At 39.0% G+C, this 72,089-nt stretch overlaps 1 protein-coding gene across 1 annotated transcript; it reads left to right on the top strand.

Moving 5' to 3' along the window:
* Positions 1-17,356: 17,356 nt before the first annotated feature.
* On the top strand, positions 17,357-61,542 carry LOC311601277 (putative protein SSX6; the record flags this gene model as incomplete). Its single annotated transcript, XM_084788648.1, has 8 exons — positions 17,357-17,422; positions 17,917-18,031; positions 18,373-18,471; positions 19,778-19,827; positions 58,752-58,830; positions 59,232-59,330; positions 60,829-60,975; positions 61,412-61,542. The coding sequence occupies 7 exons, from the start codon at positions 17,357-17,359 to the stop codon at positions 60,969-60,971; spliced, it is 651 nt and encodes a 216-aa protein (XP_084644774.1). The 3' UTR covers positions 60,972-60,975; positions 61,412-61,542.
* Between the last annotated feature and the right edge of the window lie 10,547 nt (positions 61,543-72,089).

Genomic DNA, 72,089 nt, shown 5'->3' with positions numbered 1-72,089 from the left:
TAGGTGTTTCTCAGCCATTCGATATTCCTCTGTTGAGAATTCTGCTTAGTTTAGTACCCCATTTTTAATTGCATTGTTTATTTTGTTGGTGTTTAATTTTTTGAGTTATTTATATATTTTGATTATCATCCCTCTGTCAGATGTAAAGTTGGTGAAGATCTTTTCCCATTGTATAGGCTGTATTTTGTTATGTTGACAGTGTCCTTTGTCTTGCAGAGGCTTTTCAGATTCAAGAGGTCCCATTTATTAATTATTCATCTTAGACCCTGAGCTGTTGTGTTCTCTTCAGGAACTTGTCTCCTGCTCCAATGAGTTCAAGGCTCTTTCCCACTTTCTCTTCTAATAGATTTAGTATATTTTGGCATTACATTGTGGTCTTTGATCCACTTGGACTTGAGTTTTGTTCAGAGTGAAAAGATCATCCTGAGAGAAGTAACCCAGACCCAGAAAGACACACGTGGAATGTACCCACTTATAAGCCAATTTTTATCTATTTAGTACAGGATAAACATATTATAATCCACAGACCTAGAGAAGATAAGTAACAAGGAGGACCCAAGGGAGGATGCTTAAATCCTCCTCAGAAGGATAAAAAGAATAGACAGATGCTATGGTTGAAGAGGGGGAGCAAGTAGGAGAGGGAATGTTGAGAAAAATATGGGTGACAATCAGACCTCAGGAGAGCCATGACAGGAGGACAGAAGACCTGCATAGAAAAGAGAAATTTGGGGTGAGGACATCTCTGTAACAAGCTGGAGACCTATGTCAGAATAGGCCTCTGGGAGCCTATGAGGGGGATTCTAGCTGAGACTCCTAGAATCAGTGGCCATTAAGACTGAAGAATATATCCTTTAAATAAACAAGACTCCTAGTAGAGGGAAGAGAACAACCCACCCACAAAAATTTTGATCTAAAAGGTACCCTGCCTACAAGACTTCTAGGGATAAAGATAGAGCAGATAGAGACAAGACTGAGGCAACGCCCAACAAACGTGTGGCCCAACCCAAGACCCACCCCACTGAAAAGATTCAACTCCTGACACTGTTATTGATATTCTCCTATGCTTGTAGACAGGTCCTTGGCAGAGTTGTCCTCTGAGAGTCTCCACCCAACATTGGTTCAAAACAGATACTGAGATGCACAGCCAAACATTGGGAAAAACATAGGGATTCTGGTGGAAAAGTGGGGGGGGGGTGGCGGATAAAAGAACCTAAAGGCAGCAAGAGATCCACAAGACTAAAGAAGCCAACTATTCAGGGCCCAGAGTGGCCTGCAGTGTCTGAAGCACCAACCAAGGACTGGAGCTAGGTCCTCTATATAGATATAGCCAATGGGGAACTCAAGCTCCATGTGGGCCCACTAGTAAGAGTAGAAGGCGCTCTCTGTGGCATAGATTCTGTTGCCTACTTTTCAATCACTTTCTCCTAATGGGACTGCCTTTCCAGGCCACAAGGAAAGAAGATGAACTTAATATTGATGTGACTTGATGATCTGGGATGGGTGGGTAAAGGTGCTCCCCTTTTCTGAGAAATAAGGAGGAAGAAGGGTGGAACTGGGAAGAGAGGAGGGAGGGGAATATAGCATGAATTTAAAGTGCATAAATTAATAAATATAATATAATAAAAACTAAAAAATAAAGACATGTTAAACATCCTTAGCCTTCAGGGAAATACAAATCAAAATTACTCTGATATTCCATCTTAAGTCTGACACAATGGCTAATATCAATACAACAAATGACCACTGATACTGGTGGGGCAGTTGAACAAGTGGAACATTCCTCCATTGCCGATGGGAATCCAAACTAATACACTCAATGTGGAAATCAGTGTGGCAGGTCCTCAGGAAGATGTGAATCAATCTACCTCAAAACCCAGATATACCACTCCTGGGCATATACCCAAAAGATGCTCCACCATACAACAAGGACATGTGCTCAACTATGTTCATAGCAGTTTTATTTATAATAGCCAGAAACTGGGAAAAAAAACCCCTAGATTTCCCTCAACTGAAGCATGGAAAAATCTTGTACATTTTACACAGTGGAGTATTACTCATCTGCTAAAACATGACATCATAAAATGGAGAGGCAAATGGATGGAACTAGAAAAAATGATCCTGGGTGAGATGACCCAGATTCAGAAAGAGAAATATGAAGTGTATTTACTTATAGAGGGATACTAGCCATTATGTAAATGATAATCATAGACCCAGAGAGGTTAGGTAAGAGTGAGGGAATTAGGGGAGATGCAGGGATCTCCATTTGAGGGGGAAATAGAATAAATTTAATGGGCTGACTGGTGGCATGTGGAACTGGAAGTGGAAGGGGGATTTGATCAGGTATGGCGGGAAATAAAGTAGATAGGGAGAGTGCAGGGAGAGATGGCTAGAGTTAGCAGCCTATTTGAGGGTTGGTATGTAAACCTAGTGTAGTAGAAAATTCCTGAAATCTATGAAGGTGATCCTCCTACTGTTTGGGGATACAAAGTCTCAACTGGCCATCTCTTGTGTCCAGGCATAGTCTCTAGTGGTAGCACTTGAGTTCATTCTATTGAGTTGGTCACTAAGGGGGTCCCATGGAAAACCCACAAACAACTTAGGCTGTTGCTAAGGGGAGGGATGTGAATGTTTAGAGACCTTAGAGAGGAAGAACCAATAAAAATAGATTTTTAAAAAGATCTAGCAAAATCTCAGCAGCTACAATGGAAATTAGTATGAACACTTCTTAAGAAACTGAAAATAGAAGCACATTATAGCTACCACGCTATACCAGGCTGTATATTGAAAGGATGTCAAGTCCACATAGAACAGAGATGCCTGGACATACATATTTACATTTGAACTGTTTCTTACTATTTCTTTTAACACGGTCAGCAGACAAGAACTTCAAGGCCACCCTGGGATTCATATAGGAAACTAGTTTTCAGAAAAGAATGAACAATAACAAACAAACAAACACATCTGTCTCGTAGACAGAGTAATATGACTATGACATACATTTTGTATTTTAATTACTTTAATTTTAGTCTTGTTTTATGTGTATGGTTGTTTGGCCTACATGTATGTCTGTGCTCCTTCTACATGCCTGGTGTGGGTCAAATCCAGAAGATTGGGTCAGATCCTTGGGAGAGGAGCTACCAATGGTTTTTGCGATGCCATGTTAGTGCTGATACTCAAATCCAGGAGCTCTATAATGGTTGTCACTTTTCAAATCCGTCAGATATTCTGGGCCAGAAGGCTCAGATGATGTTTCAACAGTTGCGGAAAAATTTGGGTGACTGTCAATGTAGCCAGCTGCTTATGTCATTTTTGGCAGCTGCTTGCTCTGCAGCTCCTACAAACTCAGGTAATATTTATTACTTCTCAAGTCTATGATGGTTTTAAACACTGGATAGGTATAGTCTCAAAGTAAGCTTAAGTTGTTTAGGATTTAAGAAGATATTTTTAGGTCAAAAATGTTTTTATTTTGGTAATGCAATTATGAAAAATATGATTTACAAAACTCTAAGCTCACCAAAATGAAAGTAGAGTACTTTATCCACTGTAAAATGCATATGGATGGTATATATAGACTAGATATTGGGATTGTAAATCTTACCTGATTTTTTCATAATTGTTATTATTGTATGTAGTTTATTATTATAAGAGAAAGAACCTTGTATTGGACTAAAAATGGGAGGTGCAGGTATAGTCTCTTGCATACTGTATGGAGTCTTCACCTATTAAGAGGCAGAAAATAGGAGGGAGGAGTTCCAATAGAGAGAGTGAATACTGCACTAGGGTGAAGCATGCAGAGATTTTTGCCCCAGGACACTGAGGAGAACAGTGGCCCTGAGAAGAGGTACCCAGCCATGTGGTAGAACTTAGAATAGAATAAACTGGATATTAGTTATAAGCAAGTAAGGGAACATACCAAGCTACATTGGTTTAGGCTTTTGTAAATATATTTGACTCTCAGAGATTATTTACTGGAACAAGTACATGGGTGAAAAATACAAGTTACAGAAAATATCCTTCTACATTAGCAGGTATTTGGGCCTATGTATTGGGTTTAAAGGTTTGAATGTTTCCTATAATATGGTGTCAATAATATTGTCTGGGGGCCTGTCAAAGTGTAAATATTCACAAGAAAATTTAAACAATAAGGTCTGTTCTTAAAGTTCTATATTTGGAAGACTTTTAAGAAGATCAGGGATCCCATATTTTCTGTTTTTCTAGAACTCGGATTGGATAACATCAACAAAAGAATATAACAGCAGCTTAACAAAGCAAAGACCATATGTTGACACCAATAAACAATCCTAACATCATAACTTCAGGTGACAAGATCCCAGTACAAAAGCATAATATGAACAACCAAGACAATATATGACCTTCGGAAGCCAGCAACCCTATTGCAACAGACCCTGAGAAATTTTTGAAACACAGGAAAAGGACTTCAAAATTATAATTATGTATATGTTCAAGGACCTTAAGGAGGATATGAATAAATATCTTAATAAAGACTATAAAAACACAATTGAAGTACTGGGAACAATTCAAGACATAAAAGTAGAATTTAATAAAGAAATAAAATCACTAAAGAAAACCCAAAGTGAAATAAAATGGGCATTGAAAAACTTAAGACGTTAAGAAAAACCTCAGAAGTTTCATCAATATATCACAAAACATGGAAGATAGAATTTTAGGTCAAAACGACAAAGTGGAAGAAATGGATAGCTTAGTCAAATAAAATGTTACATCTAAAGTATATAGATACAAAACTCTGGGAAATATGGGACACTATGAAAAGATCAAAGCAACAAACAATAGATATAAAAGCAGGAGAATAAACTCAGGTCAAAGGAACATAATATATATGAAAAGTTCCCCAATCTAAAACAAAGAGATTTGAGATGCCCATAAAGGTACAAGAGGCATATAAAGTGCTAAACAGACAGGGCAAAAATGGAAACTCCCAATGGCACATAATATTCAAAATACTAATTTTACAGGAGACAGAGAGAATATTAAAAGTTGTAAGAGAAAAAGATCAAGTCACAGATAAAGACAGACTTAATAGAATAACACTTGACGTTTTAGTGGAGACTCTGAATGTCAGAAAGGCCTGGACAGATGCTCTAAAAATTCTAAGAGAGCACAGATGCTCTAAATGGGATATATTTATCAAACCACTCCCCTTAGAGTCCAGGGATATACATAGAAGAGGAGATGGAAATATTGTTAAGAGCAAGAGGTGGTGGATGACTCTAAGAAAACTGTGTTATCCAGACACAACAGGACTAATACACATATGAACTCCAAGGCACTGTGACAATGTGTACAAGAGCTGTACAGGTTCAAACCAACAAAATGAGAAGGGGGAGTGACTACAAGTACCCACCACTTACAAAAAAGCTACTTACAATTGATACCTGATAGGAAAGGAAAAATTGAAACCTGGTGGGAAGGTGGAAATGAGGTGGAAATGGGTTTTTCCTAAGTGAATACCACTGGGTGTATCAACCACACTCCAGGGCAGGATACATTCCTGTGTGTGTGTGTGTGTGTGTGAGAGAGAGAGAGAGAGAGAGAGAGAGAGAGAGAGAGAGAGAGAGAGAGAGAGAGAGAGAGGGAGGGAGGGAAGGAGGGAGAGAGAGAGAGAGAGAGAGAGAGAGAGGGAGGGAGGGAGGGAGGGAGGGAGGGAGGGAAGGAGGGAGAGAGAGAGAGAGAGAGAGAGAGAGAGAGAGAGAGAGGGAGGGAAGGAGGGAGAGAGAGAGAGAGAGAATATAAAGTTTATAGGTAGTGAGGTGGGAAAAGATAAGGAATGAGTTGGGAGAGTAGAAAGAATATGTTCAAAATATATTACATGGGAAATTTTTCAGATAAAGAAAAGGGCATAAATCTCTGTATAAGTGCCTTGGTATTCCTGTAGAACATGGAATTCTTACAAAATATTAGTAAAATAATGTATAATATTATCAAAATTATACATACATGAAACTTAGCTACAAATATGAATAGCATGTACAATGAACTCAAAATGGGGCTGACAGAAACTGAGAATTAATGGAATGGAGAGATTCTTCTTCTGGACTTATCACAAACAAGACTGCTAAAAATTTCAACTTCCCCAAAAATTTGTCCATAGATTCAACGTAATCATGAGAATACTAGCAAGATGTTTAGAAGAAACTGAGAAGCTTATTGTAAACTTGATATTGAAATTAAAAATATATATTGTAGCCAAAGCAACACTTGAAGCAGAAACACAGTGTTGGAGGAAAGAACATATAACCTGTTCCACATTATTCTAAAGCTTCAGGTATTGACACAACGTGTTCCTACTAAAAATAAAGGATATAGGAGATTACAAACACCTGTAAAGTACAGCATTAAAGAGGACTGGTGGAATTTTGAGATTATCCTTGCCCACATAAACAAATTAGAGTCTGGTAAGGCTATGCGGAAGGACTCATAGTTTTAAAAAAATCAAGTATAAACTTTTTGTGTATTCTATTTTTTTCCATAGATTGACATGTCTTTTTTTATGCCAGTACTTTCCTGTTTTATTACTGTAGCTCTTTAACATGTCTTGGAATTTGATGTTCATTGCTATTTTTGACAAAGATTGCTTTGATTATCAGGAGTATTTTGTGTTTCCATATGAATTTTAAGATATTTTTGTTATTTCTGTAAAGAAAATCATGACAACTTGACTTGCATTATATCTGTAAATTTGTTTTAGTTGGATGGTCATTTCCATCTAGTGTCTTCCCTAGTCTATTTCTTTAGATATTTAAATTTTTCATAGTAAAGTTCTTTCATTTCAATCCTTGGGTTTATTTCTAGATATTTCCCTCTCTCCCTCCCTCCCCCTCCCTCCCTCCCTCCCTCCCCCCCCGTCTCTCTCTCTCTCTCTCTCTCTCTCTCTCTCTCTATATATATATATATATATATATATATATGTCTCTAGAAGTCACCTAAGAGATTCTAGGTGCTAGGTCCTGTCAATTTGATAATCTAGATTATTTGTCACTCAGACCATACAGGGTATCAACAGGTATATGCAAGAGCCAGACACTCAGTCTTGTCTACATATAATTAAATTGTGTAACCATAGCACATTGTAGTCCAAAGTGTCTCTAGTTCCTTGTGCTTAGAAGGCTTATGCTAAGGTAATATGAGAGATGGAGAGGCTCTGTTGCTATAATGTCTTCTGTGAAAGAACGAGGAACTGAGTTTGAATTTCTAGGAGCCACATGAAAAAGCTTGTAATTCTTCCTAGCATAGAGAGGAGGCAAAGGCAGAGTGATCTTTGGAGCTCATTAGCTAGCCAATCAACCCAGTGTATGAGTACTGGCTTCACAGAGGGATCATGTCTGAAATGATAAGGTGGAAAGCATCCCAATTGTCACCTAATGACAACTTTTGGTCTCCACATACAGGTGAATATACCTTAATACACACATGTATGCAATACTAACATATATGCTCCATGCATATACACATGCAAGAGGCAATATGCTTTCAAAACTGATATTACAGTATTCTGGGGAGGGAGGGAGGGAGGGAGGGAGGGAGAGAGAGAGAGAGAGAGAGAGAGAGAGAGAGAGAGAGAGAGAGAAGCAGACAGAGAGACAAATAGATATGCAAAGAGATATCAGACAGGGTGACAGATCTGCATAAATTCAGTCAAAATCTCAGCCTGGCTTTCACAGACCCTACAAGCTCCATCCTGGCAGGGAGCTCCATGCTTCAGCTCCCAGGTGGATTCCACCCACTGGTACCCCATCTCGACCTGCAATCCCAGAGACCAGTAGCAATCAGGGAACAAGACAGCCTGCAATGAGAGGGATAGTCTGCCCCAGGCTATCTTCACCAGATCCTACCACCCCCAGTGTGCTCCTCTCTCCATTTCCTGGGCATGCTCCATTTACTTGGCCCCATCTCCATCTGAAATCCTGCAGAGAGGCAATCATCAGGGAACAACAGTCTTGGAGACCAGCAGCCATAAGGGAATAGGACCAACCATCAGGGAGCAGCAGAGACAGACAACCATCAGGGTCTAACAGCTCCTGGCCTGCCCCATTTCCTGGACCCAATCTCTACAAGCATTCCCAGAGATGAGCAGGCCTTAGAGAGTACCAGTTCTCCCTGTAGCTCCAGAGGCTTGCTACCACCCAGGAAAACCAGAGGTTTACTACTACCCAGGACCATCATCTCTACCTACAATCCTAGAGGCCTACTACCATCAGGCACCAACAGAATTGCTAACATCAGGGTCAACCAGATGGTTAGAGGTCAGCGTATGAACAAAAGCAACAAAACTCAGGGCCACATGGCACATCCAGAACTGAGATATCTTACTTCAACAAGCCTATATACCCTAAGACACCTGAAGCACAAGAAAATGATCTTAAATTTGATGTTATGAAAATGATAGAGGCACTAAAAGACAAAAATAAATACCTCAAAGAAATACAGGAAAATAAATTCAAACAGGTGAAGGAATTGAATTAATCCCTGAAATAAATACAGGAACACACAATCAAACAGAAAAAGAAAATGAATAGATGTGTTAAAAGCATAAAACTGGAAATAGAAGCAATAAAGAAAACACAATCTAAGGCAACCCTGGAGATGGAACACCTAGAGAAGAGAACAAGAACTAAAGACACAAGCATCACCAACAGAATTCAAGAGATGGAAGAAAGAATCTCAGGTGTAGAAGATATAACTGAAGAAATTGATACATCAGTCAAAGAAAATGTTAAATCTAAAAAATCCCTGACACAAAACATTCAAGAAATCTGGGACACTATGAAAAAACCAAAACCAAAAATAACAGGAATAGAAGGACTCCCAACTCCAAGGCCCAGAAAATGTTTTCAACAAAATCATAGAAGAAAAATTTCACAGCGTACAGAAAATGATGTCTACAAACATACAAGAAGCTTACAGCTATACCAAATATATTGGACCAGAAAAGAAAATCTTCCCTCCAAATAATAATCAAAACACTAAATGTATAGAACAAGGAAAGAATATTAAAAGTTGCAATGGGAAAAGGCAACTCACATATAAAGGAAGACCTAGCAGACCTGACTGACTTCTCACCAGAGACTCTAAAATCCAGAAGGACTTGGCATGTATATTACAGATACTTAGCAACCACAAATGTCAGCAAAACTTTTAACCACTACAAAGGAAGAAAAGAAGATATGCCATGACAAAAAATTAAACAATACCTATCCAAAAGCCCAGTCACACAGAAAATACTAGAAAGAAAATTGCATCTTCACCAACCCTATATCTGACAAAGGGCTAATATCTAAAATATATAAAGAACTCAAGAAATTAAACATCACCAAATTCAATAACCCAATTGAGAAATGGGGCTCAGAGCTAAACAAAGAATTCTCAACAGAGATTATCAAGTGGCTGAGAAACACTTAAAGAAATGCTTCATCTTACACCCATCAGAAAGGCTAAGATCAAAAACTCAAGCAACACCACATGCTGGCAAGGATGTGGAGAGAGAGGAACACTCCTTCATTGCTGGTGGGAATACAAACTAGTACAGCCACTTTGGAAATCTATCTGGAGCTACCTCAGAAAACTGGGAATAGGGCTTCCTCAAGACCCAGTTATTCCACTCCTTGGAATATACCCAGAAGAATTTCAGTTTTCTTAACAATACTGTATCAATGTTGTTTTTAATTTTTGTTGTTTGCTAAAAAAATTATGTGTCCTTCTGACTTTTACTTTGTAAAATGTATTGATAAAGCTCTGTCCAAGTGTAAAAATAAAGAGAAATCAATAAATTCCTACATCCAAGCAATTAACTATTACATATCAATAGCTAATACTTTACCAAAGCCGACCACCCAAATTATGCACAAAAGCACACATTTAGCTAAGGATGCAAGTAACATGTTCAATGAAAGTCACAATATCGCTGATAGAAGCTAAATGAGATTTAAGGAACTGAAGAAATATACATTGTTCAGAGATTGTGTCAATTTCACCAGATTTGTCCATAGAGCTAATGTAATATTGATGAGAGTACCAGCAAGATGTTTGCTAGAAACTGAAAGAAGCTGATTATAAAATTCATACTGAAATCCAAAGCATGTAGAACACCCAAAGCAATGCTTGAAATAGGAACACAATGATGGAGAATAAAACACAACCTGACCCACAGTATTCTAATGCATTAAGCAGTGACACCATGTGAGTCCTGGTAAAAAAAGGTTCAGACAGAGGTCACATAAATGCTGTTTGTTTGGAATACACATCACTAAAGAGGCAGATATAAGAGGATCAATACAAGTTTGAGACCTGAATAATCTACATGGAGGTTTGACCCTACCCAGGAATACATGAGTGGTGGCTTTTAAATTGATTCCCAGTGAATGAAGAAGATAAGGCAAGAGGATTCCCTGATCCCGAAAAAGGTGCCATGAGCTGCAAAAATAGCCTTATCTACCTCTTTTAAAAAAGAATGAAAAAAATGTAAAACATACTAGGATGATGGTACATTCCTATAGCCCTAGAAATCAGGAACCAATAACAGAAGAAACTAATATAAGTTCAGATTGGTCTACATAATCAATGCTAAGCCAGTGTAGGCTAAATGGTGATAAACTGTCCCAATAATAATAATAAATATGATAGTGCCACTTTGTAAAACAGTGTGGCAGTTTCACAGAAATATAGCCACACACCTAGTGGTGATCCATCCATTCCTACATCACTACCCAAGATAAAGGGAAGATATATACATACAAAAGCTTACGCACACATTTGTAGAGCCACTTTGTTCATAGTAGCTCCAAATGTCTCCATATGCATAAAGAAGAAAATATAGCAGACTAAAACAAGCAAATCCCCCAAGTAATGAGGATGAGGGAAATAATATCAATATGATAGTTTGAATATGAAATGCTCACCAAGATGCTCATGTGTTAGACTCTTGTGCTTCTGTTGGTGGTACTTTTGTGGAAGGCTGTGAAACCTTTTGGACATGGTTCCTAGTTATTAAGCATTGGCCCATAGAATTGGTGCTTAATGAGGCTTCAACGGTCAGATCCCTTTACTCTCTGCTTACAGATAAACTGCCATGGGTTGAATGAAGCACGTCACAAGCTCCCACCATCAAAGACAGATCCTGAGCTTTCAAGCCTACTGCAATGATTGACTGGAATTTCTTCACTTGTGAGCACTGAAATAAATCCTTTCTCATTTTGGGTGTGTCTACAAAGAATTTGATTATGCTATGTAGTAGTTTAATATAGCATATACCCATCCAGAAGTGTAAGTGTTGCTATGACAGACACGGATGTGAAGTTCTCCAGCTTTTGGAATAAGTTAGTATAAAGAATGTTTACTTGTAAATTCAGGTCAAAGAAACCTATACTCTTATAAGCAGAGATTAATTGGACATTTTGCTAAGACTTTTAAAGACCGGAATTCAGAAAAGTATAATGGGCAGTGACGGTCATATTTAAGAGGTTTCAGAGGGTATTGATCTCTATCAGGATTTGGGTTAAAGTGACATTATGGTGAGAGAGAGAGAGGGGAGGGGAGAGAGGGAGTTTTGTTCATTCTAAAAATGTGAGTGATGCTAAAATTTGAAATAATGGACTAATTAGGTTGGTTAAGGAAGTGTTATTAACACAAGACATTTGGGACCTAGTTCATGAGTCAGTGGTTAATATACTTGCTGGCCTAGCATAGATATTGATTTAGTATGCTTATTATGCATGTAAAATCAAGCCATGGCAACACAAGCCTGTAACTCTAGCACTGAGAAGATAGCGTGCACAAATTCCACCCACTTGATACTCAGTCTGCCTTAACCTGTGAAATATAGGTCCAGTAACACAAAATAATATAGAAAAACAATGTATAAAGACATTGCAATGTCAGCCTTTGCCCTGAAAATTTCATCGCAAGGAAGAGTTCACCCTTACATGCATATGTGCACATGTATACATAAAGGCACATAAGTATAAAGATGTCACGAGGAAACTCATTTCTGTCTATCCTAACTTAAAAGTTAATCATAAGAAAAATCAAGAAATTAACTTTAAAAATATAGAAAATCAAACAAATGATACATAGAAAGGTTTATATTAAGACTCAAGGATCTGAGGGGCATTGAAGACAAGATAATATTGTTTTACAACCAAGTTCAGCTGGTTAGGGGACCAGATTGTTTTAGATCAAGATAAAGAAGTTAAGCTATTAGAGTTGAGATAGGATAGATATTGAATCTCATTCAGAAATGTAGACCCAACAAGACAAGAAAGACACTTACTTCAAATGGGTCAAATGCAGATGGCCAATTCACTAAGAATGTAACATGTATAGAATTTATTATTCTCATGATTATCACATGGTTCTCCCTGCTGTATGTAGTTTGTTTTATACATGTGTAATAAACTAAATGTATAAAAAAAGACTCAAGGATCATGGATCTTCTTCCTGCCAGAAGAGTGGACAGTGTCACACTGGGAAGGATAACACTGGGGGCTCTGATTTATGGAAGGAAATCCTAGAGGACATAGAAGGATCATTGCTTTCACATGTGACTAGGATAGGGGAGAATTTCTTGCAACAATTACTTAGAAACCAACAAAGGAACAGATATCACATGCATGCTTTTTACTACTTTTTATCAGAAGATTATTGTAAGTTGTCATATGCTTTAAGTTCTTGGGGCTTTGAGAAAAATCCATATATGGGAATGTTTAAAAAACATTAGTATTTCCTTTATGAAACGGAGGTGAAGGATTTGATATTTGGAGACTCAACATATCTTTAAATGAGCTACTGCACATAATAGGGTGTGCTGATGGGAGTTTAGACATAGATGAAAATGTGGGCAAGCTTGGGAACATCTACATCAATGGTTCCAAGGAGTAGCCAGTGCCAGGGAGAGGAAAGATGATAATTTAAGTGAAAACTTCCAACCACACCCTCATTGTGAAGTACTTTCTGTCCCTGGAGCCCGTGTTAACACACCCCATTCTTACCGCATTTGCTCCACCCATTTTTCTGAGTAGTTCAAGGGCTGCCTTGGTTTGCTGATCCTTGAGAGACAGCTGAATCAAGAAACTTAGTCTCTTCCTGGAGAAACACTCCTTCATCTTTGTGTTGGTTCTTTCTGAGAGTCATTTTATAAAGTAAAGGTGGAAAACCCGTGAGCCTATGCAAAGACAGTATGTCTTTCATGCTACTTCAGCAATCCTCAATCCTTAGAGATGAGTGCTGAGGTAAACAATTACTGTGTGATTCCCTATGGATCTCAGAAACAACAACCATATTATGTAACAAATACTGTGACACCATTTCTGAGGGGAAGAGTATTCTTAGCTCCGCAGAATTCACGATCAACCAAATTTCTGGAGTGTTCCTCAATCAGAGGTGTGCTGCCAAATATGCTACCTGAGGGATTATTTAATCATGTCCTCTAGGATAAAGCTGCAGTCTTCCTGGTATCAGAGACTGCTCAATATGTACTCTCAAAAAACTTAAATGATTTCACTTTGGGTGTCATCAGATTGGTTTATCTTGAAACATCCCTCACTCCTTCAACATGAATGATACTGGTCCTAGCGTTCTTTACCACATAAATTTTTTCTTTTGGTTTTTTGAGACAGGGTTTCTCTGTGTAGCCTTGACTGTCCTGGACTCACTTTGTAGTCCAGGCTGGCCTCGAACTCACAGTGATCCACCTGCCTCTGCCTCCCGAGTGCTGGGATTAAAGGCGTGGGCTGCCACGCCCGGTTTTACCACATAAATTTCAAAACTAGCACAGTAATAACCCCCTCAAACCACTAATATTAGCATCTCTACCTCTCTTCTTCAGAGTAGAGCCATATATTCCTTTCCTTTTCAATTAAATCTATCAGCCTCCCACTCGACTGGTGGTAATCTGTTTTACTACAAAACATGACTGCAGGAACACACACACATACGCACACACACACACACACATGTACGCACACACACAATTATATATGGAGTGGAACTATGAAGCACAATACTCTGAGACCAGTATTTTCCTGTCCACTTACTATCATAAACACATTTTGTCTTAACAGAAAAAAAAATCAAGATTACACCTAATAATGCATGCACATGAATTGAAATGTCAGTATGTGCCCAGAAATATGTGAAGTTTAAGGTGTTCCATAGTTTTTAAAGATAATACATTAAAATTTTAGAGGTGAAGAACAAAACTGGTGGGGTTTAACTTGAAGCAGTGTCTGTAATGATACAATAAGAAAGATAAATGGCTGAGATTGTCTTTCATTTGATGAACCATCTGTATTTTTTGTAGCAAATAATACAGTGTAATTTATTTGTGAGTTAATATGGGACAAAATTTGGCTTGTCATCATCCAAGTAGCATTGAAAATCTAGTCATCTAATAAAAAAATAAAAAATAAAATAAAATAAAAAGGGGGGCTGGAGAGATGGCTCAGCAGTTAAGAGCACTGGCTGCTTTTCCAAAGGTCCTGAGTTCAATTCCCAGCAACCACATGGTGGCTCACAACCATCTATGAGATCTGGTGCCCTCTTCTGGCTGGCTGGCCCACTCACAGGCAGGATGTTGTATGCATAATAAATAAATAAATCTGAAAAAAGAAAAAAGAAAATCTAGTTATCACCCAGCCTCAGTTTCTCAAGTGTTTGGCATTGAAAGTATGCCCCATCATGCCTTATTTGAGTTCCACATTTTTCTAAATATTTTTTATATTTTTACATATACTCTCATCTGTATTTAATAGTATGTATGTAAACCACAAGAAGGTAGAATAAACAATGACAGGGAAAAATGAAAGGAAGCACCAAAGGGGGAGGAAGCCACAGCAAAGGATAATTGTAGGTGAAATGTGAGAAAAGAATAGCGATATCCACTTAAGAACACATCATAATGAAAATGAGCCTTTTGGGTGCTAACTACAGAAAAGTAATTAAAAGAACACATTTTCATAGAAGTAAAGCATTTCATTTAATAAAGTGAAAAGTATTTTTGTTTTATAAAAATTAATTCATTTTCTGTTTTTCTTTTGAGAAATGAATTCCTTTTGACCCCATAAAAACAGTGAATACTTACTTAACCAAAGCTCGATATTTATATTTTTGTAAGACATTTAAAAATTAAAAAAATTTTTAGCCTAGGAGTGGCTTTAAACTCTCTATCCTTCTACTGAAACATCTTTATGCTAGAATTTCAGGTGTGTGCCAACATGCCTGACTTTCAAAGAAGCATTTGTTCTGATATTTCTTTCTTAAATGTCATGTAATAATAGCACTTACACAATTGGAAGTCAATGCGATATTTCAAGATCTGCATGTATGTGTGTAAACCATACTTAAGTATTTATTATTTCTATGTTCTGATTTCCTTTCTCCACTAATTTTGGCAGTTCGGGGGGTGGAGAATGAAGGCAGGGCCTCACACACACTAGGCCAGGACTGTATTACTAAGCTGCATCTACAGCCTCTTTTCAACTGGTATTTTAAAGTGGGTTCTAACTACAAAGTCCAGCTATAGCCAAGGCAGGCCTGGAACATGTACTGATTCACGCCCAGCCACCAAGTTATCTCAGATTACAGGCCTAGAGTACTAAACCTGCTATCTCTTCTGCTTCTTTAGTAAATTCTTCATAAATTAGTATAACCTATAGCTCCCAGTTGTACTGCGAAACAATAGAATTTGACTTTTTAAATGGAATTACTGGGCAAGCCTGGCAACATGAGCTGGGTCCCCAGATGGCAAGGAAAGATGGGTAAAAAGTAGTGATTCTCCAATGCATCATGTCCAAAGTGAGGCTACTTATTTCACAATATTGAGAAGTTGTACGTCACTCCAGAAGGGTGGGCAGGCACACTGAGTGGAGAGACGAGTTACAAACCTATCTATGCATGAGGTTTATTCCCCTTCATCTTATGGAGTAATCAGAAGACTCTAGGTCTTATCTCTCACTCTGTCACTTACATTTGTCTTTTCCTCAAAATGAAACAACACTAAACCAAATAAACCAACTGTGGTTTCATATCTATATTTTACAACTTGTTATTTTGAAGCACATCAGACATATAACCTGGAAAGCAAGCTTGGCTCTTAGTAATTTTCTACTCTTCTCTTGTAGTTTGAGTGAGGGGAGCTTAGCAGAGTTGGAAAGAGGGGGGAAACTACACAGAAAGGTATTACCAGGTTTTTAAAAAGCTTTTTAATCTTTATTTTTAATTTTTTATTAATTTATTTTTGTTACATCTCAATGGTTATCCCATCCCTTGTATCCTCCCATTCTTCCCTCCCTCCCATTTTCCCCTTATTCCCCTCCCCTATGACTGTTCCTGAGGGGGATTTTCTCCCCCTGTATATGCACATAGGGTATCAAGTCTCTTCTTGGTAACCTGCTGTCCTTCCTCTGAGTGCCACCAGGTCTCCCCCTCCAGGGGACATGGTCAAATATGAGGCACCAGAGTTCGTGTGAAAGTCATACCCCACTCTCCACTCAGCTGTGGAGAATGTTCTGTCCATTGGCTAGATCTGGAATCTGTCTATCATAATGTTCTACTTGTAGGTTTCTAGGACCCTCTGGATCCTTCTACTTTGCTATTCTCCCATGCTTCTCTCACCTAGAGTCCCAATAGGATGTCCTCCCCTCTGTCCCAGTTTCCTGGTAAGTGAAGGCTTTCATAGGACATGCCCCTTGGGCTAGTATGCAGATATAAGTGAGTATGGTATTACCAGGTTTTATTGTTTTTTATTCAAACTGAAATGGCTCAAGAAATCCTGGGAAATAAAACATAAGATTTTTCTAGGTGGAATGAAAAAAGGACATCTCAAAGATGTCCTCTCAAATTTGCATGCCCTATGACACACAATTTCCATACCCCAAAACCACCCGCCATGCACACATAATAAGTAAGCAAGCAATCAATGTTTAACTGTAATTTGTATTATCATTCTACCTTCCTCTTCTGAACTTCCCACCAACCACTTCCAGTGACAACTCTTCATTCTTATCTTCTATGAAACCATTTTCAGTTCCCACAAATGGGTGGGAACATGCTGTTTCTGCCAAATCCTACAACATTCTCTTTTCTCTACAGTTTAACAGGGAACCTAGTCAGAACAGTAACTGACCCATACTCAAGAACTCAGAGTCACTTCATACATGCTGATAGAATCCTCCCTGTTACTAAAAACTACATCTCCCAGACATCTCCAGTACATTATTCCAAGTTCTGAATGTGATTCTCCCTACACACTATCTTCCTTTTCAGGACATTTGGCCTTGTACCTGGAGACAATCAGTATCTTAAATATCACGCTGTCGCTAGAGTAATGAGGACAGACAGTTCCTGTAAAAAGAGCCCTCAGGATATTTGTAAACCAGAAAACATGTCCAAGGTGAAGTGAGGATTGCTCATGCTCATGGGCAGCTTAACAACCACGAGCCAATATATAAAGTTTGGAAGTGGGAAAAGAGTCACAGGATACAAGGAATAGTGTCTCCACAGCATAGACAGAAGTTTCAAGATCTCTCTCTCTCTCTCTCTCTCTCTCTCTCCACACACACACACACAAACACACACACACTTTCAGTGTGTTCTTCTACAGCAGCCCTGAAGATATCAGAATGGTGATCTGGACGAAGTTCATTTGATGACTGTCAGACATTTGTAACTGTGGGGGGAGAAAAAGTAGCCAAGACTGAACACCTCTGGTGTTCTTGGGAAGAAGCTGTTGCTCTGTCTCTCATGTGGTTTTTACAGAGTTCAGAACAGAATGTTTTGAGATTCTAGGTGCACCACAGAGTTCTTGTTTCAAAGAAGGAAGTCTGGGCTAAATGGTACACATGTCCAGCAAAGTAGCTGTCAGAGCTTCTATTTTCTCTTTTCCAGCCCTTCAAGGATATTTCCAAGTACTTCTCAGAGGAAGAATGGGAAAGGCTGACCAAATGGCAGAAAAGTACCTACGTGTTTATGAAAAGAAACTACATCAGAATGACAAGCCTAGGTAAGAGTGTTTGTTTGTTGAGATAATACTGGTGTTCCCCAGTCTCTTTTCATGAAAAGGCTTCATCTCATCATGTAGCATGTTCTTCTCCCATATTTTTTTCTTCATGAGAGAAAGGTAAAGGCACTAACCGAGTATCCTGCTCTTTTTCAACCTGTGCAGAGGTGACAGCAGAGACCAGCCACCATAGGGTTCAAACCTGCAGCTTGAATTTTCTTCGCCTGAGGATTCTTGGTCTGCAGGACCTTACCATCCAACAGTGCTGCATCTTAGCACCTTCTCTGTATTTCTTCTCTTTTTTATCTGTTAAGTTTAAAAAAAAGCACTTTGCTTCCTTCCAGGGGTCACAGTTAACCAACCAGTTTTTATGCGTGGAAAGGAACAGATCACAGAATCTCTAATGAAAGAATCTGATGAAGATCATGGCCAGGAAAGTGAAGGTAACTGGGCAGGGAGGGCCTGTGGAAGATTGCCTTTTCAGTCAAATTCTTGGAGATGTCACAGACACTGCTTCCCTTCTTCAAGTCAAGGTTGAGTGGAAAAGTGTTTATTCAGAAAACTGCATAGAGGGGATTGAGATATAAAATTCTAAAATATTTTTCAAGAACGTGCCTTTTAGGGATAGTGAGTCAATGGCAACTGTGTCACATGTTCAGGTGGGATAACACTGTCTTGTATCCTATTCTAAACAAGGAGAGACACACTACACAGAAAGAGAAAGATGAGGAGAGAGAAAATGAAAAGGGGGAGGGAGGCAAGCAGAGGGGAAAAGAGAGGAGAGGATCTAGCTCATTTGCATGTCAGGGAATAGACCTTCCATAAGATAAAAAGGTAAATAGTTTAAGAATCTATATCCTTGTACATTTGAAGAATATGTATAATCAGGAGACAGAAGTCGAGATGTGTTCGCTTGCTCTTTTACTCTAAAATAAGTTTTCTCAAAAGAGTCAGAATGCCCTATGTCCCACAAACCTGTCACTCCTCAGGAAAGCAGGCCAGATGTACAGCACTGTAAGTGACCTTAAAGCCGAAGCCTGGTATTTAAGTACAGCTTTTGATACTAAATGAGAATTATTCCACTGTGTAAAAAACAGTAACACTGGGCTAAAACACCCACACTTTCTCCCACAATTAACACCTGAAGATTCACTCATTAAAACACGAACTCTGGTGCCCCATCTCTGACCACGTCCCCTGGAGGTGGAGACCTGGTGGTACTCAGAGGAAGGATAGCAGGCTACCAAGAAGAGACTTGATACCCTATGAACATATACAGGGAGAGGAGATCCCCCTCAGTCACAATCATAGGGGAGGGGAGTAAGGGGAAAAATGGGGAGGGAGGAATGGGAGGATACAAGGGATGGGATAACAATTTAGATGTAATATGAATAAATTAATAAAATATAAAAAAATGGTAAAAAAGTAAGCCAATTCTTTTCATTATTCTACAAGTATAAGTGTAAAATATTCAAATGTTTCTGCAACCTATTTAATGCTGTGGGGGAAATAAAAATAACATACTAGAATAGGATAAGCTGTGATGAAGCTTAGCTCACGTTTTATAAAGTAATGACAGTGGGAACTTTCTGAGCTGAAATTTCAATGTACAAGTAAGGCTTTAGTAAAGAGAAGGAGAAGCCATGCTCCACTTCTCCTCCATCAATGGACTGTAAACATTCATTCCAGCCTGAATTTTGGAAATATTTGCTAACAAGTAACACCTTCTAACTTGTCACTCTCCTGTAGATAAACATTCTAAGTGGACATTTGGCAAGGCAAAGACAAAAGGCCTGAAGGTGGGTATTGTTTCTTTCTTTCTTTTTTTAAAGATTATATGATGTTTATTAAATGAGCATGGGGAGAGAAGGAAATGGGGGTACGAGAGAGAGAGAGAGAGAGAGAGAGAGAGAGAGAGAGAGAGAGAGAGAGAGAGAGAGAGAGAGAGAATAAATGAGGGAGTAGAGTAAGAGAAGGGTAAGAGTAAGCGAGAGGGGCAAGGTAGGTCTGTCCTTTATACTGGGCAGAGCCATGCCCCCATGCAGGTAGGCAATGACATCACAGGTAGGCAGACTTGAGCAGAATTCTAACATTCCTATCTTTTCCTCTAATTAAAAAATGAGGAACATTAGACTGTTTTATATAAGATAAGTTGAAATATATAAATGTAGGTTCATTGGAAGCAGCTTTTGGCTGCCATGTAAAGGGAGAGAGAGAGAGAGAGAGAGAGAGAGAGAGAGAGAGAGAGAGAGAGAGAGAGAGAGAGAGAGAGAGAGGGAGAGGGAGAGCGAGAGCGAGAGCGAGAGAGAGAGAGAGAGAGAGAGAGAGAGAGAGAGAGAGAGAGAGAGAGAGAGAGAGCAATAGCAACAAAATGCCCAGATTATTTAGTGAAGGGGAAGGAAAAGCTCTGCCCTGAAAGTTCAAGGTGGAGGGCAGGCTATGTCAGACATGTCCTGCAGCAGATAGGGACGGAGGAGTGCTGGGGGAACCTGGAGCTGTTTGTCCTGGAGCACACCATTTCAGCCTTTTACAAATAGATAAGGGGCGAAGTAATCATCTTAACTACTTTCTGCTGATAGTAGGGTGGTGATAGTGGGTCAAAAGGCTGAAATATTGGCCAGGTTGCAGAAGAATAGGCTGTAGATTTGCTGTCCAGGGTCTGAGAGCATCTGTGGCTAGGAGGGGCAATGCAGGCCCAGCTAGGAGGAGCAATGCAGGTCTAGCTGGTATGATCTGTGAGGTTGGACAGGAGCAGTTGTGGGTAGCTGCTTTGACGATGTCCCAGATGTAGGAAGTCTGGCAGGATACTGGAACATGTATGTGGCAGAAGACACCGTTAGTAGGTTAGGGAGAAAATTCTCCTTAGGTGTACATTTGAAACTCTTGGGAGAGCAGAGAAAAAAGGCTTGAAAATAAGGAAAGAGACAATGCTGACAATGCTTGAAAATTTTGGGAGAGCAAAGAAAAGGTTTGCACATGGGAAGTTTCCTTCCATCTTACCCTAGGAAAGGCTTGAACATGGGAGAGCAAAGAAAAAGTTTGTGTATAGGTAGCTTCCTTTCATTTTACCCTATTGCTGGCAATAATTAAAATGGTTTAGTTTTGAATCTACCCAAGTTTGGTTGCAGAGGCATGTAAGCTTAGAACCCCTTAATGTGGACATAGGGATTTGAAATTCTCCAGAAGGCATCACAGAGTAGCCTGGAGAAGCAGCAGATGGACTGTTTTCCATGGGACAGTAGAGCCAGTAATCCGTTAAGGCATGCCCCAAAATGGATCGTGACTCAAAAAGAAGTGGTGCACAGACTGTTCCAGCTGCTCATCAGTACTGGACAGTGACCAAAAGGGTGCAGCTCAACACCTGAGCTGGCCCTGGGGACACAGTCCACCTAGTACTAGGATTTTGTGGTGGTGGGCGTTGGTGGAGAAGGCAGTGCTGGTGGGGGCAGCAGGGCGGGAGGAAGTAAAAAATGTCCTAGTTGGAGGTTAGCGAGAAGAAACAGCCACAGTCATGTAGACTGGGCTTGTCAACTGGTGTCAGGTGCAAAAAAGTAGCAATTGGGTAGTTAGGGAGAGGTGAGTCCCCAAACCAGTGAAAAGGGGGAGGAATGCCACCCTCTAAGATAGGCAACAGGTGAGAAATTAGGCTGTTGATTGACAGAACCTATCTAGATTCCATTTGACCTGAGAGGTGGATTTTCAATAGCTTACAAGAATCATCTTAAGTTAATAAGGGGGAGATAAATTTTAGCAGTGTGAAATACACATTGTTAGACATGAACACATTGTAGGAAAAGGCAGTAGATATATAGTGCAGTAGAGGCTTGGGAATTGAGCTTTGTGTTAAAAGCACAAATACTCTTTGTGCTTAGGAAAGGCAGAAGCCTCATGGAACTTTTCTGACACCTGTGAAATGGGAACACAGGGAGGACAGAAATCTCCTGTAGAGCAGAAGGCAAAAGCTCACTTTAGAATCAGTATACATCATGAAAGATGGGCTTCTTCCCTCTATTTAGAAGACTAGAAGTATATAATTTGAGTACAATGAGAAACATTTTAAGAAAAAAGACAAACAAAAGGAAATTTTAAATCTTGAGCTTGGAACAATAGAATAGTACAGTGGAATTTTTTTTTTACCATAGTTAGACTAATAAATCAGAGCTCTGTTGATCAATAGGAACACTCTGAACAGTTTTTTTTGTGATTCTTTTTTTTTCCTCCTTTATTAATTTATTCTCGTTACATCTCAATGGTTATCCCATCCCTTGAATCCTCCCAATCTTCCCTCCCTCCCAATTTCCCCTTATTCCCCTCCCCTATGACTGTTCCTGAGGGGGACTACCTCCCCCTCTATATGCTCATAGGGTATCAAGTCTCTTCTTGGTAACTTGCTGTCCTTCCTCTGATTGCCACCAGGTCTCCCCGTCCAGGGGACATGGTCAAAGGTGAGGCACCAGAGTATGTGAGAAAGTCATATCCCACTCTCCACTCTACTGTGGTGAGTGTTCTGTCCATTGGCTAGATCTGGGTAGGGGCTTAAGGTTTACCGCCTGTATTGTCCTTGGCTGGTGCCTTAGTTTGAGCGGGACCCCTGTGCCCAAATCTGCCTATCATAATGTTCTACTTGTAGGCTTCTAGGACCCTCTGGGTCCTTCTACTTTGCCTTTCTCCCATGATTCTCTCATCTAGAGTCCCACTAGAATGTCCTCTCCTCTGTCTCAGTTTCCTGGTAAGTGAAGGCTTTCGTGGGACATGCCCCTTGGGCTAATATGCAGATATAAGTGAGTATATACCATTTGAGTCTTTCTGCTTCTGGGTTAACTCACTCATTATGATCATTTCTAGCTCAATCCATTTATCCACAAATTTCGGGAATTCCTTGTTTTTAATAGCTGAATAGTATTCCATAGTGTATATGTACCACAGTTTCTTTATCCATTCTTCTATTGAGGGACACTTAGGCTGTTTCCATGTTCTGGCTATTATGAATAAGGCTGCTATGAACATGGTTGAGCAAATTTTCTTGCTGTGTGCTGGAGCATCTTCTGGGTATATTCCAAGGAGTGGAATAGCTGGGTCTTGAATAAGCCCTATTCCCATTTTTCTGAGATAGCACCAGATAGATTTCCAAAGTGGTTGTACTAGTTTGCATTCCCACCAGCAATGAAGGAGTGTTCCTCTCTCCCCACATCCTCGCCAGCATGTGGTGTCGCTTGAATTTTTGATCTTAGCCATTCTGATGGGTGTAAGATGGAATCTCAGCGTTGTTTTGATTTGCATTTCCCTGATGATTAAGGAGGTTGAGCATTTCTTTAAGTGTTTCTCAGCCATTTGATATTCCTCTGTTGTGAATTCTCTGTTTAGTTCCATGCCCCATTTCTCGATTGGGTTATTTGGTTTGGTGGTATTTAATTTCTTGAGTTCTTTATATATTTTGGATATTAGACCTTTGTCAGATGTGGGGTTGGTGAAGATCTTTTCCCAGTCTGTAGGCTGTCGCTTTGTTCTCTTTACCATGTCACCTGCCTTACAGAAGCTTCTCAGCCTCATGAGGTCCCATTTATTAATTGTCAATATAGTACTCGAAGTTCTAGCCAGAGCAATAAGACAACATAAGGAGATCAAGGGTATTCAAATGGGAAAGGAGGAAGTCAAATTATCCCTATTTGCAGATGATATGATAGTCTACATAAGCGACCCTCAAAATTCCACCAGAGAACTCCTACAGCTGATAAACACCTTCAGCAAATTGGCTGGATACAAAATTAACTCAAAAAAGTCTGTAGCCTTCCTATACACAAATGATAAGCTTGCAGAGGAAGAAATTAGGAAAACTACACCCTTCACATTAGCCACAAGCAATATAAAGTACTTAGGAGTTACTCTTACTAAGCAAGTGAAGGACCTGTTTGAAAAAAATTTCAAAACCCTAAAGAAAGAGATTGAAGATGACATGAGAAGATGGAAGGATCTACCTTGCTCATGGATAGGGAGAATTAACATAATAAAAATGGCCATCCTACCAAAAGCAATCTACAGATTCAATGAAATCCCTATCAAAATACCTACACAATTTTTTAAAGACATTGAAAGTTCAATTCTGAACTTCATATGGAAAAACAAAAAACCCAGAATAGCTAAAACAATCTTGTACAATAAAAGATGCTCTGGAGGAGTCTCCATACCTGATCTCAAACTGTACTATAAAGCAATAGTAATTAAAACAGCATGGTACTGGCACAGCAACAGGCCGGTTGATCAGTGGAATCGAATCGAAGACCCAGATATGAATCCACACACATATGGGCATTTGATTTTTGACAAAGAAGCCAAATCCATTCGATGGAAAAGGGATAGCATCTTCAACAAATGGTGCTGGTCTAACTGGATGTCTATGTGTAAAAAAATGCAACTGGACCCATATTTGTCACCTTGTACAAAACTCAAATCCAAGTGGATTAAAGACCTCAACATAAAACCAGAGACACTAAATCACTTAGAAGAAAAAGTGGGGAAGAGCCTGGAACATATTGGCACAGGAGACAACTTCCTGAACAGAACACTCTGAACAGTTAATACAACAATAGCATAGCATAGCAACAGGAAGAAAGAAAGCATCCTTTTAGACATGTTGACCTTCATAACTTGCATTTACCAACTTAAAACACATTTTTAGACCTTCTAACATTTAACTGCAAAACATCTTCTCGGAAGCTTTAAGAAGGTGAAACTGCTGTAAGTATAGACTGTCCTTTAGCTAAAAGAATGGGAACAAGGTAGACTGTTTCTAGACCTGACAGTTAAAGTTTAGTCTCCTGCATATGAAGAGGGCTAAGAAGGTATCTGAAGCGTCCAATGATAGAAGTTGGCTGTGTGACTATGTGACTATGAATATGAGGTTAAAATAGACCTGTAGTGTTACCCTGGGTTTGGTGAGGCTGCTGAATCTAAGAGCCATCTGCACTTCACCAGGTCAAGTTGCTTGAAGGCTGGGAGTGTCTACAGCGCTCATGCTGGTTGAACCTCCAGTGGCTGTGCACAGAGGACAAGCCTGCTTGTGAGCATTAACATCCATAGGCCAATTTGTCAACAGGATAGGCTATGGGACCAGTGTCCCATTCTGCCTGTAGCAGCTGTGAGACCAGTGTCTCCTTTTTGGCTGCATCTGAAAGAGGTCCCTGGCAGAGCTGGCTCAGGCTGGACCCCAGTGGAGGAGGCATTGAAGACCTCTATTTCCTTCCCTCTGGGGTATTGGCTAAAGCCTGGAATATAGTTTTAATGTAACAGAGCCTGTTAGGAAGGCTACTCTAGGGTTTTAAAGATTTTACCAGTTCCTATATTGGGGTTCAGGAAACATCCTCAGCCTTTTATTTAAGATGGCAGCGAGACTGTAGTTTTGTCTATCTTAAGAATATTTAAATAGACAACTTTGATTATAGTTTGTCTTAAAACTTAAAGACTAAGACTTTAGGCTTTATCCATGTTAAGTTGGAGGTTAAAAACCATAAGCACAGTCCAAAAACACAGTCCATAAAAAGAAAGCATAATTTTTTTTGTATAATCAATAACATTACATTTAGGATGTTGTAAGACAGTGATTTAAAACTTAACATTGTAAACAAATAAATATTAATACAGCAGAACATTATAGAATAATTTAAAAACCATATCAAACCCATTAGCCAGGAATGGTTGAATCCAAGTTAGCTAGTGACAGGAGGAACAACATTTATTTACTTGTCTAGGAATTAGTAAAGACATAAATTAGAAACAAAAACATTTTGTATCAAGATAAAAACACATCCAAAGCCATTGTACATTTTCTTTTCTTTTTAGCAGAAAAATAAATCAAAGACAATTTTTATTTTGTAAGAGTATTACTGGAACCAGTCACTGCATGCAGGGAGTTGACTCCACCCATGGCCTGCCTGAGGGACAGGAGGGACTTAGGGAGCAGAGACTGCACATGTACATCTCTAGTGAATAGCCCACAAATCTGCATTGGGAAATGGGGAGTGGCCAGGGCAGTGGCAGGAAGCAGGCGGCAGTCATGGATTTGCCCTTAAAGATGGCAGTTAGCCACATGTTTGACCCGAATGCTCTGTCCCCTCTATCCTGAACCAACATGGCAATTGTAAGGGTGGGCAGATTTGAAACGCTATGAGGCTATAGTGACTCAGGCTGGCTGAACGCAGTACAGCCAGGGAAGCAGTGGGCTCTCTGTTGACCCTGTCTCATCCCATCCAGGTTTGGCCCATCTCTGTCCAAAGTCCCGTCCTGTCTGGGCTTTGTGTAGTCCGTGCAGCAGGAATAACCCAAACAGAGATATGTCCAGGGTTGGGTGAAGTGGGAATAGTGGCGGAGAGGGTATCTACATGCTGCCAGTTGGTGGGATGTGGCCATTGAAAGTCACTCTAATAAGAGTGTATGACTTTCACACGAACTCTGGTGCCTCACCTTTGACCATGTCCCCTGGAGGGGGAGACCTGGTGGCACTCAGAGGAAGGACAGCAGGTTACCAAGAAGAGACTTGATACCCTATGATCATATAGAGGGGGAGCTAATCCCCCTCAGTCACAGTCATAGGGGAGGGGAATAAGGGGAAAATGGGAGGGAGGGAAGAATGGGAGGATACAAGGGATGGGATAACCATTGAAATGTAACAAGAATAAATTAATAAAAATTTAAATAAATAAATAAATAAATAAAAAGAGGGACCTAAAATTAATCACACGCTGTGATTGGCATTTGCTTACCAATAATCTGGCAGTCTGCTAGTCCATTTCTGAGTTCACCGCGAACAGAGCCATTAGGGGGGAGGTGCAGCCATGCAGCAGAGTGAATCACCTGCTGTGAGAGAAAGTGCAGCAGCAGAAATTTGTCTCAGCTTAGAATCACAATCTGAAGGCAGGGCGGTGATGGGTTAAGACAGGAATGAATGGGGAGTTAGAATGATATTTGGAAGAATGGGGTTCAGTATAAAGAATTCCAGACTTAAGTTATTCATGGAAGAGCCTTTTTTTGCACAGGGCCACCAATTTTATGTATGAGAATAAGATAAGAAGACAATAAGGTACTAGATGCCAGATATTAGATTATATGAGGTTTATTAAATGAGCAGGAGGAGGGAAGGAAAAGGAGGAGGGTACGAGAGAGAGAGAGAGAGAGAGAGAGAGAGAGAGAGAGAGAGAGACAGAGAGAGAGAGACAGAGAGAGAGAGACAGAGAGAGAGAGAGAGAGACAGACAGACAGACAGACAGAGACAGACAGACACACAGACAGACAGAGAGGAAGAGGAAGAATAAGAGGGAGAGTAGAGTAAGAAAGGGGTAAGAGTAAGAGCTTGTTTCTTTCTAGAGGACTTGGCCACATTTGTCCCTCAGTTTATAATCACATTGGTGAGGAAGGAAGATATAAAATGCCCAGCTCCCACACCCTTCTCATCTCTTTATTTTCTTCCCTTTTCCTTATAATTATGTTTTCTATTCTCTCTCCTTACTAGTTTCTACTCCTTTCTTCTACTCTATTTTTCTCCTTACTACTATTATATCATAACCCAGACTATTGCAATGCATTCACGTGTTCACTGGTGTCTAGGGTCCATGTGAAGCCTCCCATAAGTTAGGCTGATACTTCCATTCTAATGCCTATTTTCCAAGAAAGAGGCAGGACCTGGTATCTGCTCTGTAGAGGGTCTTTCATATGACTGAAAATGATAGGGCTTTCACTGTGAACCTCTCTCACTGCAATCTCCTTCAAAACATTCTCTATCGCTTCGATTCTCTGATCCACAGTCCCACAAAGAGGAACCCTCAAAGGAATCTTTTTACGACATGGATGCTTCCACTGTTGTGGAAACCAATATTTTCTAGATGATTTTAATGGACCTGGGAGTTGGTGGCTAGCAAGAAGACAGTTGAGAATTAAACTCAAAGAACCCTATTATTATTATTCCACTTAGCCATATTTTTAATATCTTATCAGGTCTGTGTGAGATAATGACACTGAGACTTTTATAGTGTATGTAGGGAGATTTATCAAATCAAAACATACAAGAAACAAAAAATAAAGTATTTCTAAGCTAGAATCTTATCTTTTTCATCATGTTCTACATGCATTCTCTACACCATGAATAAACAAGATGAAAGATATATAGCTAAAAATTTTTGACTTATGACACCTCTAGACCTAAGTAGAATTGATATAGGTGCACTTTGTCTATTTCCAGAGGAGGTGTTCTCATCTGGATTAGGTGTGATGACATACCTGTTACTACACTTTTTGATGCCTAGATCATTGTGCCTCATTTGTTTATATTCCTTTCCTTACATCATCTCCACACACAATCCTGGTATACACTGTTCTCTTCCTTCTATTTATTATTTCATTTACTTTCCAAATGGTGTTCCTCAAGCAAATGTACAGAAGACATATATTTCTTAGAATCCCTGTTTTCAGACACTACATATTTCTCCTTTCTCTTTCTTTACCAAATTTTAAGTATGTCACATTCCCATTTTTATGAGCATCATTTAACTTTTCTTAAATATTTTTATGGAAAAGGGATAAAGAACATTTTAGTGCCAGAAATATGATTCATTTAGTCAATTATTTACCCTCCTAAACTTCTGAGTTCTTCTGAATTCAGGCAAAATACTGAGATAATATTCCAGATGTGAGGTAGCACACAAATAATACATGAAAAGGACCTACACATCAACACTTTGTCTTGGAAGAGGGTCCTGTCCAGGCTCTATTGCTCAAAACAATTTAGAGACAAATTAACAGTTTCTAGCAGAGAGCCAAAGAATTGTATGCCATTAATAATTTACCTGGAAAGTGAGAGACGTATTATTTAGTGTTGTCTATTGCCACTGTTTAATTGTACCTGCAGTGTAAATACTTGTTTGTTCGTGTTTCTGCTGAGTAACCCTAATTAAATTCATTTGGTTTTCTAACATGTAAGTAGATATCCAACTGGTTGAGATGTGGAAGGCCACCAACATGAGATGGAGGCAGTCAAGAGAGGGTAATAGGTTGTTAATGTTTTCATAAAATATTTTATATATCTTTGAAATTTTCATAAAGAAGTGACATTTATGTTCATAAAATTTTTAATAAAGTGAATGAAATGCTTTGTAAGCTCTAAAGCACTGAAGAAATGCTACTGATACATTTTACATTTCTCCTCTAACATTTGAAAGAAGCAGGAGGAGGCAGCATGGGAAAGAAACTACCAAAACAGTACCAGGTGCACAGGTCTTGGGAAGTTCTAAGAGATTCCTGAACACTGAAGCAAAAGCCGATGGCAGCAGGTGAGAGAAATCAATGGGAGAAATACCAACTTAGCTTTCCTGGATCTGTTCTATCATGTTGTCTGAGTATGTGGCATTCTGCACAAAGACAGGATGTACAAAGCTACCATCACTGTCTCAGAAATTAAAACAGGACTTTGCAATTATGCTCTAACTTGCTAACTTGCCCCTCATCTAAAAGCCACATGGCACAGGAGAAGTCTTCTGTATGTTCTTGTCCAAAGGATATAATTAAAGAGCTACTGTTCATAAACTCTTTTAAGCTTTTTGCTGAATCCAAGTCACCCAACAACTTGAGAATTGCTCATATAATTATCTCTATAGGAAAACCTAGACTATGAAATATAGACAGGAGAATGTTCTAGTGAGAGGTGAGATAGGAAATCTATCTGAACCTGACATTGTGTGGGGCAGATGCTCAAAGTTGAAACGGCACTTGGGCAGTATTGGTGCTGCTGTAAAGTCAGACTCTCTGAGGCAGATAATGGGCTGGATCATAGAGAAGAGCTATATTCCTGGGAATGGGATAGGTCATCTGCTCACCTGATAAAAATGGAGACGGACTCTTCTCCCCAGAACTGCCTCTCATTTAGCAACCCTTCCTCATATTAGGACCCAATAGGAATCATGAGAGTGCCAGAAAACAAAGACTGCAAAAAATCATATTGTAATATTTGAAAACAGTAGTGATAATGAAAAAATGATTGACCTGTAAGTGAACTCTTGGCACCTTTTCTTTACCCTTGACATTGAAGATTATTGCTATGGTATAGTTCTTTGTTCCCCCAAATAATTAATATAATATAATCCTTTGAGGTATAACATTCAGGCTTATTGAAACATCCCATGCTTTTTCTATTCCTATTATTTATATCAGAGTTCTTTCCTGTCTGTGGTGCACTAGGTTCCCAAACTTCAGGTCAGCTTTCAGTTTGCAGGCCAAGTAGGGGTCATATTAGGTAGTCATTGTGACCTAAGTAAAGGGTTTATTTGGGAAACTATCTCTGAGTTGGGGCAAAAGAGAAGTATGTAAGCTTTGCTAGGCAGGAGGATGGGTTGATGACTGAATTTTCAGTGGTAGGAGGAACCATTGCACAATTCTTTTTCTTCTCTCTCCTTGTCTCAGCCCATAGCAGTGTGAAGAGCTGATAAGAAATTGATGGTCAGTCAGGATCACAGAAAGCAACTCTGGAATGCAAATTATCAAATGAAAAGAAAATTCCTCACAGTGAAGATTTAACATCAGTATTCTTACTCTGCGCCAAGCCCATTCTGAAGCCTTTTCTGTGTTTGCTTGCTTGCAGGCCTGCTGGGGTTTGTGTTTTGTTTGTTTTTTGGTTAAGATTTATTTGTATTTTCATTTAGGGGTATACATGTAATTGCCATGCATGTGTATGCCACTTAGGTTTGGGTTCTTGCAGAGATCAGAAGAAAGCATTGGATCCCTTGGAAAGGAAGTTAGGGATGGCTGTGAGCTACCCGTTGTGGGTTCAGACAACTGAATTTAGGTCCTCGAAAAGAGCAGCAAGTGATTTTCACTGTCAAGACATCTCTGAAGCTACCAAAGCCTGGTATTACAATGTGGAAAATTGCTTAATAGTTTTTAAAAAACCTCATTATAAACACTGTATCACCATTGTTGTAACTTTGTGCTACTCAGTAAGCATTGTTTTCACTATTTGTGGAGTACTTTGTTAGCACTACTCTCACTGGGTGTCAAGCACTGTGTTAACATTTTTCATGCTCTGTGTCAAACATTCTGTTTCTATTGCTTTGACTCTATGTCAAGCATTCATAAGTATTACACGTACCAAACACTGTATGTGAAACTTGCTCTTACTCCATGTAGAACTCTGACAGCATTGTGTTTACTCTGATAAGCACTCTTATAGAATTTTGCTTACTATGTGGAAAATATGTTTGATATCTGTATTTCATTGAGCAAAGAATAAATATAAAGTATGTTGTCTGTTGTTTTGAAACTATTTTAGAATCATATTCTATCAATCATCTTCTGTATTAAAGTACTCTACCCTTCTCTTGCCAAAATATACACATTGCAAACAATGATCTTTTGTAATTAGGGAGAGAGAAGGAAGGAGAGAAAGAAAAGAAAACAAACCACCATGTACAACTATCATCTGCTCTGTTTCACATGAAATGTGTCTGGGCTATTCCCTCTCACTGTGTTTACTAGTTAGTACATGTTGCACAGGGAAAAAACCTATCCTTCATTGACCTGAATCAGTCACTGTCACCTAAAAGGTGTATGTAAAAGTTTCCCAATGATGTTTTCCCCTTTTTTTGTTATGCATATTTGCACATGTGTTTATTCATGACTAATTCTTAGAAAAAGTTGATGCACAACAGGTGTTATATATTCAACAAGCATCTAATGAACATGATTTGTATGCTCCACATCACCCTAGGTCCTTGAAGAATGGTTTTCTGATGAATATTTGGATTGTGACAGTCTTCTCCTAGTATGTACTTGCAAAGTATAGAGATGATTAAGTGAAAAGGACTCTTATTTTAGAATATAACATTGTATGTTGGAAGAAATGAAAGTCTCTCATGACAGATGATATGTACACTGGTGTTACCAGTGTTATAATGAATTCTCTCATGTTTGAAACTCTGAGTTCAACCCTCAACACTGAAAAAGAAGAAATATTCCAATGGTCTTGAAAGAATATATACAGATGCAGTCATTACTGGTGCAATTTTGACCTTGCTCTCACACAGCTTTCAAAGATGAAAATTTGACTTTCTCATCCTCATTTTATAGGAGATGGATACCCTGGTAGATATGAAACATCTAGTCAGATATCCAGAGATTATCACCCAGAGAAATACAGTAGTGGAAATCATTGCATGTCACAAATGCTGAAGAAGACAAGTCAGGAAGGGACAAGTGAATTTACCAGGATACATCCTTAATTTCTGGATACAGGATGTTGTTTCATTTTCTCAGAACATGAAGACTGAGGTGAGGAAAGGACAGGAGGAATAGTGTAAGGAAGACAAGGTAGGATAGAGCTAGGTGTACTGTGTATGTAGAAGGGTGTTGCCTTCACAGCAAGGTAGAGACTGGGACAGGTGTGGATTATCACTTTATTCTCCATACAATTATGGGTGAGATACTTTATATTTGACTCATGTTTCCTTCTAGAACATAATATTTATGGATGGATTGCCCAACACAGGAATAAGACTCAAAGAAATGTTGCATAGATGCTGAGAAATCAGAGAAAACGCTTTTGAGAAGAAAATATATTTTTGCTGTTTTGACTCATTATCATTCTCTTTCATGATCCCTGACAGTTTCCTTGAGTGGGTTAGCTTCATGGAATCACTAGAATTTATACAAAGAGATTGTGGTGTCTCAGTACAGGGATTAAGTTTCCTAAAACAGACACTGGCATTTATCTGATTCTTTCACACTTGTCATTAGGGAACACAAATCAGTGACTATTATTTGACTATAGGCCAAAGAATTAAAAGAATTTTTGCCATGTGACCCCATTTGCAGTATCAGTTCTTCCTGGCTTTATAGGCAAATGCCTTCCTTTAGATCATCCTGTAAATTATAGAGTTGACAAATTCTAAATTCTACAATTATCAAACCTGTGGGGCCCTATATATGTTTCTAAATAGAAAATTATTTTAAGTCATCATTTAAAAAGTAATATTGTGATACAAAACACAAGGAAACCAATCTGGTATTTACCTGAAAGCTTAACTTTTACTGGCTAGTTTCTCATGATGATGGAAACTGTTACTTATGCTACCAGAGAAAGGTAATTACCAATTTCACAAGCTGTGAACTCTACAAACTGCAACAGTTGTGGGATGAATTTCTTTTCTTGTCTACTCTATTTATTGTTTTGTAGTCCTCTTGAATGCTTATTGGCATCTCTTTCTTGAGATTGGGGAAATTTTCTTCTACGATTTTTTAAAAAAATATTTTCTGATGTGGAGAAAGAGAAACACTCCTTCATTGCTGTTGGGAATGCAAACTTGTACAACCACTTTGGAAATCTATCTGGCGCTTTCTCAGAAAAATGGGAATAGGGCTTCCTCAAGACCCTGCTATTCCACTCCTTGGAATATACCCAGAAGATGCTCCAGCACACAACAAGGACATATGCTCAATCATGTTCATAGCGGCCTTATTCATAATAGCCAGAACCTGGAAACAGCCTAAGTGTCCCTCAGTAGAAGAATGGATAAAGAAACGGTGGTACATTTACACTATGGACAAGTAACATAAAATTCCAAATCTATCAGAATCACAACCAACTTTTCAGCAGAAACCATAAAAGGCAGAAGGAACTGGACAGATGTTTTGCAAACCCTAAGAAACCACAGATGACAATCCAGACTACTATACCCAGCAAAACTTTCCATAAACATTAATGGATAAAACAAGATATTCCACAACAAAACAAATTTAAACAGTACCTATCCACAAATGCAGCCCCACAGAAGATAATAGAAGGAAAACTTCAAACCAAGGAAAACACAGGAAATAGATAAATTCACTTTAGCAAAACAGAAATTAGACAAGTACATAAACACACCACCACAACCAACATCAAAATAAAGGAACCTAACAAATGGATGGAACTAGAAATGATCATACTGAATGAGTTAACCCCGAAGCAGACTCACATGGTATATACTCATTTATAATTGGACACTAACCCAAGAGGCATGTCCCATGAAAATCTTCATTTATCAGGAGATTGGGATAGATGTGAATACATTTTATTGGGACTCGAGATGAGAGAAGTTTGGGAGAAATAGAAGGATCCAGAGGATCTTAGAAACCTACAAGAAGAACATCATTACAGGTGGATCTGGACCCAGGGGGCACTAACAAAGGACAATACAAGCAGTAACATTGAAGCCCTACTCTGATCTAGCCAATGGATATTCTCCACAGTTATGTGGAGAGTGGGGACTGACTCTGACATGAACTCTGGTGCCCCATATTTGACCACCTCCCCTTGGTGGGGAGGCCTGGTGGCACTCAGAGAAAGAGTATGAGGGGTGTTGAAGAACAGATATTTTAGTTCTACAATCAAGTTTAGTTGGTTAGGGGAGAAGGTCTTTTTAGATTACGATAAAGGAGTTAAGTTAATAGAGATGATATAGAATAGATATTAAATTTCATTCAGAAATTTAGACCCCTGCTGTTAATTGTAGAGAGAATAAAAGACTGTGGAATGCTTAGTCTTTAATTTAACATAATGCCATTCTCCCAAACTTTCAGGGATATTTTAGAAATAGGATGAATAAACATTGGAAAATATGCTGAATAATATCAAGAAACAGAGTTTTCCAAAGAGAACAGGATAGTTTTAGATATGAATGCTGAGAAGTTGTAACAGCATGGGAGGTGGGCAATAAATCTCACCACTGGATAAGCAGATTGTCACATTTAATAGCTACCAGGAGATGAAAACTCATTTTTCTTTAATTATGTGACCTCTGGTAATTCAACCCCATACCAGCCAGCTCCACTCTCAATACTAATGAGACACCACAGGCTGGATTCAAAATGGGAAAAAAACTGAATAAAATTCAAAGTTGAATAGAAAGTAGAGGAAGGGCACAGATGATGGTTATAGCATGTGTTGAAGAAAATAAGGTAAATTTTTAAAAATACATTTTATTATACTCTCAAAGAATTAAAATGTTGTTAAATTATATATTTTATATTTTTAAATTCTACATATATGTACAATGAAGTTTGATCATATTTACCCACATACATCTCTTAATTATTCTCAGGTCCACCATATTTATCTACTCCTATGAGCCCAAACTATATAAGAAAGCTAGCTGCACAATGCTGAGGTCTCCTCTGCAACTGGACTTCTCTTTTTTATATTTAGCCCGCTGATCCCTATTTGTGCTGCTCATATTTTGATAAATAAAGGTTAATCCACTAGCTCATGATCAATTCAAAAATGGCAATGCTCTTAAATAAAATATGATTCAACCACAGACAGCCAGATGGCTAAAGGCCAACATAAAAACACAAAAAAACAAAAGCCAAAATAATATGGAAGCTCCAGAACCCAGTTATCACAATGTAATCAGGCCTGGGCTGTCTAACACAACAGAAACACAAGGAAACTACCTTAATTTTTTCCTTATAAAGATGATAATGAAAAAATAAATAAAACCTGTAAAGAAATATAAGAAGATACAGCCAAACAGATTGAGGCCCTTAGAGAGGCCATGAAAGTGGCCTATAGAGAAGAAATGAATAAATTACTGGATGAAATTCAGGAAAATGAAAACAATCAGGTGAAGGAAATCAATAAAACTGTCCAGGATCTGAAGAAGAAAGTGGAAACAATATAAAAGTACAAACTGAGGAAAGCCTGGAGAGAGATAACTTAAAGAAGAAAACAGGAACTACAGAGGTAAGCATCACCAACACTATATAAGAGATAGAGAAGAAAATCTCAGATGTAGAATTTGAAGCAACCACCAAAGAAATGTTAAATCTATAAAAATTCCTGATACAAAACATCCAAGAAATCAAGGACACCATAAAAAGGCAAAACCTGTGAATAATAGGAATCAGTGAAAGAGAAGATGCCCAGCTCTAAGGCCCAGAAAATATTTTCTTTTACATCTCAATTGTTATCCCATCACTTGTATCATCCCGTTCCTCCCTCCCTTCCCCCTTTCACCCTATTGCCCTCCCCTAGGTCTATGACCAAGGAGGACCTCCTCCCCCACTATATGGTCATAGGCTATCAAGTCTCATTAATATCTCTCCACACCAATTATCTCAACTCTATATAAAACGACACAGACTAACAGAATGAATACATAAACAGCACTCAAATGTCTGAGGTTGAAAAGAAACACACGTCAGCCACAAAGATAGATATTTCCTGGGCACAAGAAGCAAGCTGGAGTAGCCATCATAATATCTAATAAAATAATATTTCAATCAAAATTAATCAAAAGAGATGAGGAAGGACACTTCATACTCATCAAAGGAAAACTTAACCAAGATAACATCACAATTCTGAACATCTATGCTCCAAATACAATGGCACCCACATTTGTAAAAGAAACTAGGTTTGACTCAGGGATGTCTCTCTTTTCATTTATCCTTTTTTGTAGGTAAGTAGATAGGAGCTGAAAATACAGAAAGGCAGATGTAGAAATATAGAGGGAGGGTAGAACAAAAGGTAGGTTATTGAATCTACAACTCATCTCAAGGCCTTGATTGTTACTCAAAAATAAGGTTATTTTTAAACTCAATGATATTGAATTTTGTATATTGATGCAAGTCATGGTCATGTGTAATAATCATCTAATTTTATCACAAAATATGTAACTAGGTCTAATAGATAGATATGATATTATAGATACATAAGGTGAAATAGTTAAATAAGGTCTTCAAAAGCTTCAGAGAACTACAAAATACGGCATTTTAAGATGTTTTTATTATTCTAAAGATTCTTTAACAACAAGACAAGTTAACTCCTGGCAACACCCAGCCTGTCTCAAAGAAGATGATGAGCATCAAGGAACCTCCTTATGGAGTTGGCTTCAAATGTGGCAAACAAGCCACTGGGGAAAATGTCCTCATTTCTGACACAGACAGAATTCTGCCTAAAAATAGGCAAGCTTAGATGCAGGCAGAGTTTACACCTGAACTCTGCCAAGACAGGGTAAGCAAGTCCTCAACTGTTCCTCTTTTGCAAGTATGTCTGTCAGATATATTGGGCTAGAAGGCTGTGGATGATGCTCAACATTATAGACAGTTTTGGGTGATGTTTAATGCAATAAACAGTCTCTTTTTTTCCACTTTGGAAGCTGCTAACCTGCACATCCACTTCACTCAGGTAATTAAGTTTTATTCCTTCTCAACTCACTAATGAGGTTGAAGACCAGATAATTTAGGCTTACAATTAAGTTTAGTTGGTTAGGAGTTAAGATGTTTTTTAGGTCTAGATAGATGTTTTAAGTTAATAGAGATGAGATATGATAGATTTTCATTCAGAATTTTAGACTCAACAGGATAGGAAAGATGTTTACTTCAAGTTTGCCAAATACAAATAGCCAAATCACTATGAATGTAACATTTATATAATACCTAATTGTTTCATGGTTCTTCCTGCTCTGTGCAGTTTATTTTATTCATGTGTAATAATATAAATGTATATGTTAACAAAGAAACATAATTTAAAAAGTCAAAAAAGCCCATGTATATACAAGTCACATACTATGCAGGTTGTATATACGTGTTAGGTATATGAAAAAATATTATTTGACAACACACACACACACACACACATGACAAGAATTTAAAAATGAGGCCATGAACTTGAATAAAAGCCAATTATACAATGGTACATGGGAGAGTATGAAAGGATGAAGGCGATGGGTAAATTGTGTTATAATACTATAATCTCAAAAACCATTAAACGTTTAACTATTTACCTATGTGACATATTATTTCTGGACTACCTATTGTGTGCAATATCAAGTTTATCATTTTTTAATTGTGATAATGTGCTGCTCTAGGCATTCAATGTTCAGATCAATAAATTCCTCTGACTTAGCTTCCTATATTGCTCAAATTCCTTTGGAAACAAGCACACTTGCCTTAATTACTTTTCTATTGCTGTAGTAAAACACCATGACCAATGTAACTTAAAAATAAAGCATTTAATTTGCAAACTATAGCTTGAGATGGTTAGTGTCCACAATGGCAGTTCAATGGTACAGCAGCAGGAACAGCTGAGAACTTATATCATGATCCACAAGTTGGAGTCACAGAAAAAAAGAGAGAGACGTAGATGGCTTGAATAGTTTGAAACCTCAAAGTCCACCCTCAATTACAAACCTCCTTCAACAAGACCACGCACTTTAATAATTCCAAAACAGTTACACTAACTTGAGACCAAGCATTCAAGTGTAGAATGCTATGGGAGCCATTCTCATTCAAACCACCACAATTTATTGCCTGGTTCTCAGGCTCCTGATCATATCATAATACAAAATGTATTTAGTCCAACTTTGGAAATCACCATGGTTTTCCATTTTCAACATAGTTTAAAAGTCTAAAGTTACTCTGACAAAAGAAAATCTCTTCTACTACAGCCCAGCTGCAGAGCCTTGTTCTGCCCCAGGCCCTCTGAGATTCATTCCTGCAATGAGCTCCCTGTTCTATCTTCTGGGGCCCCATCCTCATATCCAATCCCAGAGACCAGCAGCCATCAAAGAAAAACAGCCTGCCAGTAGAAGAGCAGTCTGCCTCAGGCCATTTGTGCCAGATATCCTTGGCCTCCAGTGTGCTACACTCTTCATCTTTCAATCAGGTTCCATTGCTTGGTCCCTGTCTCCATCTGCAGTCCAGAGAGTAAAAATAGGTGAGAAAGCTCCCAGCTCCTGGCCAACTAGAAGCTGGCTGCAGATTCATCATCTGACCTGGGCACTCAGAGCTCCATCCCTGCAGCAAGCTCTAGTCTCCATCCCCTAGGCACTTTCCAGCTCCTGGGACCCCATCTTCATTCCAATCCCAGGGACCAGCAGCTAATCTTATAGAGGCATTTTCTCAACTCTGCTCCTCAGATAACGCTAGCTTGTGTCAATTTGTCAAAAATATCAATCAGATCATAAATTTAATCTTTCATTGAATCCTATAATAACACTAATCTTGTTGTAGATTGAAATGTAACATGGTACTTCCATTTAGTCTCTAACTAGATGATATAGTATATTTGATATTGTTGTACTATACATTTCTCCCTAATGCTTTAAAGCTCCTCAAGCTAAGTGAAACTGATGACATGAAATAAACTTCTCAACTCTAAGGGGTATTTATGGGGAAAGCACTGGTCTTGAAACTCTGAAAATGAGAAGTAAAGAGCATCTGTGCTGAATTTCTGAGTATCTGCCATATTGAATGAGAAAAAAAAATCCTTCCATGCTATAAACAGTCTAAAAAATATATCCAACAAACTTCTGGGGGGGGTTGAATGACCTCTCTAGGCCACTCTCAAACATATGAATGTTTGAATACTTTGTCCTCAGTTGATGGAACAGTTTGGCAAGGAATAGCTTTGTGTTGTCTTGTTAGAGGATGTGTGTCACTTAGTGTGGCTTTGATATTTCAAAAGCCAACACAAATCTCAGTTATCTGTCTCTTCAGATAAATGCATAAGGTCTCAGCTACTACTCCGATGTCATGCCTCCTGCCATGATGGGCATGGATTCTTACCACCTGGAACTATGAACCCCAAACTAAACACTTCCTTTTACAATTTGACTGGATCATGGTGTTTTATCATAGTAATCAAAGAGTAGCTAAGGCAGACGTTGGTGCCATGAAGCTAGCTATTACTGTGACAGCCGGATGATTACTTTTATTTTTTTGGAGGAATGTGGAAGACTTTTGGACTTTGGACTAGGAAAGGGAGTGAACATTCCATTTTGGGATATTCACAAGAGAAGTGTGCTTGAACTCGTCTATTAGCTGACCAGTGACTACACTGAGTGTTCAAGATCCCAGTGTAGCATTAAACTTTTACCTGGGTGAGTTTTTAAGCACAAACACCATTTTCTGAAATGATATACTTTAGTTAACAAGAAAGGTAAATCCGTAAGTGAAACTTCAGAAAAAAAAAAATCAAGATTTTATTACATTTAGAGGTTTTTTTTCCCCAAGAACTGTGGGCTTTGATGGATTGGGTCTTTTTTGTTTGTTTTGACTGGTGGTTCTGCCTAAGTGCTGAGTTTAACAGCCTAAAGAGGACTTTTATCATGGAGTCAGTTGTACTAAAGTCTGGGGCCTTCTAAGGTCTGGGGCTCTGTTACATTCCCCTGTGGTCCAAGTAAACGAGTCAAATCATGGATTCATCTTGTTTTAGTTTAAAATTAAGAGCCCTGCTGTTAATCCAATCAGAATGAGAATTACAGTTTTGATAGCAAAGCAGTTAAAGAAGGCATGAAAAGAACAGAGTCTAGTACCAATTATTTGATTAATGTCTTTGTATCTTTTTCTTTTTGAAGTTTTCCTCAACCATGACAAGATTTTCTCTATTTACTCCTAATCAATTAGCATAGAAACAACAAGTTTTTTTCTAAAAGTCAGTTTCTTTTGTCTCTTGAGTAGTAAGTCTAAGCCTCTCCAATTTTGTAGGACAATTTCTGCAAGGGAATCTGTCTTAATAGTTCTAGGAACATGTTTGACTAACATGTAATATCTGTTATCCAGATAAACTAACCCATAAGGCAGATAATATCAGGCATTAGAATAAGGAAAAGTGCCTAGGTTAAGGTTTTGAATGTTAGACAAGTTTCAGTCCCATGTACTCCTTTAATTTTAAATGGGCTGTCCCCAGTGACAGTATGATTTGTCTGGATAGTTCTTATTCCTATGTAGTATGTGGTCTGGATATCTATGTATAACCAACAATTCTAGCTTAGTTGGGAATGATTAACTCTATCTCAGAGGTCCCTTCCTGTAGCATAGAGTCTGATTTCCTACATTTTCCCTGTTTCTTAAAGGCCAGAATCTTTCTTAAGGAATTTTCCAGGAAGCTTCAGTTTCACAACCATAATTTTCACAATGGAAACTTCCCTGTTCCTACAAACTAGGAGATCCAGTCACAAGGCGTGCATAGAATTCTAAGCTCTGCATTTCTGTATCAAAAGATAAACCCCCATATCTTTCCTTTGTCCAGTACAACCAGACATTTAAAGTAAGCATCAGTAAGTAAAAGTAAAGACTGAATATGGGTTGCTGGTCTGTAGCCATATTATTCACTTCCTCTATATCTGTCTTTCTTAGACCTGGGGAAGTGGGACTTAGACTGTGACCTTGTATTCATACTCGTAGTGTGAAACATAAGGCTCAGGAGGTGATAGCAGGCCAGGGACTGTAAGGGCCAGGCCCGAGAAAAACTTAATTTCAATGGGACCATAGTCCGGAGACAATCCATTTGGTCACAGGTTTGTGGCTTCTGTTTTCCTGACCTGGGCATGGTAGATATATGGTCTAATGCCAGCTACCACAACCTGCCATAGAATGGAGAGAATCACATCATCGAGTCTTTTCCAGGTTAGTTCCAGTGCTTGACCCAGATGGTATCACTGGACTCAAACAAGTGGAAACTAGTAGTAGACTTAGAGGCCATTTGGGTCTCTCAGATAATTCAATGAATATTCTGTAGTCCAACTACTGGTCTCTGAGCCTGGGAGGCAGTTGGAGAGGCTTATAAACATAATCTCATAGAGCGAATCCCATCCTATATGGAGTGCAGCTGCCCGAAGGAAAGGAAGGAAGTCTATCCTTCCTTGGTGGGGTGTGGTAAGTTATAAGTTATAACTCAAAGTTAACTTACTTGTTTGGGGTTTTTCCCTTGAGCAGTACACACCTCCAGTAGCCACCACAACTCATAGATAGATGGACCATCTACAGGGTTCAGCTGTTTGGACAGGTATATCACAAGGCATTTTCATGGTCCCAAAATTTGGGTTAAAACCCCTTTTGTCATGTCTTTTGTTTTTTAGATAAACAAATGAAAATGGTTTGAGACTTCTGAAAATGCCAGGACTTGAGCTAACATCTGAGCTGTTTTTAAAGCCTCAAATGCCTTCTGTTTAGTCTTAGTCTAGATGAAGGTGTCAGTGTGTTCCCCCCCCCCCCCGCCTTTATGCTAGTGTATAGAGGCCTTGCTATTTTCACAAGCTCTGGTATCCAGAGGCACCAATATCCAGCTGATTCTAGGAACTCTCAAACATGTTTCTTAGTCTTTGGAGTTAGGATCTGAAGGATGATAACAGCAATCCTAATCTAAAATAGGCTTCTTTGGCCTCCCGTCAGTTGGTAGCCAAGATAAGTTACTTCTGATGTACAAAGTTGGAATTTCCTAACTGACATTCTATAGCCCAAGGTCCATAACTCTGGCAACAGTCCCTCAGTTGGCCCCTTTATAATCTGTTTTCCTGGGAAACGTCTCATAGAAGGATAGGAAGTGGGCACTTAGTGTCTCATCAAGCAGGATTGAAGAAGTTTTAAATCTTTTTGCAACCCGGTTGAGACAAGTTGCATACTGTCAACTTAAATGCAAAGATGGGTTGACTCACCTATGTCAATGGGAGGTCCAAGACAGTGTACACTTGTTTCTCTGGAAAAATAAGACTCATGAGACTCAGAGGCCTCAGTTTTCTTCACAGGAAGTAGAGATATACTTCAAGGTGACTAGCAGGTCACCAGGCTGCCTGTCTATCCAAGCCAGACAATATGGACTACAATTTCCCTTTTAGTTTCCAAGGACATCGGATATTGCTTAATTTAAATAGTGGTAGCAGAAATGGTTAGTTGAATTATTATAGGAACTTAGTATTTGGCTAGTCCTGGAAGTCAGTTTCTGATTCCCTGGGAATCTTTGTTGCCAGTCTGATAGCCCAACTGTATCTGTTGACCGGGTCAGAACTTTCAGCCAGGAGATAGTCTTCTGATGGGGGATGAGGAATCTGTAAGACTGTCTCATCATCAGAGAAGGTGACAGTGGCTTTCAGTTTATGGTTTGTCCCACCAGTTCTCTGCTGTTAAACAACTTGTTTGCTACCTCCAGCAACCAGGATCTGCTTATACCTTTGAACTTTTCTAACTTTTATAATTTTTCACATCTAACCAAATGGATGACAAAGAAAATCTTCTTAGCAGTGGTTTTTAGTGTTTTTATAAAAAAAATCTACTGAAAATTGATTAAAATTTCCTTGGTCAGTGTTGGGCAGAAGGGAAAATCTCCTTTGTCCAGGCTTCATTGCTTGGCAGTGATACCCAGCCCAACCCAAAGACAATAATGCTTTACCTTTTCTCAATGGATGGTGGGTTTTATGGGTCAGCAGTTGAAAGGAAGACTTAAATTACGAAAGAGAAAAAAGTGGAACTTTGCCTTTTCTTTCAGGCTCAGCCCAAGGGAATTTTTTCCCTTCCCTGAGGCTGTTCAAGGCAGGCATAGAGAGCAGAGGGAATGCTCACCTGGGAAAATTTCCTTCTCCCTGTATGCATTTCCTCCTTAGATAGGAGGGAGTAGGGGAGAGGGAAAGGAGGGTGGGACTGGGAGGAGAAAGAAGGGGTCTATAATGGGATGTAAAGTGAATAAATAAATTAATAAAAAATGAGGTACAGAGATAAACCGAAGAATCACAAATGGCCAAGAAACACTGAAATAAATACTCCAAATCCTTAGTCATCAGGGAAATTCAAATCAAAATGACTCTGAGACTCAGAATGGCTAAGATCAAAAACTCAAGTGACTGAACATGCTGGTGATAATATGGAGAGGCCAAACTTGTACAACCACTTTGGAAACCAATCTGGTTCTTTCTCAAAAAACTGGAGATATCTTTACCTCAAGGCCCAGCTATACCACTCCTGGGAATATGCCCAAAAGATGTTCCCCACTCCAAAGACGTTTGGTCAACTGTGTTCATGGTTGCATTATTCATAATATCCAGAAACTGGAAACAACCCAGATGTCCCTCAACCAAAGAATAAAGTAGCTGTGGTACATTTAGATATTGGGATACTGCTCAGCTTTTAAAAACAAGAAAATCATGAAATTTGCAGGTAAATGGATATAACTGGAAAATATCATCCTGAGTGAGGTAAGCCAGACCCAGAAAGACACTCATGGTATATACTCACTTACAAGAGGATGTTTTCCTTATTATATAGGATAACCATGCTACAATTCACAGTCCTTCAGACGTTACATAACAACCCATGGAAGGATGCTTAAATCTGACTCAGAAGGGGAAATGGAATAGACAGCAGAAGTGGGTGAAGAGAGAAACAGGGTAAGAGGGAGTGTGGAGGGAAATGAAGGTGAGGATCAGGAATGGAGAGAGTGTGGGCAGGAAATCAGAGGACATGGAGAGAGAAGATAAACTGAAGACAGGGGGCATCACTGAGACAAGCTGGAGACCGGGTAGGCTCCGGGGATTATATGGGTGTGACACTAGCTAAGACTCTTAGTAGCATGGGTTATGGAGACTGACGAGGCTCACCCTAGCCAGACAGGTCTTCTGGTGGAGGGAAGGGAACGCCAACCCACCCACCAAAACTTCAACCCAAAATTCACCCTGCCTGCAAGATGTGTAGGGATAAAGTTAGAAAAGAGATTGAGGGAATTCCCAACCAGTGCCTGGCCCAACCTGCAACAGAATATGGCATTTTAAGATTTTTTTTTATTATTCTAAAGATTCTTTAACAACAAGACAAGTTGACTCCTGGCAACACCCAGCCTGTCTGAAAGATGATGTGCATCAAGGAACCTCCTTATGGAGTTGGCTTCAAATGTGGCAAACAAGTCACTGGAGAAAATGCCTTCATTTCTGACACAGACATAATTCTTCCTAAAAATAGGCAAGTTTAGATGCAGGCAGAGTTGACGGCTGAACTCTGCCAAGACAGGGTAAGCAAGTCCTCAATTGTTCGTCTTTTGCAAGTATGTCTGTCAGATATATTGGACCAGAAGGCTGAAGATGATCCTCCAACATTATAGAGAGTGTTGGGTGGCTGTTCAGGCAGTAAACTGTCTCAGTCATTTTTTTCATTTTAGAAGCTGCTAACTTGCACTTCTTGTTCACTCAGGTTTTAAGTTTTATACCTTCTCAAATCTCTGATGGGGTTGAAGATCAGATAGTTTAGTCTTTCAATTAAGCTTAGTCAGTTAGGACTTAAGATGTTTTTAGATCAAGATAGATGTTTTAAATTAATAGAAATGAGATATGATATTGATATTCATTCAGAAATTTAGACCCAAGATAGGAAAGATGTTTACTTCAAGTTTGCCAAATACAAATAGCCAAATAACTATGAATGTAACATTTGTATAACTCATGATTATCTCATAGTTCTTCTTGCTGTATGTAGTTAATGTTATTCATGTGCAATAATATAAATATATACATTAAAAAAAGAAACATAATAAAAATAAATTTTAAAAAAGATCCTCTACCATGGTTAAGTAGCCTTCATACCAGTGTTTCAGGGATGGTTCAAAATACAAAAGGCACTAAATGTCATTCACCATATAAACAAACTGAGTTTTAAAAAGCATATAATCATCTCATTAGGTTCAGAAAAGGCCTTTGACAAAACCCAACACTTAATCATGATTAAAAGTCCTGGAAAGAGTAGGAGTACAAGGGACATATCTAAACACAATAAGAACAATTTACAAAAAGCCTATAGTAGATATCAAAATAAATGGCAAGAAACTCAAAGCAATTTCATGAAAATCAGGAACAATCCAAAGTTGTCCACTCTCTCCACATCTATTCGATATAGTACTTTAAGTTTTAGCTAGGGCAATACGACAACTGAAGGAGATCAAAGAGACACAAATTGGAAAGGAAGAAGTCAAACTATAGTTATTTGCAAATGATATTATAGTGTACATAAGTGACCCTAAAAATTCCAACAGAAAGCTACTACAGCTAGTAAACTATTTCATCAAAGTGGCTGGGTACAAGATTGTTGAAGACTGTTAATTCAGAACATGGCTCTTCCAGCAAGAGATCACATCCAAAGACCTTCTATCTCTATGTGATCCAAATAGCAAGAGTTCATATCCAAAGATCTTCTAGGTCTGTGTAATCTGGATGGAATAAAAGCATGCCTTTAATCCAGGAGACAGAGATAATCAGATCAGAGTTTAGATCCAGCTGTGGTGATATATGCCTTTATACTAAACAAAGGTAAAGTTAGTTTGTAGAAGGAAGCATCCATGGTTGAAAGTAATGTCTAATTGAGTGGCAGAAAAGGTGACAAATCAGAGATTTCACAGAATAGGATATGCTCAACTCTCACGAGAAGAGAGTAGAAATGGAAACTACTTAAGACACAGTTGTACAGAGATAGGAGGCAGGTTTTTTTTTTTAAACCAGGACAGAAATAGAGAGGTGGGTTGCAGAAAGAGAATAGGCCAGAAAAATGAGAAGAACCCAGAAAATTAGAGCATATTGCTGAGTTAGTTTGAGGTCAAGCAGAGTAATCTGGGCTGAGATGCAAGCCAGATTAAGTAAATCAGCTGGGAGAAGAGCTTGAGCCAGCACAGCTGAGTTGAACCAGCCAGCCCAGAGCTCAGAAAGAACAAATAAGGGTGAGCTTATTTAGCAATAAGTCTCAAAGGCTAAAAACATTATAAGCCTAGGTTAGATTGTACAAATGCTAGAAGCATTCAGGACTAGGCCTAGACCAGCAGAAGGAGACAATAAACCTCCCAGACCACAAATGAGACAGGAAAATAAAACTTATTTTTTCAACAAAATTAACTAAAAAAATCAGTACCTCTCCTATATACAAAAAACAGACTGAGAAGAAAATTCAGGGAAACAACACCTTTCACAATAGCCTCAAATACTATAAAATATGTTGAGGTAACTCTAAGAAAGCTACTGTATGGCTTGCATGACAAAACATCAAGAATTTATAGGAAGAAATTAAAGAAGATATTAGAAGATGGAAGTCTCCTCCATGCTCATGGATAGATAGAGTTAAAACAGGAAAAATCATTATCCTACCAAAAGCTTTCTACAGATTCAGTGAAATACCCATCAACATTCCAACACCATTTTTACAGAACATGAAAGGAAAATTCTCAACTTCATATGAAAAAACAAAAAATCCAGGATAGATAAAACAATCCTGAACAATAAAAGAACTGCTGAATGTCCTACCATTCCCAATCTCAAGTTGTACTATACAGATACAACAATATAGTTGTATGACTTTTGCATTTAAAAAGATAGGCTTATCAATGGAATGGAATTAAAGACCCAGACATAAATCCACAGACTTATAGACACCTGATTTTTCGATAGAGAGGCTAGAAAGACACATTGGGGAAAAGAAAACTTCTTCAACAAATGGTGCTGGTCTAGCTGAATATTTGTACATAGAAGAATACAAATTGTTCCATATTTATCACCTTGCACAAAATGCAAGTCCAAGTGGATAAAAAAACCTCAACATAAAACAAGATACACTAAACATGATAGACGAGAAAAATGGGGAATAGCCTTGAACTCACTGCACAGGAGACAACGTTCTCAACTGAACTCCCATAGCACAGGCACTAATATAAACAATTAATAAATTGGACCTCATAAAAGTGAAAATCTTCTATAAGGTGAAAGACAATGTCAATCTGACAAAGTGGCAGCCTACCGAATAGGAAAAGATTTTTACCAACTGCAATTCCAATAGAGTTTTAATATCCAAAACATATATTCATGAAACTAGATAACAAACCAAATAGTTCAATTTAAAATTGTAGTTCAGATTTAAACAGAGAATTCTCAATAAAAATCTCAAATGGATAAGAAATACTTAAAGAAATGTTCAAAATCCTTAGCCATCAGGTAAATGCAAATCAAAACCACTTTGGGACTCCATATTACACCTGTCAGAATTGCCAAGGTCACTAACACATGTGGTGGAACACTGAGAGTGGTATGGAAGAATTGAGGAATGGAAGGTCCCAGGCAGTTCAGGAGCCCCACAAGGAGACAATCAAGGATTGCAAATCTGGACAGGGGGCTGGCTATGCAAACTCTTGTACAACCAAGTACAATGCATGCAGGAAACCTAGACTCCATGTTCATATATAGCCCAGAGGTGGTATAGCTGTATCTTGAGGTAACACTAGTCCCAATTGTCTGATGAAGTGCAGGCAAATGGATGGAACTGGAAATAGTCATCCTGAGTGAACTAACCTAGACTCAGAAAGATACACATGGCATATACTCACTTATAATTCAATATTAGCATTAGATGGATTTCCAAAGTGGTTGTACAAGTTTTCACGCCCACCAGCAATGGAGGAGTGTTTCCTTTTCTCCACATCCTTGCCAGCATGTACTGTCACTGAGTTTTTTTATCTTAGCCATTGTGATGGGTGTAAAATTATATCTCAGAGTTGTTTTTGATTTGCACTTATCTGATGACTAAGGATGTTGAGCACTTCTTTAAGTGTTTGTCAGCCATTTGGTATTCTTCGGATGAGAATTCCCTATTTAGTTCTGTACCCTATTTTTAATTGGATTACTTGGTTTGGTGGTGTGTAATTTCTTGGGTGTTTTATATATTTTAGATATTAGCTTTCTGTCAGATGTAGTGTTGGTGAAGGTTTTTTTCCAGTCTGTAGACTGTTGTTATTCTGCTGACAGTGTCTTTTCCATTACAGAAGCTTTTCAGTTGCATGAGGGACCATTTATTAGTTGCTGCTCTTTCTGCCTGAGCCATTGGCATTTTGTTCAGAAATTTGTCTCCTGTGGCAATGTGCTCAAGTCTCTTCCCCATTTTTTATTCTAACAGGTTTAGTGTGTCTGTTTTTATGTTGAGATATTTAATCCACTTGCACTTTAGTTTTGTGCACAGTGATAAATAAGGTTGTATTAGTACATGTAGACTTCCAGTTAGACCAGCACCATTTGTTGAAGATGCTATCTTTTTTCCATTGTGTGATTTTGTCCTCTTTGTGAAAAATTCAAGTGTCCATAGGTGTGTGGGTCTGTTTATAGATCTTTGATTCAAGTCCATTGACCACCCTGTTTCTATGCCAGTACCAAGCCAGTTTTATTACTGTTGCTCTATAGTACAGCTAGATATTAAAGATGGAGATTCCTCCAGAAGATATTTTATTAAATAAGATTGTCTTAGCTATTCAGGGATTCTGTTTTTCCACATGCAGTTGAGAATTGTTCTTTCAAGGTCTATAAAGAGTTTTGTTGGCATTTTGCTGGGAATTGCATTGAAACTGTATATTGCTTTTGCTAAGAGGGCCATTTTTACTATGTGAATCATACTGATCCATGAGCATGGAAGATATTTCCTTCTTGTTATATTTTCTTCAGTTCCTTTCTTCAGTGTCTTGAAGTTTTTTCATACAAGCCTTTCACTTGCTTGGATAGAGCAACACCAAGATACTTCATGTTTTTTGCGGCTATTATGCAGGGTATTCTTTCCCTAATTTCAATCTCAGCCTGCTTGTCTTTTGTATAAAGAGGGGATTACAGATTTTTTTTTATTTGATTTTGTATCCAGCTACTTTGCTGAAGGTGTTTGTCAGCTGAAGGATTTCCTTGGTAGAATTTTTGGGGTCACTTATGTATACTATCATATCATCTGCAATTAATGATAATTTGACTTTTTTCTTTCTAATTTGTATTCCATTGATCTCCTTTAGTTGTGTTATTGCTCTAACTAGGACTTCAAGTACTATATTGAAGAGCTATGGAGAGAGTGGGCAGCCTTGTCTTGTACCTGATTTCAGTGGAATTGATTTAAATTTCTCTCCATTTAGTTTGATGTTGGCTATGGGCTTGCTGTGTATTGTCTTTACTATGTTTATGTACATGCCTTGTATCTCTAATCTCTCCAAGACTTTTAATATGAATGGGTGTTAAATTTTGTCAAATTCTTTTTCAGCATCTAAGAAGATGATTATGTGGTCATTTTTTCAGTTTTTTATATGGTGGATTAGACCAATGGATTTCTGAATATTGAATCAGACCTGCATGCCTGGGATGAAGCCTACTTGTTCATGGAGAATGATAATTTTAATGCGTTCTTGGATTTGGTTTGGGAGTATTTTCAAGTATATTTTGTATCAGTGTTCACAAGGGAAATTGGTCTGAAATTCTTTCTTTCTTGTCTGTTTCTGTGGTTTATGTATCAAGTTGACTGTGGCCTCATAGAATGAGTTTCATAATGCACCTTTTGATTCTATTTTGTTGAGTAGTTTGAAGACAATTAGCATTAGCTCATCTTGAAGTGCTGGTAGAATTCGACACTGAATCTATCTGGCCTTTGGTTTGTTTGTTTGTTTGTTTTTTGTTTTGGTTGGGAGACTTTTGATGACAGTGTCTATTTCTTTATGATATATTGCATTATTTAACTTGTTTACCTGGTCTTGATTCAATGTTGTAATTGGTAGCTATTAAATTGTCTATTTTTCAAATTTTATGGCATATAAGCTTTATAAGGCCTAATGATTCTTTGGATTTCATTGATGTCTGTCATTATTACTCCCATTCCATTTCTGATTTGTTGATTTGAGTACTCTCCCTTTGCTTTTTAGTTATTTTGGCTAAGAGTTTGTCTATCTTGTTGATTTTCTCAAGAAACCAGCTCTTGGTTTTATTGATTCTTTGAATAGTTCTATTTTATTTGTTTCTATTTTATTGATTTTTGTCCCCATGTTTGATTATTTGCAACCTTCTACTCCTCTTGGATGCATCTGCTTCTTTTTGTTCTAGGGCTTTCTGGTGTGCTATTATTAGTATGTGATATGTACAATTTATGAAGGCACTTAATGCTATGAACTTTCCTCTTAGTACTGTTTTCATTGTGTTCAATAAGTTTGGTTATATTGTACCTTCATTTTCTTTGATTTCTATAAGTTTTTAATTTCCTTTTTAAATTTGTCCCTAACCCAAGGTTATTGAGTAGAGAGTTGTTCAATTTCCATGAGATGTCAACTTTCTGTTGTTTCTGTTGTTGAGTTCCAGTCTTAATCTATGGTGGTCTGATAAAATGCAAAGGGTTGTATCAATCTTCTTGTATTTGTTGAAATTTCCTTTGTAACCAACTATATGGTCAATTTTGGAGAGTGTCTCATGAAGTACTGAGAAGAAAGTATATTCTTCTGTATTTGGGTGAAATGTTCTGTTGATATCTGTTAGGTCCATTTGATCCATGATGTCTATTAGTTTCATTATTTCTTTCTTTGGTTTCTGTCTTGATGATCTATCTATTGGTAAGAGTAGGGTATAGAAGTTTCCAACTATTATCATGTGTGGATTGATGTGTTATTTAAGCTTTAGTAATGTTACTTTTACCAATGTGGGTGCTCCCACATTTGGGGCATAGATTTTCAGGATTGACATGTCTTCTTTGTGTATTTTTCCTTTGATGAGTATGCAGTGTCATTCCCCATCTATTTTGATTAGTTTTGTTTAAAAGTCTATTTTGTTAGATACTCACTACTTCAGCTTCCTTCTTGGGTTCATTTGCTTGGAATGCCATTTTCAACCCTTTACTCTGAGGTACTGTCTATCTTTACTGCTGAGGTGTGTTTCTTGAATGCAGCAGAATGATAGTCCCTGTTTTCACATTCATTCTATTAGCCTGTGTCTTTTTACTGGAGAGTTGAGACCATTGATATCGAGAGATATTAATGATGAGTGGTTGTTGGTTCCTAGATTTTTAATGTTGGTGATGGTAGAGTAAGTGCGTGTGTGTGTGTGTGTGTGTTTCTCTTTTGGTTTTGTGTACATGGCATAATTTACTTCCTGTGTTTTCCTTGGGTATAGTTAACCTCCGGTTGTGGTTTTCCTTCTAGTATATTCTATGCTACTAGATTTGTGGCTATGTACTCTTTAAACTTGGTTTTGTTATCAGAAAATATTTTCAAGAAAATCATAGGAAAAATTTCCTCAACCTAAAGAAAGAGATGTCTTTAAACATATAAGTGGCTTACAGAGCACAAAATAGATTAGACAGCAAATGAATTTCTCTTAACATGGTGATCAAAACACTAAAGATACAGAACAAAGAAAAATATTAAAAGAAGCAAGGGAAAAGGCCAAGTAACACCAGAATCACATCTGACTTCTCAATAGAGACCATAAAACTGAGAAGGACATGGGAAGATACCATACAGATACTAAGGGACCACATTTATCAGCCCAGACTACTATAACCAGCAAAACTTTCAATCACCATAGAAGGAGAAAACAAGATATTACATGACAAAACAATATCTATACATAAACCCAGCCCTACAGAAGATACTAGAAGGAAATCTAACCCAATGAAGTCAACTACACCCAAGAATACACAGTACATAAATAAATTAACAACAGCAGAACCAAAAGAAGACAAGCACATGAAAACACTGTCATCAAGGACATCATAATAAAAGGAACTAACAATCACTTCTCACTAATATCTGTCAACATCAATGGACTAAACTCTCAATAAGAAGACACAGGCTAACAGAATGGATATGTAAACAGAAACCCACAATCTGATGCATACAAGAAACACACCTGAGCAACATAGAAAAACATTACCTCAGAGTAAAGGACTGGAAAAAGGGTTTCCAAGCAAATATATACAAGAAGAAAGCTGGAGTAAAAATCCTTATATCTGATAAAATAGACTTTCAACCAAAATTAATATATAGATATAGAAAGACATATCATTCTCATCAAAGAAAAAATCCACCAAGAGGACAACTCAATCCTCAATATCTGTGTCCAAAATACAAGGGCACCCACATTTGTAAAAGAAACATTATTAAAGCTAAAATCCCACATCAATCCCCACACATTAATAGTGATTGACTTCAACACTCCACTCTCACCAATGGACAAACCATTAAGACGGAAATAAAAGAGATAAATAATTAAATATCATGAGTAAAATGAACTTAATAGATATCTATAGAAAATTTCACCAAAACACAAAATAATATACATTCTCAGTACCACACGAACCTTCTCCTAAGTCAATCATATAGCTGTTTATAAGGCAAACCTCAACTGATACAAGAAAATTGAATTAAGACATTGTTCTTTATCATATCACCATATATTAAAGCTGGACATCGACAACAACAGAAGTAACAAAAATCCTACACATTCATGGAAATTGAACAACTCCTTGTTCAATGATCTTTGGGTAATGGAAGAAATGAAGAAAGAAATTAAAGACTTCCAAAAATTCAATGAAAATAAAGGCACAACATACCCAAAGTTATGTGATACAATGAAAGCAGTGCCAAGAGGAAAATTCACAGCTTTAAATGTCTCCATAAAGAAATTGGAGAGATCTCATACCAACAACTTAACAGCTGACCTGAAAGCTTTTTTAAAAAAGAAGCAAACACAAGGAGAAGCAGGGAATAATCAAACTCAGGACCTAAATTAATAAATTAGAAACAAAGAGAATAATAAAAAATTTAATGAAATCCAGAGCTGATTCTTTGAGAAAATTGACATGATAGACAAGCCCCTAGCCAAACTAACTAAAAGGCCGAGAGACAGTATCCAACTTAACAAAATCAGAAATGAAATGGGTAACATAACAGCCACTGAGGAAATCAAAGAAATCATTAGGTCTTACTTCAAAAGCCTGTATTCCACAAGATTGGAAAATCTAAAGGAAATGGAATTTTTCTTGATAGACTTCTCTTGCCAAAATTAAATCAAGATAAAGAAAACAATTTAAACAGTAATATAACCACTAAGGAAATAGAAGCAGTCATCAAAAGTCTCCCAATGGGAAAAAAAGTCCAGGGCCTGCTAGAGTCTGCTCTGGATAATATCAACCAGGACCTGGATATGGGGCATGAGGATGGAGAAATAAAAAATATATAGGAAAATTTAGAAAAGATAGAGTAAAAGAGATAAGAAAAAAAGACAAGTATTTGGGAGGACTAACAGTAAATACAGTAGCCCTGACTTTATTTTTCTCAGATTTTTTATATAGTATTCATCCATGTGAACCAGAAGATTCTTGGAACAGAAACAAAAGCTACTTTTTAGTTATTTATATGCTTAGACTTCTTTCATCTTAAGGACAGAGAAGTGCATCAAGCGCACATGCTTACCTGGAACTAATAATAAACTTTCCTTTTTATCATTTTTATTTAGACAGTTTGTTCAGATTACATCTCAATTGTTGTTCCCTCACTTGTATCTTCTCTCCCTTTCCCCCTTTCCTCTCTCTTTCACATGTTCCCCTCCCCTAGGCCTGTGAGAGGAGGGGACCTCCACTCCACCATATGATCACAACCTATCAAGCCTCATCTGGGTAGTCTGCTTCCCCTTCATCTGAGTGCTACCAGACCTCCCCATCAAGCGTAAGTGGTCAAATCGAGGACAACAAAGTTCATGTCAGAGTCAGTCCCTAGTCTCCACACAATTGTGGAGATTTCACTGTCCATTGGCTAGATATGAATAGGGGGGTCTAGGTTTACTGTATGCATTGTCCTTGGTTAATACAGTAGTTTGTGTATTCCCCTTGGTCCAGATTTGCCAGCCTTGATGATCTTATGGTAGGGTTTCAGGACCCACTGTATCTTTCTATTTCTCCATTCTCCCATAACTTTCTCACCTGGAATCCCAATAGTAAGTCACAGCATCTGTCCCAATCCTCCACTGAGTGATGACTCTCAGAGGACATCTATGGTGGGCTAGTATCCAATTATAAGTGAGTATATACCATGTGTATCTTTCTGGATCTGGGTTAACTCACTCAGGATGATTGTTTCTAGTTCTATCCAATTGCCTGCAAATTTCAAGATTTCCTTGTTTTTAATAGCTGAGTAGTATTCCATAGTGTAAATAAACCACAGTTCCTTTACCCATTCTTTGACTGAGGGACATCTAGGTTGTTTCCAGATTCTGGCTATTGTGAATAAGGCTGCTATGAACATAGTTGAGCAAATGTCCTTGTTGTATGGTGGAGCGTCTTTCAGATATATTCCAAGAAGTGGAATAGCTGGGTGTTCAGGTAACCCTATTCCCATGTTTCTGAGAAAATGCCAGATTGATTTCCAAAGTGATTGTACAAATTTGCACTGCCACCACCAATGGAGGAGTGTTCCCCTTTGATATATCCTGGCCAGAATGTGCCCTCACTTGAGTTTTTTATTGTAGCCATTCTGATGGGTCTGAGATGGAATCAAGGACAATACGTGAAGTAAACTTCGAACCCCTACCCAGATCTAGCCAATGGATAGGATGCTCTTCACAGTTGAGTGGAGAGTGGGGTCTGACTTTCACACGAACTCTGGCGCCCCATATTTGACCACATCCCCTGGATGGGGAAGCCTGGTGGCACTCAGAGGAAGGATAGCAGGGCTACCAAGAAGAGACTTATTACCCTATGAGCATATACAGGGGGAGGAGGTCCCCCTCAGTCACAGTCTTAGGGGAGGGGAGTAAGGGAGAAATGGGAGGGAGGGAGGAATGGGAGGATACAAGGGATGAGATAACAATTGAGATGTAATATGAATAAATTAATAAAATATATTAAAAAAGAAAAAGAGTTGTTTTGATTTGCATTTTCCTGATGAGTAAGGATGTTGAGCATTTCCTTAAGTGTTTCTCAGTCCTTCAATATTCCTCTGTTGAGAATTCTCTGTTTAGGTCTATACCCCATTTTTAATTGGATTATTTGGTTTGATGGCATTTAACATCTTGAGTTATTTATTTATCTTAGCTATTAGCCCTTTGTCACATGTAGGATTAGTAAAGATCTTTTCCCAATCTGTGGGTTGTCACTTTGATCTGTTGACAGTGTCTTCTGCCTTACAGAAGCTTCTCAGCCTCATGAATTCCCATTTACTAATTGTTGACCTTAGAGCCTGGGCTGTTGGTGTTCTGTTCGGGAAGTTGTCTCCTGTGCCAATGAGTTCCAGGCTCTTCTCCACTTTTTCTTCTAACAGATTTAGTGCCTTTTGTTTCATGTTGAGGTCTTCAATCCACTTGGACTTGAGTTTTATGCATGGTGATAAATATGGATCTACTTGCATTTTTCTACATGTAGACATCCAGTTAGACCAGCAGCATTTGTTGAAGATGCTATCCTTTTTCCATTGTATAGATTTGGATTTTTTGTCCAAATTTTACTGTTTTACTGTTTACTGTTTTAATTACTATTGCTCTATAGTACAGTTTGAAATCACGTATGGAGATTACACCAGAGGATCATTTATTGTACAGGATTGTTTTAGTGATTCTGGGTTTTGTTTTTCCATATGAAGTTGATAATTGATCTTTCAAGGTCTTTAAAAAATTGTGTATGTATTTTGATAGGGATTTCATTGAATCTGTAGATTGCTTTTGGTAAGATGGTCATTTTTTAAAATTTTTTATTTTTTAAATTAATTTATTCATATTACATCTCAGTTGTTAGCCCATCCCTTGTGTCCTCCCATTCCTCCCTTCCTCCCACTTCCCCCCTACTCCCCTCCCCTATGTCTGTGTCTGAGGGGGACCTCCTCCCCCTGTATATGCTCATAGGGTATCAAGTCTCTCCTTGGTGACCTATTATCCTTCCTCTGAGTGCCAAGCTGGTCATTTTTTACTAAGTTTATTTTCCCAATTTATGAACATTGTAGATATTTCCAGCTTCTGATGTCATCTTCAATTTCCTTCTTCAGAGACTGGAAGTTGTTTTCTTACAAATGTTTCACTTGCTTGGTAGAATTACACCTACATACTTTATATTACTTGTGGCTACTATGAAGGGTATAGTTTGGTTAATTTCTTTTTCAGTATCATTGTCATTTGTATACAGGAAGGCTACTGACAGTTTGTGTTAATATTAAATCCAGCCACTTTGATGAAGATGCTTATCAGCTGTAGGAGTTCGCGGGTGGAATTTTGGGGGTCACTCATGTACACTATCATATCATCTTCAAAGAGGATAATTTGACTTCCTCCTTTCCAATGTGGATCCCCTTGATCTCCTTTTGTTGTCCTATTGACCTAGCTAGAACTTTAAGTACTATAATGAACAGACATGGAGAGAGTGGGCAGCTTTGTCTAGTTCCTGATTTTAATGGAATTTCCTCAGTTTCTCTCCATTCAATTTGGTGTTGGCTATTGACTTGCTGTATATTGCCTTGATTATGTTTAGGTACGTGCCTCAAACCCCTGCTCTCTCCAAGTCTTTAAACATGAACGTGTGTTGGATTTTGTCAAATGCTTTTTCTGCACCTAAGGAGGTGATGATGTGTTTTTTTTTTTCTTTACGTTTGTATATGGTGGATTACATTGATGGATTTCCATGTACTAAACTATTCCTTCATGACTGAGATGAAGCCTTCCGTCATAGTGAATGATATCTTAGATGTTCTTGTATTCTGTTTGTGAATATTTTATTGAGTATGTTTGCATCAAGATTCATTAGAGAAATTGGTCTGAAATTCCCTTTCTTTGAAGGTTCTTTGTGTGGTGTATGTATCAGGACAACTGTGGCCTTACAGAATGAGTTTGGCAATGTTCTTTCCATTGCTCTTTTGTGAAATAGTTTGAGGAGTATTGGTGTTAACTATTCTTTGGAATTATGCTAGAATTCTGTGCTGAAACCACTGGGCTATGGGCTCTTTTGGATGGGAAATTTTAATAAATGTTTCTGTTTCCTTAGGGGATATACGGTTATATAACTTGTTTACCTGATCTTGATTTAATTTTGGTAAGTGAAACCTATCAAGAAAATTATCCATTTCATTTAGATTATCCAATTTCATGGAGTCCAGCCTTTTGAAATAAGACCGAATGATTCTTTGGATTTTGTCAATGTCTTCTCTGACGTCCCCCTTTTCATTTCTGATTTTGTTGATGTGGATACTTTAAGTGATCTATTGTAAACTGTGGTCATCTTACTCATTAGCCGTCTCCAATGCTTTTTGGTACCAATTATCGTGTCTCCATCTACAGTTCTCCTTCTTCCCCAGCCAACAGTGAGTCCTATTTGACTCCCTATGGAACCCACACTTTTATCTTCTGGTGAGAATGTAAGATGACTGTCCTCTTTCTGGCATATGCAACAGGACCTCTCTGTATGCCCTTCAGTTTAAGACATGCCACAGAGGACTATAACTAGCTGACCTGCTATCAGAGACTCACAGTCACTTCAGTCATGCTACTGAAATCCTGTCACTCCTCACCCAGATGTGTCTATCACTAGATTTCCCACCATGTAACCACTCAGAGGTCATATAAGCCACATAGAAAATAAATTACAGAATATTATTGCAGGTGATTGGCTGGTGCTGTCCTCCTCCACAGGCTGAAAGTGTACAAGCAGCTCTTTTTGTTGTGCCCCCAGTGCCAGGAATGGAGCAAGGTCTTGCTCAATGAACATCAGCACACCTAAGCACAAGCCAGAGAAGACATGCAAGGTGAAGTGACCTTCATGAGACAGAAGAGTGGGCAGGGAACAAGATGGAGACTTAGATTTATCAATAGGTGAGTTAAGAAGCACCACGGATACAGCAGGACACATAAAGTCAGAGGGTGTTTCTCCAAGACCTCTGAAGATGGCAGGTCTGAGACCTGCCACACTAATCTGGTGACTCTTATACCCTTCTGGAAGGTGGGAGTAGAGCTAGCAAAGCAGCAATAAATCTCTAGCACATGCTAAGCAAGAGGCTGGACAGAATTCCCACAAAGTCTCTCTATGATCTCAAATCACCCAGCAGGGATTTTCTCTAATTCCCAAGTATACTACAGAGGTCTAGGAGCAGAGGAGACGCTCTTGACCGAGCAGCACACATGCGCAGAAGATTGTCTGCCAGACATAAATTTTCCTTCTTTTCTAGGCCTTCATGTATATCTCCAAACACCTTTCAAAAGGAGAGTGGGCAAAGCTGAGCGATTCAGAGAAACTCACCTATGTGGGTATGAAAAGAAACTGCACCACTATGACTAATTTAGGTAAGAGTAAGTTGTGGGTTCAGACAAGCCTGAGTGTCCTCCAGTTCCTCTCTATGCTGTGGCTCCTTCTCAGCCTCTGCTGTATTCTTTACTTTCCTTTTTCTTTCTTTCTTTCTACCTTCCTTTCTTTCTTTCCTTCACAAGAAACATCAGGTCAACTGCTGAGCATCTTGCCCTTTTTTCTCCTGTGCAGGGATCAGAACAGAGGCAAGCCACCACAGCACTCATCCCTGTAGCCTGCACTTTTCTCTAATTCAGGCCTTTGTTCTAGTGGAGAGTATTGTTGGCCTTTCCTCCCAGTGCCGGCCCCTTGCATTCCTCATCTCAGCTATCTGATAAGGAAGAAACATTTTGCTTCTGCCTAGGCCACAGAGCACATCTCCCAGATTTCATGGATTCAGAAGAGAAGGCCACAAATGCCGGGCTCAGTGATTCTGATGAAAGTTGTCACCATGAGCCACAAGGTGAGTAGGCAAGGAGGGATTGTGTACATGAAAACTTTTAGGTCGATTTGCCAGGAAGGGTCACAGACAAATCTTTCATCCCTCAGGTCCGTGCTGAGGGAAGAGTGATGTGTAAAAGGTACATATGTGGGGACCACATGAAGTTTTAAAACATGCAAAAGGGGGATGTATATTTTCTTTAGCAGAAAGTAAATGGTAAATGTTTCGATGCTTGAGTGGAACTGGAAGGAAGGTGAGATTGGCGAGAGCTGACTGGAGAGCTTCAATTGTGCGTGGTTTGTTTAAAGGCATCAGAGAGCCATGAAGAGCTTTGAGGGATAAGATGGAGCTCCAATGGGACCCAGTGTGATTCTCCATCCGTATCTGTATGGTAGAAATACTTCTTTTTTTAAAGCTGTGTATTTCCTGATGTGGACTGTTCCTGAATCACAGTCTAAGTATAGTTTTAAACAATAAACCTATCTAAACTTTCAGAGTCAGTCTCATGACAGTGTATACTCAAAGCTAATAAAGACAAGTATTTCCCATTGTTATGTCAAAATATATTAAGGAAACGCATTTTTACTCCCAACTGGATTTTATGTGGTACATTCATCCTGTAAAGGGCTTGTCTGTGTATGTGTTCAGAAGCACAGAGCATATCATTTGGAAACATCTTGCCTCACTAGGTGTAAGGACTTCAGGCAAGCAGATCATGCTTAGCTGAGAATAGTATTACGTTGCTTTCCTACTCTGCATGAACACACACTGACACGTAAATGAATAAATACATTTCTCACTGGCAAGGTAAAAGATAGAATATCGGTGAAAGGGGAAACAGAGACAATATCACAGAATATAAAAAATGGGGCCTCATGCTACAGCTCCCAGCTGCCCTCAAACTTAGGGCAGACCCCTTCACTTAGCTTCCCAAATGCTGGGATCTCAGGCTTGGGCCACCATTTGAGCCTCAATTGCACAGACCCTGTGTATTTGATTATCACACATAACCATCAACAATGTGGCCAAATGTGTTCCCTAGCTCTGCTGTTCTGGATTCTCAGCTCTCAAAACAGTAAAAGAAAAGTGTTGCCAGCAAACCTGTGACTCTGAAGTTAATCAAGCCAGATTGCACAGACTCCCACACTAAATATAATAGATTCACAAATGTGGAGCTTGATATCTGCAAGGTGGTTTTGTTGTTTCTGCTTTGTTGTTTCTGTTTTTACATTAAAGAGTTCCTTTATGCTGGGAAAATCCCAACGGTACTAAGCTGAACCTCATATGTTCTGTCTCACATAGTAACCTAATAAAGGGCCTCACTATAACTGGTTTTTGGTCCAAATTGACTGAGACCCTTCTGTCTCATTCTGTTTGTGCCAGAAGATGCTGAAAACAAGTAATAGAAAAAAGCCCATGGGCACATGTGCAGTGCGAGCCCTATACTTTTCTTACAAAACAAGATCCCACAGAACTTCCTGCCATCCAGCTTTCATGTACTAACCCTTCCCTACCTCAGGAGTCAGTGGAAGGCAAGTGAGCATCTGGAGCCACAGATTAAGGGAAAGGAAGACACCAGTGATATATGAAGAGATCAGTGACCCAGAAGAAGAAGAAGAGGATGAAGAAGAGGAAGAAGATGAGGAAGATGAAGAAGAGTGAGACAGTAAGTGACTCTTTGACACATTTTGCACACCCTGGATCTACACCCTTCTCATATAATATTGGATCCCACATGGTCACTTGAACCTGCCAATCATCCTCTTACACTCCTCTGGGGTAACGACTGAATGCAATATCCTATGCGTCCTCAAATCCCTGTCAATTATGTTTGGAATCTTTCATACTCAGGATGCTGTGGGCTTCCAAATGCCAGGTCACCTCTTAATGTGCAGGCCACGCCTTCCTCCTACCCAAGAATTCTGAAGCCAAGTGAGGTAGTTACTGTGTTCTGAGCAGAGGCTTTGCTTGGGCAGCAGAGACCCCAAGGTTGTGCAGAAGGGGAGCATGCATGCTCTGCTGTAAAGGAGCGGGAGTTACACACTGAGTAGGCAGTGGCATCTCACTGACACTTGCTCTTCTTTTTTCTTCTCTTGTCCCAGACCCGAAAGATAATCCCGGGAGATGAAGAAGCACATGATGGCACCACTGTAAAATCCTAAGCATCAGAAAGAAAACTTCTCAGCAGGGAAAGTTATGCGTCATTGTACTTTCTATATGCCAAGAACTGTGTCAAACACTAGTCCTGCTGTCACTCAAATGTTAACATCTCTCTCTTAGCATTGATTGTACTGACAAATTTTACTCTATAAGCACTGTTCGTACTGTGTCCTAGGACCTCTCTTAACGTTGCTTTTACTCTTTCAAGCACTGTGTCACTATTGTTCTTCCTTTGTACAAGTTCATTGGCATTCTTCTTCACTTGTTCCAAGAACTCTACAAGCAAAGCTCTTACTACATGTCCTCTACAAGCATTATGCTTACTAAATTGTGATATGCAAACATTGATCCTATTTTGTGTGAACCACTCTCATAGCACTACTGTTAACTTATATTAAGAATTACATTAGCATTGTGTTTACTATGAGGAGCACCCTGTAAGATGTTAATGTCCTGTTGAGAAATAAAAATTAGTCATGTGTGTTTCTGTGTGTCCCCACACTTAGTTTATGAAACAAGTATTGGCAGTCCTCTGCACAGAACAATAGTATTCTTCTCTCACCTATGATCAGACTGCTAAGGTAAGTCACAAGTGCTTAAGGGCAGTCTCTTTTTTTTCTCTGAATTTGCACATAGAGGTTAACATTCTGAGCATCTGTTACCGCCTTTGTCTTACTACAAGTAAGCCTGAGGTAAGTTCTTCTCAAGTTTCCTGTTTGGTACAATCCCCATATTTCAAAGTCCCATATTAATCTACCCTGACTGAGTCACTACCAGGAGATGTTTGCAGTATCTACTCTGCTTACTCTTGTGTGGACATGTTGAAGATGTGAGTACAGACTTTAGAGACATAGTTTCTGTACTATGGTTGTCATTTTTTTTTCAAGAAACACCTAATGTGTAGAGTGATATGCAAGGCCTGGAAGAGACATGGAATGTGGTGCTGCTGGCAAATATCCTGCCCAATTGGAGGTGGTACCCAGCATATTTTTCGTCCTATCCTAGATGGGTGCTAGAGACTCAGACAGATCTGAGAATATTGGCCACCACAGCTCCTGGAGCTATCATCTGCAGAGGACTGAGCTTTGGTGTCACTGGGATGATAAGAACAAGAGAGAGAAGTAAGGGTCATGGGGAGGAAGACTTTAATGTATCTAGGTTATTCTCCTAATATCTGGTTTGGCATCACTTTCAGAGATAAGGTGTCCTCAGTGAGAGGGGCAGGAAAGGAGGACCAAGAGTCCTGTTGGAAGTGGGGTAGTGCTCTAGGTAAAGTGTGCCGAAGAAAGTTGGCAGGGAAGCAATCAAGAGCCAGGGAAACCATGGGCTGCCAGCTTGCTCTTTGTGAAAACACAGTCAACATAGAAAAGATACAATGAAGATTTGCTTTTGCTTTTCCTTTCCTATGAAAACAAGGGATTCCTTGATTGTCTGACACATGGGAGAGCCAAGGAAAGGGTCCCTCAGAGTTACTAATTCACAACAGAAATCTTATTTTAAAAAAAAAGCATATGAAGGCACACATGTGGGGAGGCGAAACGACATCTTGATGCCATCAGTTTACTTCTCCTACCAAGTGGCTCTTGGGACATGAATTCAGGTCAGGCTTGGTAGCCAGCACCTTTACCCACTGAGACATCTTTAAAAGCTCCAGAAAGTAATTGTTTATAAATTTCTTTCTAGTAATTGGAGATCCCTGCTTCCATTTTCTCTTTCCCTTCCTTTTGCTCCTTTATTGCCTCTTCCCAGGTGACAGATGCAAAGTCTGTGATGCAGGGGATCCTGGCTTTGCATGTTCCTACACTTAGCCTTCCTGCCCTCATTATGGCCTACTGTGCACAGAAATGATATGTGACAGGACACTTGCAGTTCTTGCCTCCTAGGGTTAGTTTATTTGAAAAGTGTATGTGCGTGCATGTGTGCGTGTGTGCGTGCATGCGTGCATGTGTGTGTGTGCGTGTGTGTGTGTGTGTGTGTGTGTGTGTGTGTGCATTTAAAGCTATAACTCATTGTCTTCTCTATGTCACATCAGTGTTCTACTATTGAGCTACAATCCGTCGGATAGTGTCCTCATCACTCTGACCAAATGGATGGGGAAACAATTTTGAGAGAAAAGCCTCATTTCTGACCCACAGTATAAAGATGGCTCAATTCAAGCTTGTGTTTGCCATAAACTTGGGCTGAAGAGAATGTGACAGATGGACATTCCAGAGAGTTTTCTTCAGATTTTCCTGAATGTTAAGGAGAAAAGAAAAGAGTAACCAAGAAGGAATTACAGCAAGATCCAGTTCCAGGTAAATCCCACAGTGAATAACTTTCTTAAAAGACCCCATCACTTACTTTTGTTTTCACCACATCTCAATAATGCCTTCACTTTATGAACCCACCAAGATATTCATGCATCGATTAGGACTAAGTCTTTAAAACCTTATTATCTCTGCAAAAGCCTTTATATATACACAGAGAGAAATGTCCTTTACTAATCTACAGGGCTGTTCTGAATCTAATGAAGTTTACCTTGAAAATAAATCTACAGTGTGTGTGTGTGTGTGTGTGTGTGTGTGTGTGTGTGTGTGTGTGTGTGCACGTGCACACACACACACACACACACACACACACACACACACACACACACACACACGACAGAAGATCTACCTCATTTGCTAACATAATACAAGGCTCCAGAGTTGCCTTAACAGATTATTTAAGGAGATTGACTTCAGCTGTAAATAAAACCATGTCAAACCCTAATGCCAGAAAGGTATTTATAGAAACTTTTGTTGTTAAAAAGAAAGTAAATGTACCACAGTTTCTTTATCCATTCTTCTACTGAGGGACACTTAGGCTGTTTCCATGTTCTGGCTATTATGAATAAGGCTGCTATGAACATGGTTGAGCAAATTTTCTTGTTGTGTGCTGGAGCATCTTCTGGGTCTATTCCAAGGAGTGGAATAACTGGGTCTTGAGGAAGCCCTATTCCAAGTTTTCTGAGATAGCACCAGATAGATTTCCAAAGTGGTTGTACTAGTTTGCATTCCCACCAGCAATGAAGGCGTGTTCCTCTCTCTGCACATCCTCGCCAGCTTGTGGTGTTGCTTGAATTTTTGATCTTAGCCATTCTGATGGGTGTAAGATGGAATCTCAGAGTTGTTTTGGTTTGCATTTCCCTGATGACTAAGGAGGTTGAGCATTTCTTTGTTTTTCAGCCATTTGATAATCCTCTGTTGAGAATTCTCTGTTTAGTTCCAAGCCCCATTTCTCAATTGGGTTATTTGGTTTGGTAGTGTTTAATTTCTTGAGTTCTTTATGTATTTTGGATATTAGACCTTTGTCAGATGTAGGGTTGGTGAAAATCTTTTCCCAGTCTGAAGGCTGTCACTTTGTTCTCTTGACCGTGTCTCCTGCCTTACAGAAGCTTCTCAGCCTCATGAGGTCCCATTTATTAATTGTTGACCTTAAGGCCTGGGCTGTTGGTATTCTGTTCAGGAAGTTGTCTCCTGTGCCAACGTGTTCCAGGCTCTTCCCCACTTTTTCTTCTCAACCATGTTCATAGCAGCCTTATTCATAATAGCCAGAACCTGGAAACAGCCTAAATGTCCCTCAGTAGAAGAAAGGAAACTGTGGTACATTTGCACTATGGAATACTACCCAGCTATTAAAAACAAGGAATTCCTGAAACTTGTGGACAAATGGATGGGACTAGAAATATGATCATAATGAGTGAGGTAACCCAGAAGCAGAAAGACTCAAATGGTATATACTCACTTATATCTGCATACTAGCCCAAGCACCACATCCCATGAAAATCTTCACTTACCAGGAAACTGGGCCAGAGGGAAGGACATCCTACTGGGACTCTAGATGAGAGAAGCATGGGAGAATAGCAAACTAGAAGGATCCAGAGGGTCCTAGAAACCTACAAGAAGAACATTATGATAGGCATATTTGGGCCCAGGGGTCCCGTTCAAACTATGGGTCCAGCCAAGGACAATACAGGCCGGAAACTTTAAACCCCTACCCAGATCTAGGCAATGGACAGGACATTCTCCACAGTTGAGTGGAGAGTGGGGTATGACTTTCACATGTACTCTGGTGCCTCATATTTAACCATGTCGACTGGATGAAGAGACCTGGTGGCACTCAGAGGAAGGATAGCAGGTTACCAAGAAGAGAATTGATACCCTATAAGCATATAAAGCAGAAGGAAGTCCCCCTCAGTCACACTCATAGGGGAGAGCAGTAAGGGGAAAATGGGAGGGAGGGAGGAATGGGAGGATACAAGGGATGGGATAACCATTGAGATGTAATAAGAATAAATTAATAAAATAAAATTTAAAAAAGAAAGTAAACACAGAGTTGGCACTCCAGCTCAGTTTACATCCCTGAAGGAAAAGCCAAAACGACAGAACCTGCTAGCTCAGATGAAGACCCAGGAGGAAATCATCCCATGAGGAAAAACCCAAGAGGTAAAAGTCATAAAGTTAAGGAGCAAGGCCAAAGACCTAGAATTCTTTCCTCATCCTCACAGTGTTTTAACTTCAAAGTCCCTCCTATCTTCTTAATCCCTGTCAGCTGGCTTCTGGCTCTGCCTCTTGACCTGTGTATAGAAAGCTCTTGGTTTAAAGGCATGTGCTAGGGTTCAGCCAAACCATAGTCACACAAACCAAATCACTGTTTACTATAAACAGTAAGTTCTTGTATTAGAGATGTGCGTTAGGGCTGAACCACACTAACAAGAAACAGGATTTTACAGTTCACAATGTCGGGGTTCACAATAGGATCAAATATCCTGTAACACACCCTGGTGTTTTAGAAGGCAAATACTGAATGTATGAGAATAATTAGACCACCAGCAGCACCAGTAGACAAATGGATAAGAGATAGAACTGATATTGGCTTTTTTGAGCATCATGCCAATACAAGGGGACAAGCCATACCTAGAGGTCTCAGATATCAAAATGCCTGGTTCTTTACTTGTGGTCATTTACAAGGAAACTATGAAGTTAAAAGCTTCAGAGCTCAAAATGTCAGATGCATGAACTAGGGGAATACTTTACTTTCACTCATAAACAGGAACAAGCAGTATATGGCAGCAATGATACCATCGCCCTGGTTTCACCACTTTATAGTGCGTTGGAAGCAGGAAGTACTGGAGTAATAAGTAAAGATCAAAGATGGACATAGAATGTAACCTCTTACGATCTGGACATGAACTGAGGGGCCTGTTAGCTTGAGGCCCCACAGTAAAAAAAAAATGTGAACCATTTTCCTTTGAGAAGGAGGTTACAAGCAGTCAGGAAAACTTAAATTAAGTATTACTAATCTCATGCGAGCTAATGAAGACAGTGCTGCTTTGGATCTGGACACAGATAAAATTCTTTCTCTCTCCCCAAAGAGTGAATGTTACAAAATTACCACTGGTGTCTATGGTCCTTTGCCTTCAGGGACAGTAGGGATGATCTTGGCAAGAAGTGGATTAACTTTTCAAGGGTTTATTGTGTGTCCAGGTATTATAGATGGGTATACCAAGGAAGATATTAAAATCATGGCATACATTTATTAAAAGGAGATGCAGATTAATGCAGGGGATAGAATTGCTCGGCTCTTGCCATTTCTTTACCGTAAAGGCAAAGCCGCTCCAGTAGGAAGCACACTTGCACCGAAGAATACTGGAAAATGTGTGTTCTGGCAAACAGAGGTTAATGATCAGAGACCCAAATTAATTTTACAAGTGAATGGTGTCAAAACAGAAGGTGTGGTAGAATGAGGAGCTGATGTCAGGATACTTTCCCAAAGTCTTAAGATCCAAAATGAGCACATCAAGAGGATTAAGCACAGTTTGTAGGAATTATTAAATTAACTCAAATAAGACAAAGTGTCTCATGGATAAAATATATAGGGCCAGAAGATCAAACAGAGTAGTTGAGATTGTGTGTGGATTACATACCCATAGTCTTCAATATGTGGAGTCCCTAACTGCTCTTATAGCAGCTATTCAAGTGCCTGTGATTTTTTTCTTTGTTCTGGGCCACTGCTCACGCCACACAGGTCTTTTGAGTGGATCTTGTATCCACTCAACAAGAAGGAAAAATGCCTGGTTCTGGAAGCCTAGCTAACTACCAGAGATACTTAAGTAATGGATTGTGAAGGAGGACCTACAACCACCACTTTACTAAATGAGCATAATCCCTAAATACATTACAAATATTTGTCCTTAGACCTACAGATCAATGTAGTCTTCACCCCTCATTAAGGAAACTTCTCTGTGCAACAGACAGAGACCATGATAGGAAATCACATGCAGAGTTGTGGAGCATAGTTCCAGTGGATACATCTCAGGTACAACTGCCACGCCTAAGGCTCATGGATTATTGCAAAGGGGGATCAGAAGAGGTGTAAGAGCCAGAGGATCACAGAGTTTTCTGCAAAGTTGTGTAATGTCAGAAACTACACTCTTAAAGTATCACCAACATGACTGCCTAAACAGGCATTGAGCAAGGATGAAACAACAGCAATAGACATGACAAAGTGTATGGCAGAGCACAAAGTAGTACAGGCAATTAAAAAATGCTGAGAGGTGGGGAATAATCTTCCTGAGAGAAGAACACACACTCTGGTTGTGCAATACCAAATGGTCAGCCCTCCAAACACACATAAAAGTAACAGGTAGATTGAACAGGGTGCATTTATGTATTTTGTGTGTGTGTGTGTGGTTTTATGTGTGTGTGTGCCTGAGAGAGAGAGAGAGAGAGAGAGAGAGAGAGAGAGAGAGAGAGAGAGAGAGAGAGAGACGAGAGAGAACATCTAGTGAATGAATTTGAAGACCAAGAAGTGTTGGGAGGAAAGGAAGAGGAAATTGGGTAATTATGTTATAATCTCACAAAACAAAAGAAACAATGTAATAAAAACTAGAATTTTATAACAGGCTTAGGTGAAAGGCAGACCTCTGCATCCCATTTCACTGGACTGAAACTGGGGTGTTCATCAAGGTTGTAACTCTCCCTGTGCTCTTGTATAAAATATGTCCCCTACCTCTGGTAGCTGTTGCAGAGAAAGAAATACAGAAAGCTCCGAGAGTAAATGCCAACATGTCCAGCTTCTTCCATCTAGGCATACTTACCTATATTTAAGTGTCTTCCAATAATGCCATCGCATTATGAATCCTTCAAGGGACCTATCTAGTCAAGGTCAGATCCCTTGTGGTCTGTTCATCATTTGTAGACCTGGATGGCCATGAAACCACAGTGTTCTGCCTTCCTCTGCCTCTCAGAGTGCTGGGATTACAGGCATGCACCACCATGCTTGGATCAATTTTACTTTGTTAATCTTACTGATCCATGAACATGGGGTATCAGTCCATCATCTGACATCTTCCAGTGCCTTCTCCAGAGACATGAAGTTCTTGTCTTTAGGCTCAATTTTCTTCACAAATATATTTCATTACAGACTTATTAACTGAGAGTACCTCACTTATAACCCGGCTAAACTAAACAATAGGAAACGGAGATCAAAGAATACAATAATGAAACCGTAAGGATATCAATTCCGAGGAATGATTCTCCTGTCATAATCAGCAGGATTTCTTCCGCTGGAACCTGGAGCAACCAGTACCCAGAACGTCAGGCAGAGCCCGGAGACCTGAAACCTTCCCTCAAGTGGTTCTCTCAAGGAGAGTTTCGAAGTGGATTGATGAACAGCCAGAACTATTTCAAATCTCCAAAGGCTCCACCTTTTGTTTTTGGCTCACATTTATACCTCCTCTCAGATTGTGCTCAAGGATGTTTTTCAGCTGGTTCATGACCAATCTCCCCCACCTGGTGGTTCCTCTTCTAGTGGATAAACATCACCTGTTCTCTCACATGTCTTTTTCTCATCCCCCACTTGTGATCTAAACAAAAGACATGTTTATGTCTCCTTCACTTGTCATGCAGGCATTTCACTTGCTTGGTTAGAGTTGCACCAAGATATATTATATGTGGCTATTGTGAAGCGTGCTGTTTCATTAGTTTCTTTCTCATCCCATTTGGTGTTTGTGTACAGGAGGGCTACTGATATTTTTCAGTTATTTTGTATCCAGACACTTTGATGAAGGTGTTTTATCTGCTTTAAGAGTTCCTTGGTAGAATTTTTGGGATCACTTATGTATGCTATCATATCATCTGTGAATGGGGGTACTTCTTTTCCAATTTGAATCTTCTTGGATTCCTTCAATTCTGTTATTGCTCTATCTAGAACTTCAAGTACGATATTGAAGAAGTACGGAAAGAGTGGGCAGCCGTGTCTTGTCCCTGGTTTTAGAGGGATTGCTAGAAGTTTCTCTCCATTTAATTTGATGTTGGCTACAGGCTTGCTGTATGTTGCATTTATTGTATTTGGTTTGTGCCTTGTATCCCTGATCTCTCCATGTCTTTAAACATAAAGTGTGTTGGATTTTATCAAACGCTTTTTCAGCATCGTATGAGGTGCTATGTGTTTTTTGTTCAGTTTTTTATATGGTGGATTAAACTGATGGGAGTTCATATTTTAAACCACCGTGAATGCTTAGGATCAATCCTACATAATCATGGTGGATTATATTTTTGATGTGGTCTTGTATTTGGTTTGTGAGTATTTCATTGAATATTTTGGCATCAATGTTCATAAGTAAAATGGATCTGAAAGTCTCTTTCTTTGATGGGTCTTTGTGTAGTTTTAGGTATCAGGGTGACTGTGGCTTCATGGATTGAGTTTGGCAATATTCCTTCTGTTTCTATTTTGTCGAATAAGTTGAAGAGTATTGGTTTAAGTTCTTCCTTGAAAGACTGGTAGAACTCTGCCATGAAACCCTCTGATGCAGGGCTGTTTTTGGTTTGGAGAATGTTAATTCCTTTACTTCCTGCTTTTATTTCCTTTGGGGTAATTTATTTTATTTGTTAATTTGATTGCCTGATTTTGGTTGTACTTTTGGTAAATGGAAAGTATCAAGATATTTAGATTTTTCCATTTTTGGGGGTATAGGCTCTTTGAAAAATTTTTACTAAATATTTTTGCATGCACACATATTTTACAAGATATATATTCAATAAATTACTTACAGCTAGAAGAAGCATGAGAAGAAGCATGAAACACCTTTGAAAATGTATATATATATATATTATATATATGTATATATATGTAGACAGATAGATAGATAGGTGTGTGTGTGTGTGTGTGTGTGTGTGTGTGTGTTACATTCATAGAGTTTTGGCTATTTGTATTTGGCAGCCTTGAAGAAAATGGCGTATGAGCTCTTAATGTAAGATTTAAAACCCTGCTGCATACAAGAAACACTTCAGTAAAAAAGATAAACTTTACCTCAGAGGAAGGGACCAGAAAAAGGTTTTTCAAGCAAACAGACCCAAGTAGAAAGCTGGAATAGCCATCCTAATATCTAAGAAAATCGACGTTCATGCAATTTTCTCACAACTTTGTCACCACTTTCAATCTGCACTTCTTCTTTCAGGTGAATCCTGGTTCAATTTGTCCCATGGGACGGGACAGGAACCCATTCCTAACACATCTTGAGTAACCAGAAACCAGAGACTAGATAGTCCAGAGACCTAGGATAAAACCAAATATGGCTGGTATAAAAAAAAATTCAGTAATGTGATTCCTAATGACTTTCTACTGTACTCATAGATCAGTGCCTTATCCAGTTATCTTCAGAGAGGCTTTGCATGGCAGTAGATAGGAACATATGCAGAGACCCACAGCCAGACATTATGCAGAGAGAGGGAGGGAGGGAATTGAAATTGGTGGTTTCCATCAAGTCCTTTACCTTGGGAGCTCAGGGAATCCTGCAGAAGGGGAAGCAGAGAGAGTTTAAGTGCCAGAGGTGCTGGAGGATGTCTGAAGAACATGGCCCCCTGATTCAGCTAAGCGAGGGGAGTAAAAGCTCACAGAGACTGAAAAAAAAAACACCGAGCTTACATTGGTCTGTAGCTTTATGCTGGTTCTCCAGAATCTCCTGTGTTGTGCCAAGATTGCCACCTCTCTCCCTCCCTCGCTCTCCCTTCCTCTTTCCCTCCATCCATTACTACATACCTACCTACCTACCTACCTCTCCCTCCCTCTCTCTCTCTCTCTCTCTCTCTCTCTCTCTCTCTCTCTCTCTCTCCCTCTCCCTCTCCCTCTCCCTCTCCCTCCCTCCCTCCCTCCCTCCCTCTCCCTCTCCTCTCTCTCTCTCTCTCTCTCTCTCTCTCTCTCTCTCTCTCTCTCTCTCTCACACACACACACACACACACACACATCCAGTAAGAGCTTGCCATGGAAAACCCAAGCATCACTGAGTCAAATTGGTGACAATTATTATGCAAGTAAGCAAGATATACTAAATAGAAAAAGACATGCGAGGGGGCAGTGGGGAACTCTAGATCATGTGGATATGCTTTAGTATTATTGTTGTAGATATAGTTATCAAAGAGACACCTGCTTCCAGTTCTTGGGTCTTTGAGATGAAGAGATATATGAAAGCTTTTTTTCAAGTTTGAGAGTTCCTTTCTAATAGCCTTGAATTTTGTAGCTTCTTAGAGTGATACAGAGACTGGGGAGGACCTGAGAAGGAGAGATACTGCAGACAGATCATTTATTTACATAAATGAC

This window comes from Acomys minous, assembly GCF_964271855.1.
Source record: "Acomys minous genome assembly, chromosome: 7".
NCBI classification, from domain to species: Eukaryota; Metazoa; Chordata; class Mammalia; order Rodentia; family Muridae; genus Acomys; species Acomys minous.
Note: the sequence above shows the minus strand (reverse complement) of the source record. Positions and strands in the feature narration are given on the sequence as shown.